Source organism: Salvia miltiorrhiza, chromosome 6 (assembly GCF_028751815.1).
Source record: "Salvia miltiorrhiza cultivar Shanhuang (shh) chromosome 6, IMPLAD_Smil_shh, whole genome shotgun sequence".
In the NCBI taxonomy this organism is placed as follows: Eukaryota; Viridiplantae; Streptophyta; class Magnoliopsida; order Lamiales; family Lamiaceae; genus Salvia; species Salvia miltiorrhiza.
This window is the reverse complement of record NC_080392.1, coordinates 9763707-9834025: the sequence shown is the minus strand read 5'-3', so window position 1 is coordinate 9834025 and position 70319 is coordinate 9763707. Positions and strand designations below refer to the sequence as shown.

At 37.7% G+C, this 70319-nt stretch overlaps 6 protein-coding genes and 1 long non-coding RNA gene across 13 annotated transcripts; 4 read left to right on the top strand and 3 right to left on the bottom strand.

The window, feature by feature from the left end:
- Positions 1 to 356: 356 nt before the first annotated feature.
- LOC130988530 (nudix hydrolase 8-like) lies at positions 357 to 2589 on the top strand. The gene is made up of 7 exons (XM_057912412.1): positions 357 to 1124; positions 1196 to 1399; positions 1685 to 1759; positions 1844 to 1894; positions 1970 to 2004; positions 2110 to 2218; positions 2332 to 2589. Exons 1-7 carry the CDS (start codon positions 873 to 875, stop codon positions 2512 to 2514), a joined length of 909 nt encoding a protein of 302 aa, XP_057768395.1. The 5' UTR covers positions 357 to 872; the 3' UTR covers positions 2515 to 2589.
- Positions 2590 to 11525: 8936 nt separating this feature from the next.
- On the top strand, positions 11526 to 12763 carry LOC130988529 (uncharacterized). The gene is made up of 2 exons (XM_057912411.1): positions 11526 to 12336; positions 12414 to 12763. The coding sequence occupies exons 1-2, from the start codon at positions 11569 to 11571 to the stop codon at positions 12624 to 12626; spliced, it is 981 nt and encodes a 326-aa protein (XP_057768394.1). The 5' UTR covers positions 11526 to 11568; the 3' UTR covers positions 12627 to 12763.
- A 2617-nt stretch (positions 12764 to 15380) lies between these two features.
- LOC130988528 (ATP-dependent 6-phosphofructokinase 1-like) lies at positions 15381 to 18761 on the top strand. 4 transcript variants are annotated; one of them, XM_057912409.1, is made up of 12 exons: positions 15382 to 15689; positions 15818 to 16041; positions 16438 to 16524; positions 16796 to 16858; positions 16937 to 17074; positions 17145 to 17303; positions 17375 to 17428; positions 17501 to 17569; positions 17639 to 17768; positions 17834 to 18142; positions 18186 to 18367; positions 18439 to 18761. In XM_057912409.1, the coding sequence occupies exons 2-12, from the start codon at positions 15832 to 15834 to the stop codon at positions 18562 to 18564; spliced, it is 1527 nt and encodes a 508-aa protein (XP_057768392.1). In that variant the 5' UTR covers positions 15382 to 15689; positions 15818 to 15831; the 3' UTR covers positions 18565 to 18761. The 4 variants fall into 4 exon arrangements, with proteins under 4 accessions (XP_057768390.1, XP_057768392.1, XP_057768391.1 ...); XM_057912410.1 differs by having other exon boundaries at positions 15386 to 15689; positions 18213 to 18367; XM_057912407.1 differs by having other exon boundaries at positions 15381 to 16041.
- Positions 18762 to 20363: 1602 nt separating this feature from the next.
- Positions 20364 to 23313, bottom strand: LOC130988527 (glutathione hydrolase 3-like). 4 transcript variants are annotated; one of them, XM_057912404.1, is made up of 7 exons: positions 23056 to 23313; positions 22471 to 22805; positions 21834 to 22352; positions 21477 to 21712; positions 21129 to 21393; positions 20935 to 21025; positions 20364 to 20793 (listed from the first exon to the last, which is right to left on the bottom strand). In XM_057912404.1, the coding sequence occupies exons 1-7, from the start codon at positions 23162 to 23164 to the stop codon at positions 20726 to 20728; spliced, it is 1623 nt and encodes a 540-aa protein (XP_057768387.1). In that variant the 5' UTR covers positions 23165 to 23313; the 3' UTR covers positions 20364 to 20725. The 4 variants fall into 4 exon arrangements, with proteins under 4 accessions (XP_057768387.1, XP_057768388.1, XP_057768385.1 ...); XM_057912405.1 differs by having other exon boundaries at positions 20364 to 20798; positions 20888 to 21025; positions 23056 to 23281; XM_057912402.1 differs by having other exon boundaries at positions 20888 to 21025; positions 23056 to 23281.
- An 11261-nt stretch (positions 23314 to 34574) lies between these two features.
- LOC130988526 (inositol oxygenase 2-like) lies at positions 34575 to 37011 on the bottom strand. The gene is made up of 11 exons (XM_057912401.1): positions 36838 to 37011; positions 36665 to 36752; positions 36498 to 36582; positions 36200 to 36404; positions 36029 to 36088; positions 35873 to 35925; positions 35672 to 35794; positions 35483 to 35552; positions 35152 to 35230; positions 34963 to 35044; positions 34575 to 34854 (listed from the first exon to the last, which is right to left on the bottom strand). The coding sequence occupies exons 1-11, from the start codon at positions 36878 to 36880 to the stop codon at positions 34828 to 34830; spliced, it is 915 nt and encodes a 304-aa protein (XP_057768384.1). The 5' UTR covers positions 36881 to 37011; the 3' UTR covers positions 34575 to 34827.
- Positions 37012 to 44471: 7460 nt separating this feature from the next.
- On the bottom strand, positions 44472 to 45917 carry LOC130988525 (uncharacterized). Its single transcript, XR_009090127.1, has 2 exons — positions 45253 to 45917; positions 44472 to 44769 (listed from the first exon to the last, which is right to left on the bottom strand). It is a non-coding gene; the product is annotated as an uncharacterized LOC130988525 (long non-coding RNA).
- A 4199-nt stretch (positions 45918 to 50116) lies between these two features.
- On the top strand, positions 50117 to 53066 carry LOC130988524 (uncharacterized). The gene is made up of 2 exons (XM_057912400.1): positions 50117 to 52118; positions 52201 to 53066. Exons 1-2 carry the CDS (start codon positions 50157 to 50159, stop codon positions 52921 to 52923), a joined length of 2685 nt encoding a protein of 894 aa, XP_057768383.1. The 5' UTR covers positions 50117 to 50156; the 3' UTR covers positions 52924 to 53066.
- The last annotated feature ends 17253 nt before the right edge of the window (positions 53067 to 70319 follow it).

Sequence of the window (70319 nt, the reverse complement as noted above, 5' to 3'; positions counted from 1 at the left end):
AAAAAATAGTTTTAGAAGGGGAAGGTACATATTTTAATAAAAGTGAAATTTTAGGAATTTGATTTGGAAAGCTTGAGATATACTAGTTTTTTTTTAATTGCTATTCTTTATCTGATTTATAGTTTTAAAAAATTGAACAGACCTATTTATCTATTTACATAAAGATATGTAGTAGTTTTTAAAAATTAACTTTATTATTTATATAATATTATAATAAAAGGTATAATGTATCTTTCTTATCTCCCTATGGATAGATATACCATTTTGTCTCAAAGGAATTAAGAAAATATCTTAATGTAAGGGAGATAAAAGTAAATGATGAGAGAGATAGAGAGCGTAGATAAAATAAAGTATTTTCATTTTTGAATTGGGACATTATATAAATGGGATGTCCAAAAAGAAAATTGGGGACACTATTATTGGGACAGAGGGTATTATGGAGTAGCTTGAGTAGCAAGGGTAGGAAGGAATAGTACTTGTAAATGGATTGATTGAGCATAAAGAATAAGAATTGATATCTGCTCCCATTTTGCAAGGAATTGAAGATGTGATCCTCCTTAAATATACCTTGGATTCTTCTCGAATAAGAATAATTTTTTTAAGAGAAGAATAAGAATATTAATATTATTCATATTCAATACTGTGGATATTTGCAGGTTGGACTAAGCACATACAATATTCTGTATATTTAATATGAAAGATGTTGGTGGTCTTGTAAATGAGTTGATGAGTGTGTTGGGCTTGTTGCAAAAGGGAAGAGTATTTTGGTATTTGGAGAGGATGCTATTCTGTTGTGGCCAGCAACTTAACTTGAATGTGTGTATATAAATGGAAAAATTGAGGTGTAAATTAAATTAGTGGAGAAGCAAAGCATGATTGCATCAGAAATAGCAATGTGCCAAATTGCGAGTGTGTTAAGACAGAATTGTTGCAAGAAGAGATATGTGGCAAGTAGTAAGCCAAAACACATATACGCGAGGAGTGGTTTAGATAAGGGAAGGGCGTTGGTGGGGTCGTGGGATGATGAGTACGGCGGAGTGGTTATCGATGCAGCAAGCTTGCCTTCTTCTGCAAACGCCTTTGCATCACAGCTCCGCGCTTCCTTGGGCGTGTGGAGATCCAAGGTAATTTTGGTAAGAAGAAGATGAAGATGTTAGTAGAGTAGAAAATTGATCGATATGGATGGAAGTTGCAGGGGAAGAAGGGGGTATGGCTGAAGCTAGTTGAAGAGCAAGCGGAGCTAGTGCCGGTTGCAATTAAGGAGGGGTTCGCGTACCATGATGCAGAAGCTGGATATGTTATGCTCACATATTGGATTCCAAACCAGCCCTGCTCGCTGCCGTCTGGCCCCTCCCACCAAATAGGCATTGCTGCCTTCCTTCTCAACCACAACAACCACGTAATATTCCTTTCAACCTTCAAATTTCATTCCATTTCTCAACCTCACTTATATCCGTCCATCCCAACCAATAATATATCATGTGTGTGTGTGTTTTGGTTGGTGCGAGATTAGCTTTATGCCCTCTTCATAAGTGTTTCATGAGGTCAAAACAAATTAACGAACCGCCAAAATGGACATTTTTATATCATACATTGATGCATGACAAGGATAAAATGGGAGGTTTGATAAGGTATATCACGAAATTTCTGAAATTGGGATATTTATTAGGATTGAATTATTCAGGTTCTTGTAGTGAAAGAGAAATGCTCTTGTGTCTGCTCTGGAGTCTGGAAGTTGCCAACTGGATTCATCGACAAGGTATAGATATTGGGATAATAAAATTTGGTTTCGCAAAACAAGACAGAAAATGAAACAAATAATGCGTTTCAAATTATTCTACAGTCTGAAGAATTGTTCTCGGGAGCAGTGAGAGAGGTGAAAGAAGAAACCGGGGTGAGGATTCTTCTCATTTTTTAACTTTATCTGCTCATAATTATTATGACTAATATGGATTAATTTCCATCACAGATTGATGCAGAATTCCTGGAGCTGGTAGCTTTCAGGTTAGTCTTCCATAACATTCTACATATATTGAGCCTTTTTTTTTTTTAATAATTTATAGTAGTATATATTTTTTTAAATATTAATTTATTGTGATTATGACGCAGGCACGTACACGGGGTTGCGCTTGAGAAATCAGACTTGCTATTTGTATGCTTGCTTAAGCCATTATCTTTGGAAATTCAGATTGATGAGAATGAAATTGAGGACGCTGAGGTAATTAAATATATATGAAAATGTTACGCCAACTCATTTAATTATGTGTTACCATCAATAATTTTCTATATTATGATCTAAAATGTAAATACTATATATATATAATTGAACAGTGGATAAGTGTGGAGGAACTGCTAAGCCAGCAATTTTACAAAGAAGATGAGATGTTGAAAAGGGTAATGGAAATTTGTATGGCGACATATGAGAAAAATTACAGTGGATTTGTAGCACATCAAGTTGTATCAAAGTTTGATGGGAAGATGTCCTATTTGTATTATAAGGATGTGACAAGTTAAGGTCTCTACACGATATGGATTTATTTATTTTTGAGAAATAAGAAATCAGATATATGTTGTTTTATTTATGAAGAATTTTCCGTGTCGATCTTCTTTTAAGGTGCATGCCACTCTTATTTTTCGTCACTAAGCCACTAAAAAATGTAAGAAAATTAATGTAATATATGTCTTATTAGATGTAAGATTTTTTTATTTATTTTTAATTAGAATTGCAAAAGGTACTTGAATATAATCAATTATATATACAGGCGGGACCTCAACATCACATAATTGTGGAAAAGCCAACACTACCTAAAAGTGGGAAAACATTATCGCACGCACACAGGATTGAACCTAAGACCTCTCATAAAGGAGAGTCTTTGGCTGCCTAACTTGAAATAATTTAATATATACTTCATCCGTCTCTTAAAAATATACATTTTTATTATTTTGGACCATATCATAAAAATATGCACTTTTTATTTTTGAATACAGCTTTACCATAATCTTTTTATTTTTTATCTCTTGTTTTCATACTTATTCAAAAATAATTATCATGATCCACTTCAATATATTCTCATTTAGCATAAGACTTTATAAAGTGGATTTTGTTTTCCACTTACAATATAATACTCTCATCTAACATTTCTTATAACACGTGTCACTCACTTCCCCGCTTATTTTACCTCAATTTCTAATTATAAAGTTAAAAGAGAGAGAAACTATAGTATAAATTAATTAATACGCCCATTAGGATAACCCGAAATTATATAATTATATAGTCATACATCTATTAAGACATCCTATTAAATATATCGAGTGGTATCTACTTATTGTGAAAGATAGTAAAATTTAAAAAATGTTCATTTTTTTATAAAAATGTTCGATTGTTCGACTCGCAATAGTCAAATATGTCGACTGTCGAGTATTGATGTATTTTCAAAAAAATACGATTGCTAGATTCACAGTGATCGAGCATTGGTGCATTTACCACTAATGCTCGACTTGCAGATGTCGAACATATCGAACATTAAATTATTTATCATAAATGCACTAATACTCGACATACTCGACTCGTAATGGTCGAGGATGTCGAGCATTAATGCATTTACTACAAATGCTCGACTTATATTGATCGAGTATGTCGAGCAAAGTTCTCAATTTGAGCAAGAGTAATTTTGACCGTTCAAACTCAAAATGAATGATTTTTGTAGTTTTAACGCCTAAATACACTAACTTTGGGGGCAATTGATTTTGTACATGAACTTTGAAAGGAATCAAAACATACATGAACTTTAATGTCTTAGTATATCACAAATTAATTCAATTTCTAGACATTCGATCTCTATAAGAACCCTACAATTTTTAGGTTTACATATGTCTTATACAATATCTTTTATAGATGTCCTATACGATGTCATTTTTTAAAACGTCCGATGAGTACACGTCGATATTTCGACTTGCCACGTCAGCTTTAATTTGAACGAAAGTTGAATTTGTGGTAAATTTACTACAACATTAAAGTTTATGTACTATTTTTTTACTCATTTCAAAGTTTATATGCAAAAATCATACTACCCCAAAAGTTAATGTATATAGATGCTAATAACCCTTTTATAATAGTATGTATTTTTAATTTTTTTATCTTTCACAATGAATAAAATCTACCATTAATCCAAATAGGAAAACACATGAAATGCATGGCGAATATGTAGCAAGCATCTAACACTAAAAAACAATAACGCTAAATTAGTGTGTTTGTGTTGGTCAAACGGTAGAATGGTTAAATAATGCTTAAGATAAAAAAAATTTAGGTTCGAGTCCATCATGACGCGATCTTTAAATTTATTCATTTAATTGTATATTTTTAAAAAATAATGTTAAATGAAAATCAACAACAATAATATATATATATAGGGGGCCGCTCCAATGAGACCCCCTAATTTTAGTGAGATCTAGGGCACGATCTGGTGCGTTTATTTTATCAATCCTATGGCTGATATTGTATCTGGAGGGTGATTTTTTTTCACAGAGTTCGAATCCTAGAGGGAGCATAATATTTTAAATTTTGTTATTCATCAGCATATACTGCATTGTTCATTAGTATATACGGCCCTGTTCATCAGTATATATGTCTTATTCATTACGAATTTTTTAAATTTTATTTTTCATCAGTATATACATCTTGTTCATTAGATATACGTTTTATTCATTCTCTTTCCTCTCTCTTTTCTTCACCAATCCGCCGCCCTCCCACCTCCCACCTCCACCATCTTGCCACCTCCACCGCCCTCCCACCTCCACCATCACGCCACCCCCTGCCGCCTCCACCCACGCCGCCTCTTCTTTTCCCTCCTACCTTGCTTTTCTCTTACCCCAATTTCTAGGGTTCCCTGCTTTTCTTCGAATTTTCGCCCCTTTGGTGAGTCCCGCCACCACCGTTGCCGTCGCACCGCCGCCCTCTGTCTCAGGTAACCCCATTCTCTCTCTCTATCGAGATCTCTTTCTCCTTGCTCTCTCTCTTAAGGGGAAGTGTGAATTTGATGGTGTGGATGGAATTAGGCCCGATGAAGAAGAATCTAACGGATTTCTCTCTAGATGCTTGGAGGGGAAAAAGGCAACTGATGTGAGACTTGCTTCCATAGCTGTTGGGACTGCAAGTCGTGGAGGTCTGGGAAAGCTTTCCATCCGAGGAAGTGCTTCTACTCGTGGGCTGACAGATCTTGGTCTCAAGGCCATATCCCGCGGTTCCCCCTCTTTAAGAACTGTTTCGCTTTGGAACCTATCTTCGATTTCTAATGTGTTCAAATAGAATGGATTGGTGAAATGGGTTGAAGCTTGAAGTTGCAGATTTCTGGAAATGTTTATTAAAGCTTGAAGTTGGAGATTTTGAATTGCAAATTTTGAATTCTGTATTTTTGAATCCAGAATTGTAGATTTTGGATTCAAAATTACTTTTGAAGAACACATTGATTTTGCAGATTGAAGAACACATTGATTTTGAAGAACACATTGATTTTGAATTGTAGATTTTGTATTTTTGAAATGCACATTGATTGAAGTATTTTTCGTAAATGCAGATTTTTTTAGTTTTTTTGGAAATTGCAGATTTTGGTATATTTCGAATTTTAAGGAATAATTAATTTAATTATAGGTTATTAAAAATTAAATTAATAAGAAAAAAATTAAGACTTTTTGATATTGATAAAATAAAATAGAAATAATTAGTTATTCCCTAATCACAATACTTAAATATGTGGACCACACTCCTTATTCACCTAATTTGCTTCTTCTTAATCTCCGTGCCGAAAAGTAACGAGACTTAAATAGCGGGACGGAGGGAGTATGTCTTATTCATTGTCCTAGTGTTTCACGAAAATTATGGGGTCTCACTGGAGCGCGCCCCTATATATATATATATATATATATATATATATATATATATATATATATATATATATAGGGTTAGGTTATATTGAGAAGCTCAAATGTGTTGAGAAGTTGAGAAGCAATTTAATAGATGAACATGTCAATTAGTTTTTATGAACACGAGTTTGATCTGGGGTTCGATCATTGGCGGTGACGTATTTTTTAACAAATTAAATAGATTCGTATGTTCGTCAGTTGTATTTGGTATATTCAAAGAATTTATTTATATAGTGTCTAATTACCATGTTCATCAAAATGTACTAACATGTTCATCTATTACATTGCTTCTCAACTTCTCAACACATTTGAGCTTCTCAATTGAACCAATTCATATATATATATATATATATATATATATATATATATATATATATATATATAAAGTCAATCACCAGCGCTCACATTAATTTGCGAAATAATATTTGACGGAACATATCACGCATGGAACATTCATACAAATGATCCTTTACTTTCATTTTTATTTTTCATATTGATAACTTTGGAGCAGGCTCATGCTTGTTTGATACAAGCATGGTTCTCCTTAACTTTGAGTCAAAGAAGAGGAATGTTCCTTCTGTCGCATAAAAAATACAGTCTCTTATTTATTTCACCACAAAATTATAGTCTCATTTTAGAATTATAAGAATATTAGTAAAAATTTCTTTAATTACTCCTATTAATGATCTTTGAGATGAGTAAGTTATTTTAGGCTAAATACTCCTTATGTCGAGTAATAGGAGTAAGTAATTTTAGGCTAACAAATACTCCTTATGAAATACCACATCACCCTCAGGTTGGATTCGCAAATATTTCGAGTATAATATGAAATAATTGTGGCCATTTTACTTTTTCGAATTCATTTGCTTAATTTGTGTGAAAATTAGAAGGGAAGAAGATTAATGTTAGGGGATATAGATGAAGCATCTGGTCTAGAATGTGACGAACATGTCTTTTAATAAATAGTGTAACAAATGAGGTTCAGGGTTCATGCTCTCTCTCCCCCAAGATATATATAAAAAAAAAAAAAAAAAAAGCGCCTCCCCCTCTAAAAAAAACTGCTAACTTGACATGATTGCAAAAGCCTTGAGAAGAAAATGAATTGTAAATATGACTTGTCATTTTGGGAAATTTCTAACCGTTTATAATGTATGACGGTTGACGCGCGTCGCCTAGCAAAGCTACATCATTATACGTCATTAAAATTTAAAACAACATTGATATCTTATTCGGAGAACCATATTGCAAAATTCAATTTCATTAATAATTATTGATTTTTTTATTTTTGAGCAAATAATTATTGAATTGAAATGTAGCGAAGTGAAATACAAATAAGTTGGACAGCTATAAGAGCATCCGCAATGGGGTTACATGATAGCTTACATGATAGTGGGGTTTATGATGGGGGACCACATAGTGTAAAGATGTTGCAGTGGGGTTACATGATAGCTTACATGATAGAATTAGTTTTGATTTTTTCATTTTTCATTTAAGTTTAATTTCATAAATTTAAATTACACAATTTACTTCAAATTTAAATTGCATTAAATTTTAAATTCCTAAAAATTACATAAAATTTAATAAAATAAAAACAAATACTACAAATAACTATTCCGGCCCTAGAGGTCCGAAACGTGCCCAAACATGCTCCATCAAATCATATTGGAGCGCGGCGTGCAACTGCCTATCTCGGAGAAGGACATCTCTTTGGACATATTCCTCGAATGAAACGGGGGTTGCTCGACCACTCTCCGTCGAGTCACTGCTAGACGCCCCATGTCCCGCGTCGTCATCTCTCCAATTGGTTGCTCCTTCACCTTCGTGCTCCACAATCATGTTGTGGAGAATGATGCAACACAGCATGATGTCCCGGAGGTGCTCCAAGTACCAATTCCGCGCGGGACTGCGAATTATTCCCCACCGTGCTTGAAGGACTCCAAAGGCACGTTCAACATCCTTCCGTGCCGATTCTTGCATCTTCTTGAACCTCGCCTCCTTCTGATTTGTCGCCATCGGTGGACTCTTGACGAAGCAACGCCACTCTGGATATATGCCGTCGCACAAGTAGTAGCCCATCTGGTAGTAGCGCTGATTCGCCTGAAAGAGCACAGGCGGGGCAGTTCCATCCAACACGTCGGCGAAGAGAGGCGACTGGTTGAGAACGTTGATGTCGTTGTTCGAACCAGCGACACCAAAAAAGGCATGCCAAATCCACAGATCGTGGGATGCAACGGCCTCCAATATCAAGGTGGGCTCTCCCTGATCCCCGCGTGTGTAGGCGCCGTGCCACGCCTTTGGGCAATTCTTCCACCCCCAATGCATACAATCAAGACTCCCGAGCATCCCGGGAAATCCGTGTCGCACCTCGTGCATCTGGGTAAGGCGTGTGATGTCCTCCGGCGTTGGACGGCGTAGATAATGGGCTCCAAAAGCCCGGATGACCGCCTTGCAGAACTTCTTGAGGCATACACGCCCGGTGGAGTCGGCGACTCTGAGATACTCGTCAAAAGTATCCGCAGAGAGCCCGGTGGCTAACTGGCGGATAGCCGACGTGCATTTCTGCAACGGGGAAAGAGAGTCCCGACCTATTGCATCAGTGGTCATGTGGAAGAAAGTATCTATACCTTGAACAGCCTCCACGATGCGCAAGAAAAGCTCCTTCTGCATTCGAAAACGCCGCCGGAAAAATGTAGGTCCGTACGTCGGATTGTCGTGGAAGTAGTCTTGCATAAGACGTAGGTGGGCTTCCTCTCTATCACGGTGGACGTAAGATCGGGGACGTTTCACACGTCCCGCCTCCGGAGCCGGCTGGCCATAGATGTGAGCAAGCAGTTGTTTCTGCAACTCTATCTCCTCCATGATCGCATTAGCTACACCGTCGGATGAATCAGACGAAGAACCGTGGTCGGATTCCGCCATTGTCGGAAGAAATAAGATGAAAGCGCTTGAAAGAGGAACAAGAATGAAAGAAATTGAAAGAAGAAGGAGAATTGTAGAGTGAAAGTGAGGAAGATGAAGGAGGAAGATGTAGTTATAAAGAGAAGAAAAATTGAAAAAAAAAAAAAAAAATCCAAACGGTCAAATTTTGGCACACAAACCGAGGAGTCAAAGCAGTCAAAGCCTACAAATAATGATTTAAAATTCGAATGTCCATTTTTTTTTTTTAAAGAGGCGCGTGTAAAACACGCGCCTATATATTACCGTTTAAAGGGCTACACGATAGAACGTGTAGCCCTCGTGTAACCCTCTCCCGCAACGGTTACACGATAACTCATTTACACGATAGCCCTATCGTGTAATGGCTATCGTGTAACCATTGTGGATGCTCTAACATACACAAGATGATCAAATTTCAACTGACGCCACCTAATTAAAAAAAATCCATATAGAAAGTGAGACTCCTACCATATTATAATTCCATAGAAAAACCAACCATTCAACACTTGACTTGCCAATTTCATAATCGCCCGGTTGTATATAATCTTGACTACATGTATAGGACAACAAATTATAGTTTTGAAATATGCCAAGTCAAATACTAATTCTGCAATAAGCAATGGCAATTATAATGAGAGTTTTTTTTTTTTTTTAAAACGTTTAATGTAATATGTATAGATGGAAAATATTAAGGCAATTGGTATACAATTATTGAGAGAGGCAAAAGCAGATTTGGGCAAACCAACCCCACGCGTGAATATTGACGCAGGTAGGTATGGTTATTTGGCTTTTTTGCCAAATACAGAGCTAGAGCTGCTCGCATTAACCACGTGACTTATTGGTCTTTGTTAGTGTGTGTCTTACTATCCTTCCATACCAAACTTTGTGTGTCAAAAAAAGACTTAACAAATTAACAAGAAGACAATGTACCCAGATGCGTCCCTTGTCTAGCGATACATTGATTAATGTCCAAAATTAAATATCTCAAATTCGAGTTCATGCGCATAATGAAATAAAAATGAGAGGTGGATATGACATTTAATGACAAAATGTGTTATTAATTGGGTAGCTAGCATCAAATATTCAAATCTGAGCTTCCTGCATACGTATATCATTTTTAGTTACTATATATTTTATAATTGCATCACTAATCACAAATTCACAATCCACAATCAATAATATCGCTTTGTATAACTAACAATAATAGAATCTAATAATACTTCTAAGTCAACAGGCGTCTATTTAAAGAGGGATATTACTTATTACTATATAACTCAACTCAAGCATTAGGTTAATTAAATATTGGGGTTTTTTAACCCACCCTTAATTAGGTTAAGGATGAATATTCTTGGAGGGACATAAAATATGTTCTGTACTTTTGCAATAATATGAACATTCTTATCTTTTTCTTGGATATAATTTTGCGGTAGCATACAAAAATAACATGTCTTGTACTAAGTTATGATACTTATTTTTTGATGCACTACATTAATTAGAGTTCATAGAATCATAATATAATAATAATTTTTACTTTTACAAAAAATAACTATGAAATAAAGAGATTATGAGTGGTACACGGTAATACACACTAAATTGTGTTACATATATGGGATCTCATCCGCCCCTTCTCTTACTTTGTCCGCATAATATATGGACCTTTTTCCTTTTCCAAAAAAACACGTGGTGTATATGAGTAGTATTTAATATTTCTTATACTACAATATATCAAGTCAAAAAAAATTGGGTTAATAGCCAAAAAATACACGAACTTTCACCAAAATTGCAAATTGCACATGACCTTCAAAATTGGCCCCAGAATACATGACCTTTTAATTTAATCGCGATTTTCCCCCGACGAGATTTCCGATCAGAGCCAAGTTTGACCGGTGATTATGTGGACATTACGTGGCATAGTACGTGGCTAAGTTATACACGCTGGCAAAAAAAGAGTAGAAAACGTCGTCGTTTTTTCTAACACATGCTTTATCTCCTTTGATGCACCACTTTTACACTTACGGTTGAATTTGGAGGGAAGATAGAACGTCGAAGGGGTTTTAGGCAAATCCAAGAAAAATCGAAGCAATTTCTTCAACTATTCCGACAACGAACAAGCTACGAAGGCAAAGAGATACGTTTGAAGAGCACGTCTGAAATTGAAGGAAGATAGAAGGTGGATTTCAGAGTGTGATAACATGGGTGGAAGGTATGTTCGTAAAATCGCGAATTTCAAGTGTGATATTAGATAGTTCTTAATTGTTGTATTTCGCAATCGGTTAGGGTTTGGAAAATGATTTTTTTTCGCTTTTACATTGCAGTGATAACTTCTCACTATTCGTTCATCATGGTGGAGAGTTTCGTGAAGTTCAGGGCTTTGATGCTTATGGTGGGGGTAAAAAGGTAGGGTTTCATGACCTTGATGTAGATACGTTTGGTTTTTTTGATTTGAAGGATTTAGTGGAGAGTTTGGGTTATTCTGGATGGGCTAAGTTAGTCTATGTCGAACCTAAATCATATGTATTTAGGGTAATCAAAACCGATAAAGAGGTGATGGATATGTTGGGTTTCCTTACAGATGTTAATAGCTAATGGTTGGTTCATTAGATTTAGAAGAGTGTCTAAAGACCAATGTGAGGCTATCTGGTAGACAATAATATAAGTGAGACTTTCAATGGCTGGATACTTAGTGCTAGGGGAAAACACTTGATACACTGTATGGAAGAGATCAGGACAGCCCTTATGATGAGGCAAGTGAAAAAATTACATGATATGGCAGTGGTTTCTGATAGGCTTTGTCCTATGATCAACAAAAAACTTGAGAAAATGAAGTTTCAGTCTAGGAACATGAACACTATACCTGCACTTGGGGATAAGTTTGAGGTAGATGACGAGGGTGAGAAATATGTTGTCAATATTCCACAGAGGACATGTACATGCAGAGTCTGGGAGCTTACTGGTATACCTTGCACACATGGTCTTGCTGCCATCAAGTACTTGAATGATGATGCATCTAACTTTGTGCATGAGTATTACACAATTTCCAAGTATTTGCAGGCTTATAAATATGCATTGGAGCCACTGAATGGTCCATTGCATTGGCCACAGTGTGAGGGTAGTGTGATTAAGCCTCCAACAGTGAAGAACATGCCTGGGCGGCCTAAGAAGAATAGGATTAGGGATCCCCATGAGGTTGATCCCAAAAATCCTAATAGGCTGAAAAGAAAAGGGCTAGTAATGACTTGTGGTAACTGTGGTGAGCGTGGTCATAACACAAGGGGCTGTAAGAAGGAGAAGGTCGAGAAGCCAACAAAAGAAAAGGGAGCAAAGGGGAGGCCTAAGAAGAATGAGGCTACAACAAAGGACAAGGGGAAGATGCCTGTGATATCCAAGGCAGAGCAAAAGCAGATTGCCATGGAGAAGGCAATTGCAATGAGGGGTGCTGGACTCTACATCAGTGAGGGCAGTGGCAACCAATACTTTAGGGTATGTCATTACTCTTCAATTATTTTAGCATATGTGTATGATGATATGTTAACTCTTGCTGTCACTAATTCTTGCAGACACCTGATCAAAGGGGTGTCACCCATACCACCCACGGAGGAGAATCAGGTGGCAGAGGAAGAGGAAGACCAAGGGGTGGTGCAAGAGGAAGAGCTCGGGGTGGTGCAAGAGGAAGCGCTCGAGGTGGTGCAGCCGGCAGTGTTGCAAGCAATCTGCCGTCAGGAAGCACATTGTTGGAATGCTCAGCTACACAAGAGAGCATTAACAAGTGATTGAAGACTACAACAACTTTTGATTTGCTTTTGAATCTAGGCTTTTGAATGTCAGTGTTGGATAAACATAAAACTATTCCACCTTTCTGTACATTATAACCTTTTTTTGGCACTTTTGAATCTGAAATGATGAATGAATGGAGATGACACTTTTGGTTAAGTTTGTGTATCATTGTCAATCTTTATGTAAATTCATTGTCTTTGAATAGCTTCTGAATGGATGAATCAATGAAGAATGAAAGATAAACTACATTCAAGGGCATGCTTCTTCATTCATTAACAAAGGGAAAATTACATCTTAGAATACATAAACATAATTACCACAACAATCAAAGAAAAAGTGAGAATTCTAAGTCTACATTCCATTGCTTTGAACCTTGCTTCCACTGAACTTGGCAAATCTTTCTTTGCTTTGAACCTTGCTTCCACTGAACTTGGCATATCTTTCTTGTTTACCATGGACTCAAGGGCATCAACTCCATCACCTTCATACCCACTGTACTTTTCACACATCATACCCTCCAATTCGACGATTGCAGCATCTCTTTCATTTCTCAATTTGTTAAAACAGAGCTTGTAATATGGTGTTAGCTCCGGATCGACCCAATCCCAATAACGACAATCCTCGCCATCTCTCTGTCCACATTCAACGTACCTCCTCTCTGGATTCTTCTCAGTGTGAGAAGTTTTCATAATCGCAGGTACTTTATGAAAACATCTCCTTTCAACGCCTTTACTCGACCTCTCAATTGACGAAGAACTTCGCGAATGACTCATTATTCTTCGTCGATCTGCCTTCTTTCTTCTCGATCCGCGTTTATCCCTTCAATTCGACGCCATTTCGCAAATCGGGAGAGCTTCCATTTTAGGCGTAAGAACCCTAATTGTAGAGAGGAAGAGCTCGAACCCTAATTTCTTATATTAATTCGCATAATGTCACAATACGACGTCGTTCAGTGTGTTAAATTGTAAGTAATAAACGACGTCGTATTCTTACCATCGCCGGTCGACCACGTAGGCAAATTCCGGGAGCCACGTCAACAGTGGAGCATGTGTTGGTCAACGCGGGGGAAAATCGCGATTAAATTAAAAGGTCATGTATTCTGGGGCCAATTTTGAAGGTCATGTGCAATTTGCAATTTTGGTGAAAGTTCGTGTATTTTTTGGCTATTAACCCAAAAAAATTTATACAACATATATTCAAATAACGAAATAAACTAGGTAAAAGAGACACTGTAAAAATAAACAGTGGATGTCGCATATGCTTTTAGTCGCATGAATAACGACTTAGGAGTCACAAAATTATGCTTACATTAATTATTTAATTTCAATTGGCGAGTTGGACCGAAAGTTCGAGATACTCAATTTTATAATTTGTTTATTAAAAAACGTAGCCACCCATATGTTTCACAAATATTTATAATTTGTTCAAATATATGCCACATGTTGAATTAATTAAATAATGAAAGTATATAGGTCACATTATTTTATGTAAGGAGCTATCGATTTCCTTTCAATTATTTTATGCTGGCAGCTATCCATTTGTTAAATATATCAATATTTTCAACTTTGTAAAGGGCCCCACGTCGTACGTCAAATATCAGGTTGCGAGAGACCAACATTATTTTACTTCTAATCCTTACGTCAAAAAAGTCCCTGCAAGTTTATTTATAGTGTTAATAACTATTTTTTCTTGTTTTTTAAACCGTATAAAATACATTTAACGTAAAGTCCCTTGGATCATATTTCCTAAATTAAATTAGAAACAAATACTTGATTATTATATAAGTTAATTTTATTAAAGGAAAAGCTGTATTCATAATGAAGACAAATAAAATTGTACTACATCCATCAACCAAATTGAAAAAATAAAAATTTAAACAATCGAGCATACGAGATTAAATCCAAAATTTCTTGTAAATGAGATTATTTGGGTGCCTCAACGGTGCCTCCTGAGCCTTTTCTTATTATTCATTGTTATTTGAAAACTGTCATATTTAGAAGAAAAAAAACTGTAATGGGCCATGTCAGTTGCATGAAAGGCGATGTTTTAGATGGTAAAAAGTTAGCTTTTACTATATCCTTTTCTTAATGGGTTCTTAATTAGCTTTTTGAACACCTTTTAGGGATTAAATTAACTGAAAAAGAGTATGTAACTAGACTTCAACTGATAAATCAAATAGGACAAGTAAAATTGACCCTTATTAGCGATTCATGCCAACACCAAATGAGGACTAATACATGAATAAATGATGTATCAGTTCCATATTAAATGATGAATACCTCTATAGTATTATGCTTACAATTAACTAGATCAATTTATTATGTATTTTCGCCAATATTACCACAGAAATATCTCTATGTATTTACACATATTATCTACAATAATCCAATGTAGCATCTAGAGGAAGTAAGAAATGCACGTGGCATATATTTGTTACAGTTACGTTAAATTCGTTTGTAGACCTATTTAATATAACCTCACGGATTAAAGTAGATGGGCAGAAAATTCACACAATGCTTTAAAACATAAAGTAATACTTTTGTTCACAAAAATTACTACTTAAAATCTTCTTCATTGAACTAGTATTCTAAATCTGAATAGGAGTATAGAAAACTATAATAATACTAAAATATGGTTCAAAAAAGGAGTAGAATCTGGAATCAAGAAAGGAATCTTCAACGCTTCCAGAAAAGACCCTGACATTGAATTCAACAAATTACACAAACGAAGCCAAAATTTCTTAGTATATATAGCCGGTCCAGCAATCAGACGTTGTACCCTGCGGTAAGAAGATTGGACATTACCGGACAACTGCTGAAATAAAGCCGTTTTTCTCTCTCCTCTTCTCTCTCTCTCTCCCTCTCAGCGCTCCACTCCAAATTTCCGTGAACATCTATCCGAAATCTCTGCCAACTGTTTTTTCTCTCTCGTTCCACGCAGAAATAACTCGACAAGATCAAGATTTGAATATCATCAACAAGATTAAAGAGGAAACTTGGGCCAGGCGCAACGTTTCTATATATTTTTCACACACAGCACACACAGAGAGCAATTTTAAGGCAAGTACAGAAACATCATATATCCATATATATATATATTATATTACTTGTTGCGAAAGTTTCTGTTGGTGTTGGGAAATTGATGGGATCGATGTCTACTGGTGTTGGCGCTGCCATCGCGCCCGCAGCCACGGCGGCGTTGATGCTGCGGCCCGGCAGCGCGGAGGCGGACGGCGGCGATCACAGCTTGAAGAAGAAACTCTCTTGTCCGAATTCGGGAAACGGCTTCTCGAAGCTTCTTCCGTCGATGGGATTGGAGATCAATAACAGCAAGCCCAAAATACTCACCGGTGAATTTGGTTACACTCTCGAGGATGTCCCTCACCTCTCTGACTACATCCCTCATCTTCCCGTACGCATCCTCTCTCTCTCTCTCTCTCTCTCTCTCTCTCTCTCTCTTTCATAATATTAATTATATGATCATATTTTTATAAATTTTTAATTGAAAAAAAATTTGTCTTAATGCAATCCAAATTGTTGGGATCATACCTAACACAAATGTATATGTTACTCTGTTCCATTCCATTATCATGTTAAAATGGGGGATTTTCTTGATTTTGGGATAATGTTATATGCTGGGATTAGATGCTGATTCCCATTTGAATAAGAGTTTAATCAATTTGGTAGTGAAAAGAGAAATTGTGTCTTGGAATAAGAAAAGGTAGTTGTTAGCATTGTGCCATTTTAGATACTATCCTATGCTTCTTGGTTCTTATTCTGTTTATTTATTATATTTCCATTTTGACAGACTTATCCTAATCCGTTGCAAGACAACCCGGCATATGCCGCGGTTAGGCAGTTTTTTGTCGACTACGATGACACCGTTGCAGAAAAGGTAAGACAAAAAGAGACTCCTTTAGCAACGTCGTTACTTATGTTATGTTTGAATATAATATAGGAATATGACATTGCTGACTTTAATGTTACTGAATCCAAATGAGTAAAGTTAGGTAATAATATAAGCATGCTCGAAATTCCAATCTATGCATGTTTTAAATGAAGATGAGTAAGGCAAACAGTGTGGAAATGTGAATAGCCTCTTTGATTTGGTTTATGCAATATGGTCGAGTTTTCTGTAGACTTACGGCGTCGTTTTTCTTGTATAGATTGTGGTTCACAAGGATACTGTAAGAGGGGTTCATTTTAGACGTGCAGGTCCTCGCCAAAGAGTAAGTACTTACACATACACATACACTGACCTCTTCAACTAGAGTTGATGCATTAATTTGTAGTGATCTTCTTTTCAGGTGTATTTCGAATGTGACGATGTGCAGGCGTGCATAGTGACTTGCGGGGGGCTGTGCCCCGGTCTCAACACAGTTATCAGGGAAATAGTATGCGGTTTGAATCATATGTATGGTGTAAAGAGTGTTCTTGGAATAGATGTAAGCAACACCTATCATTTCCTCTGTTAAAAGACGTTGGAGTTAGCCTTATCTGTATGCACATTTTTAGGGTGGATACCGCGGTTTTTACTCTAAAAACACCATATCTCTCACGCCAAAATCTGTCAACGACATTCACAAACGCGGGGGAACTGTGCTAGGGACATCTAGAGGCGGTTATGATACTAAAAAGATTGTTGACAGCATCCAAGACCGCGGAATCAACCAGGTCCCACATTTTTGATCAATTTTATATATACAGACGATTCCATCTCTTCTTACATTGCCTGCTTGCTTCAGGTCTACATTATCGGTGGAGATGGAACTCAGAAAGGAGCAGCAGTCATTTTTGAGGTTGTTCAACTTTGGTTAGAAACTAGCTGCAGCTTGTAATGTGCTCAACAAAATTTGACTGTGATGTTGCAGGAGATCAGAAAGAGAGGCCTCAAAGTGGCAGTAGCTGGCATTCCCAAAACTATAGACAATGACATTCCGGTACTTACTCATAATATATGATGAAGATGATGATGATGATTCAAGAAAATTAATGAAATAGCGGTGCAGGTAATCGACAGATCCTTTGGCTTCGACTCCGCTGTGGAGGAAGCTGAGCGCGCCATCACTGCAGCGCACGTTGAGGCCACAAGTTTTGAGAACGGCATCGGGCTGGTGAAGCTGATGGGGAGATATAGTGGTATGTAATTGGTTTGTTTCACAAAGTGATGCTATGTTTTTTTTCACACGGCATGAAATCTGCAGGATTCATCGCAATGTATGCTACGCTTGCTAGTCGGGACGTGGACTGCTGCCTGATCCCGGAGTCGCCTTTCATTCTAGAAGGGCCGGGAGGGCTGTTTGAGTATATAGAGAGGCGACTGAAAGAGGACGGCCACATGGTTATTGTGATCGCGGAGGGGGCAGGGCAGGAGCTGCTCTCGCGATCTTCGACAGCACAACAAGATGCCTCTGGGAACAAGCTCCTACACGACGTCGGGCTGTGGATATCACAGAGGATTAAGGATCACTTCTCTAAGCAAAGAAAGATGAACATCAATCTCAAGTATATAGGTGAGGGAGGGAGCAAGAGTATATAGACTGAGTAGCTAGCTAGTTGTGATTAATGATTTTGTGGGTGCAGATCCGACGTACATGATTCGCGCCATCCCCAGCAACGCATCGGACAACGTGTACTGCACGCTGCTGGCGCAGAGTGCGGTTCATGGAGCCATGGCGGGATACACAGGGTTCACAGTAGGGCCGGTGAATGGGAGGCATGCTTATATACCCTTTGATGTGAGTCACTACCTACTTTAATTTTTAACAAATGTTTTGTGTGAGCTCTCATATTTTGTTGATTTGTGCAGAGGATCAACGAGAAACAGAACAAGGTGGTGATCACGGACAGAATGTGGGCGCGGCTGCTCTCGTCCACGAATCAGCCCAGTTTCTTGAGCTCCAACCAAACTGCATTGCCAGATCAGTCCACGTGATCGATAAACCTATGTAACTATACTTAGAAAACAAAACAAATGCCTGTGTAGCTCTTAGATTACTTTGCATTTCTTTTCTTATGCATAAATAAGTGCCACGCAAATTGTAACTAAATAAAACAGATTCTCGTGGAGCAACAAACAAAACAGCAGTCCATCACTGGAACTTTTCTAATATTATGTGCCTATTCCAAGGATGACTTGTGCATTTATTTAACACTACTCTTTCATGGAAAAAGGTAAAAAACATATATTTTCACTCTTTTTATATGTTTTTTATGGTGAGTAATTTTTTTCATGTGACATAAAAAAATTCGGCCAGCTCATTTTTCCTCATTTTCATTCAAAATCATGATCATGAACAGTGATGTGATAATATTTTTCTCCCTAGAGAATATAAATAAATTGATGTATAAATAATTTTCTTTCTTTTTTATCCCTTGTTTTCTCATGATAAATTTACAATAAAGTATGAAAATTTATATTTTCCACCCTTTTTCGTCAAAGACAACAAACCTAATATTAAAAAAGAAAATAGTGAAAAAGACTCTTAACAATGCCACGTGAATATGAAAGTCAACCCTTGAACAACCATATTAATTATTTACCAAGTTACTCTGAATACATCCTAATATTGTAGAAACCTTTAACTTCATTTACTCAAATAAAATTTCCTTAACAATTACAAAACAATTTAATTACCATTTAACTACACATTTTTGTTCGTCGTTCACGTACTCCAGTTCACTTAAACCATATTTTTATTTTAAAACTGTGCATCAATATTGGCTCACAATATTCACCATATTTTTCTGGGATTCAACTATCGGCCAACAATTTATTGAGCTCATATTTTCTGGGATTCAACTATATATCGGCCAACAATTTATGGAATGAGATTCAGTATACCACGATTTATTGGGGCCCCATAACGTCCAGATATGCCATTTCTCTCTTTCCTTTTTTCCTTAAAAATGATTTTGTGAAACCATTCAGGACTTGTTTAGAATTCACTTCCACCATCTTTCTTTCCAACCATATACAAGAATCAATTATTATAAGTAAATGCAACAACAAATATTTGTGAAACCTTGATATTTATTTTTTTGTAAAAAATATATAATAAAGTAGAAAAGGACTCTACAATCTTTAAAATACAATTTTATACAATTTTACAATCTTTAAAATACAATTTTATAGCTCTGCAAAGATAATTAACCTTTGCGGGATAAATATTTTTGGGTAGACAGACTTGAAATAAAAATATGGTGGGAGTGAAATGTGTAATTATAATGTAAATTTATTTTGTAATTGTTGAGAAAATTTATTGAAGTTAATAATATTAAAAGTTTCTACTCTTAATATTTTGATTAGTTATTACTTTGGTGGTTAAACGGATGAGGTTTTTGTCCATGCGACATTAACAAATCAGACATGAGCACGTTATGTCTTATCCACAATGAATAGGGAGCGGTTATGTGATTGAACTAAGATCCATTATACTTTTTAATGATCAATACTACAACCTACGATAAATATTCCACTCTTGGTCTTTGATTGAGTAGTCCACTGTATGTGATTAGAATCAAGATTAAGACAAAACCTCTTTTAAAAATGGAAATTAATATACGTTCGCTTTGTGCAAAGTAGAAGAAATATTGGTATCTTCAATCTTGTATGAAGAACATTCTAATCAATCAAGTCTTATCTCTTTGTTTCAACTAAACGACGCATATGTTGGATCGTTAATTTATCAGGACTTTTGATTTTTAATTTTAAAAGTAACCAACTCAACAATATGTTACCTCATCATATAAATCTATTCATGAGCACGCATCAGATGAATAAAGAGGATCAGTTCGTGGCGTGTTGGATTAGCAGCCGAAAGGAGGGATCCTGTTACACTGGAAATTATTCACAAGAATGCAGCAACACCACATTCTATCAATATTTCAAGAAACACAGTCACATTGCTGCAGGCTGCCCGCCTTTCCGAGGATCGCTGATGGCCGTCAGCACGCCATGGAGCACGTCATCGGCTCTCACTTTTCGCCCCAACCCCGCTGTGTTGGTCAGATTCTGAACCACAAGCTGGCAGATCGCTCCCCCTGCTTTAGCCTGCAGTTGGTGGCCCCTTTCCCTCAAGAACTTCTTGAGCTTTTCAGAGAGCTCGATGTGCTCTCCGTCCACAACCGTCCAGTTCTCGTATGAGACAACATTCGGAATCAGCTGCACTAATTGGAAACAGATCAAATCATTTTCTTGTTTCTGAATGTACCTTTAAATTGAATATATGAAGTTATGGTTTGCAAAATCAGAATACCCTGTGATATACTCTTGCACTCTCAACCGCTGCTAGTGGTTCCATACCTAGGAGAAAATGGTTGATGAACACCTGGATCACTCCAGGAATAATGTCTAGACCGCCACTGCCACCAATGACCCCGACTAGCTGTTTGTCCTATACGCGATACAAGAAGCTCTCTGGAGTCCGTCGTTGTGTACTTTTTCTGATGCAAAATTAGGTTAAGTTACAACATCAAAAGTTAGAGAACCAGCCATACCTTGAGGACAACAATAGGGCTCATAGAAGATAAGGGCCTTTTGTTCGGTTTGATAAAGTTAGTCGGAGCCGGAGGGAGCTTATCATGTGACAGGTCAGTTGGAACTGAGAAATCATCCATTTCGTTGTTTAGGACAATGCCAGTAGATGGAGAGAGCACACCGCCTCCAAACTGTGAATTCACTGTGCTTGTCATTGACACAGCATTTCGAGCTGAATCTACAATACAAAAATGACTTGTTCCATGATCCACAAGCTGACTCCACCTGCATCAAAATATACATATAGAATCAGTTTAATATGTAAAAGGAGATCATCAAATTGTGTAGGAACATTGCAAACATTATACTTGTGCATGTAATATTCAGGAGGGAATGTGGTGTTGTCGAATATCCTCTCTTTGATGCTCTTCGCAAAAGAAGGGGAAAGCATGTCGGATACAGTTTTACTAATATTTTCAAAATCAGGATCTCCAAGGTCCATTCTGATGGCGAACATGTGCTTCAGCGCTTCAACAAGACGATGCAAGCCTAAAGGGCCTTTTACAGCATCTAGACTTCCATAACTAGCCAAAATATTCAGAACCTGTGAATCATAAATGAGCAAAATGTCAATCAACGTATGATGAGATGAATCCCTACTATATCAGAACCAAAATGGGAAATTATGTGCAGCATGAGCAATGCTTTTATCTATTACTACCCACCAAGGAAATTCCGACTGTTCCACTTGATGGAGGCGGCATCCCTAGTATCTCATACCCCATAACGTGTACAGGAACAGCACTCGTGACCCTTACTTCATAGTTTCTCAGATCATCCATCGTCAAAATTCCACCTGCTTCTCTCACATCCCTAATCAGTCGTTCGCCAACTGTCCCATTATAAAAGGCTTCAGCTCCTTGCTCCGCCACTGCACGTAAGCTGTTCCCGAGCTCCTCATTGTAGCAAGTGGCACCAGATTTTAGCAGCTTGCCATTTGGTGCATAGACCTTTCGCAAGCCAGGGTCGTTCATGATCTTTTCTGCTTGTTTGGAAATACAGCTTCCGACATATGGACTGACTATAAACCCCTCTTTGGCAAGTCTAATGGCGGGCTCAAACAAAGTCTTCCAAGGCAACTTCCCGAATCTCAACCAAGCAGCATGAAGGCCAGCTATTTCACCAGGAACACCCATCGATAACACCCCCTCAGACTTGGCTTCTGCATTGTATTCATACATGTTCTGCACCAAGAAAACATACAGAGACGTGCAAGCTAAAAAACTAGTCCAATCTCCAATTCTGACATTTTCCTAAAGTTCTTAATACTGGACAAGTTTGACAGATAAGAAAACTGTAGACCTGTGAAGCAGCTGCTGGAGCAGTTTCCCTCATGTCGATTGCCAGGGCAATGTGCGAAGATGAAGATCTAACAACCATGAATGCTCCACCTCCTATACCACTAGACATTGGGCTAACTACGCCAAGGCAGAGTGCAGTTGCAACCGCAGCATCAACAGCATGCCCATCTTTCTCAAGCATCATCACACCAATTTCAGAGCATCGACCGTCGTCAGCAGCAACGACTGCTTGCTGAGACTCCACAATGTAGCTACTATTAGTTTGTAATTTTCCTTTCAAATAGGAATCATCATGTTTATCCTCCCATAAATTAAAGTTTTCTCTAAGAAAAAAGCCTGAAAAAACAATTGAAACGATCTTAATTCAGTTGATAGCATAACCATTCCTAAAACCTAGTCATATTACTCCTCTAAAAAACAATTTATCTTTGAGAGATCATCGGACTTTGTTATAATTGGTGAAATGATCGGCTAAGTACAGGATTCACGACTATCACTATGTTTCAGAACTAAGTTTCAATTGAAATGATGAAGATTAAATTAAGGATGAAAAGAGAGAATTAAAAAGAAAGAGATAAAAGCTTACATGCTAAGGCTATGGTTAGAGGTATGAGCAACAGAGCTTTGGACCACCGCCTCCGCCTGCTGCTGTTTCCATCTGTGGCGATCAGTGAAGCTTCTAAGCCTTTTGCCATTAATCTACTCCAGTCTCTCGCTCTCTTCTCTTTCTCTGCTACTATCCGATGGAGAGAGACTGAGAGAGAGAGAGAGAGAGAGCGTGTGAGTGTGACAGTGTGAGTTTGTTAAAGGTCTTTTCTCGAGGTGGGGGTCATATATATTTTATTTGCTATTTTAATCTAATATCTTTATAGTATAAGTTAGCTTTTGGAGATAACTAGATTTTTTTTTTTGAAGTCTTTTTGGAGATAATTTGTTTGAATATTGAATATGGTTTTACATAAGATTATAGTTTGAATTCAATTTATTGGAAATTGAAAATAAACTGGATCTTATTCTATATTATTTGAAAATTTCTCAACGGGTAAACTTGTTGGAATTTGAACTTTGTAAACACAAATCAAAAGAGATATACAAGTATAGAGACCAATTTAAGTGGGTCGACTTTTGCAGAATTCGATATACCGAGTGATAATATATAAGAGAGGCCAAAAAATATACTGTAACTGATAAAACTTGAGTCATCTTCATAAAAGTATAACAAAAATAATTATTTTAGAGTAAATGGACAATATTAACCCTCTAATGTTCACATAAAGTAAAGTGATAGTAAAATAAAATATATTAATTTTTTTGGATTTTGTTCATTGTACACGGCTGCTAACAACTCATTAACTTTAAATTTGAATTCCTTCCCTTGGTTGTTGTCACTTGTCATTTTAATGCATTATATGCTGGGTTGTTCTATTTAATTTGTGTGTGTGTGTGTGTTTTTTGCTTCTTTTAATTTTTCTTTTTTCTTTTTTCTTTTTGGACAATAGCATTGATTTCCTTTCTAAAGTGAATTGTATGATTTTTGATCTTATACGGGCATATCCTTCCAAGTGAAAATTTAAAATGTCATATTTCTTAAGTTAGTATGTGAAAAATGCCCTATTTTATAAACATAAGTATTCTATGCTCTATTCTTTAAATACTGTATGATGTTGATGGGTTTGCTTAGTTTTCTGTGAAAGTCTTATACATTTGACCGATTTGACAGCTATTAGTCAAGAGTACATATGACTGGTGGGTGGTTAGATCATGTGTCCGTTCGGGCGGACACATGATTTCATCGGCCGGACACATGATTTTATCGGCCGGTAGATCATGTGTCCGCCTGATGAAATCATGTGTTCGTCTGGGTAGACACATGATCTAGCCACCCACCGTTCATATGTACTCTTGACTGATAGTTGTCAAATCGTTGACTTTTATTACTGATGACTGTCAAATCGGTTAAATATGTACGACTTTCACAAAAAATCAAGCAAACTCATCAACATCAAATGGTAAAATAAGTACTTTACATAATTATGGTATAAAATGCTTAAATTTATAAAGTAGGATATTTTTCATATACAACATAATAAATAGGGCATTTTTGCCTATTAACACTATCATTCCGGTGGGAGCAGCCGTCGTGGGAAAGCAAGGTTTAGTCAAGCCTCTTTGTGGTTGCTCAACATCGTCTCTTTGTCACGAAAAGTCGTTGTCACTTGAGATACACAATCACACCATGTTTAATCTGGCACATATATCTCCATATAGCCAGGGTCGTTTTTGACGAAAAATGGGCCAAGAGCGAAACAATAAAAATGAGCCCTCTATTCACCATCATAAAAACACAAAAAACACTTTTTTTTTAAGTCATATTATAATATTTCAGTAAAAAAAAAGTATCAATATGACTTCTTCTCAGCTTTTTTACTTGCAAATTCATCTATAAGAACATTTGTTTCAATATTTTTTAAGATATCTTTTTCAATACAAAAAATTGCTAAACTATTTAATCTTTTTTTGCCATATCAACATTTTCAAATATGTGTTCAACAAAATTAGACCTTATAATTTTTTTGGACCCTAAAATTGTTCTGAAATGTAATTTTTTGAGTCTCATTTTTTTCAATGCTAGTAGTATACGCACAAATAAAAGTTAGGCCCATAGTAATAAGACTAGTGCCATTGGTGACTTTCTCTAAAATATCACCATAAAAGACAAAAAAATTAATTAATAAAAAATAAATGAAAATTCATCACAAAGTTATGACTTTGGGCTGCTAACCACCTTTTAGGCATACAAGAGTGAGTTCCATGTGGCACCCTCTCATTGGATGCCAATTAGTTATATATCTAATACTAAATATTAATTTTTAATCATTCTTTATGATATAAAAAAAATTTGGAACACAAATTCTATATATATTTGTAATTTAAATTTTCTATATGTATTTTTAATTTTATTTAACTCTTGTAATTTTCGTTTTATGATCAAGTAATTTTGAATTTTAAAAATTATTTATATTTTCTCTATTTTTAATTTTTTTTAAATACTTTTAAAATTATTGTGGTTTATATAAGGATTATGATGTGTACATTTTAGTTACCTAGTTTAGTGAGCGTTTTGTCGTGGTTTCATGTGATATTACATAGTTTGCTATGTTTTGGCACATGAATGAGAAAAATTGGAGATGGAGCTGCTAATTGGAGAAAGACGAGCTTGCGATGGAGATTCGACGTGAAGATGGAAGATAGTTAGAGATTGGGCTTTTAATTACTTGTTATATTTTTATGAAGCTCAAAACTCTTAGTTTTATTTTATTTTGAATATTAATTAGGTGAAGGGCCGAAGCCATGAATTCTTTAGTTTGGGCGGCCTAGGGCCGCATGCATGCTTAGGCCATATATTAGTTTAGGTTACTTTGATTTTGGTTACACAACACTTTTTTACATACAGCCGCAAACTTTGAATTAGAATAGCAGTTGACTTTGTTTTCATTCCATGCATTCTTTAATTTCATGCAATTCTCAATTCCAACGGTTTAGCCTTTGATTTCATAGCTTATTTAGATTTAATTCTTGCATTTGTTTTCTGGAATTGCGGCTGGATTGGGTTCGAAGGCAGACGATTTTTCTTCAATTGGTTCAAGGGTTCCTTTAATTTCTTGCAATTTATTTCCTTAGTATTGTTCGTTATTTTATTTATGTTTATTTTTATTTATTTGATTGTTCTTAATTTAAGCATGAGTAGCTAATTCTTTTAATTCGGCGAGAATAATGAAACTCTAATTTAATGATCTGTGAGACCTAATTGGTTTAAAATTGATTCCTATTGATTCCGATTAATTCCTAGGGTTTAAAGATAATTTCAATTTTATTTAAGCCTGATCAACTTAAGTTTAATTGGATTACAGTCAATTAGTTCCTGTCAATCCGTAATTGTTGGAATAGGACTGATTAGTGATACAACTATCATGTTCGTAGTAGGAATTAATTGGTATATTAATTATTACTAGCATCTCTAGGATAATTGGTATAAATTGGGTTCCTTCATCTTAATGCTATTAGAATATTAAATCTAGGTCTGGCGTCTCCAGCTAGGTTATATTTTAATAAGGGAAATAAGCAGGTCTGGCGTCTCCAGCTGTTTATCGACACAGTAAGTAGGAATTGGGGTACGTCCGTTGCGTTTCACGGTATCCTATAACTGGTTGGTTGATAGGGATTAATTAATTATTGCGTCGAGGATCAGAGTTGAATTAGAGTGGATTTATTTGAGGCGAATTACCCTTTTTATTGATTTGATTCAAAAGTATTTTATTTGATTAATTCTGCATTCTTAGTTTAATTAATTCTTCTTAAAATTAAGGCGTGGTGGCATCACCGTTTTTATAGATTTAGGGATTTGAATGAATTTTAACTGCTCTCTGTGGGATCGACCCTGCTTACCATTATACTAATTTATTTTGGTAATTCCGCAGGAATTATTTGGTGGTTGGCGACGTCCACCAAATTGGCGCCGTTGCTGGGGAGCGGTGTTAATTGATTTCTTTTCCCTTTGATCTATTTTTCCTTTTTATTTTCTTTTGTTTATGAGCAGATCTTCTAAACCGAACCTCCTCTACGATTGTGAGATCGAGAAAACTGCAAAGAAACTAAGGAAAGAGGCTAAGGCGAGGAAGTTACTGGATCTGCTGGAGTCGCAGCCTGACCTTCCCGTTCGACCAGAACAGTTCGTCGAGGAGAAGCCCGGTGCTGTAGCTGCTGACGAGGTTCTGTTTGCCCAAACAGACCACGATTCGGAGACAAAAGCAGACGATGAAGAGGAAACCAACTCGATTTCTGTTGCAAGTATTGAGAGCGACATGGCTGACGATCCTAGACTGTGCGATCTCTCCAGCCACGAAGCTGATGATCCCCCAACTCCGATCCGGATGCCGGCGGCTGCTACTGCTATAGAGATTAAGCTTGGATTGCTTAATGTTCTTCCTAAGTACTACGTGAAAAAGGGAGAAGATCCATATAATTTCCTAAGTGAATTCATCAAGATCTGCAAGGTACAGAAGCGCCCTACTGATGTAACGGAGGAACACTTCAGATTAGCTGTTTTTCCCTTCACCATGACAGCAGAGGCGAACTCGTGGTTCGCGAGTCTCCCACCTTATTCTATCACTACATGGGCGGAGATGAAAAGGCTAATCCTGGAGCACTTTTTCCCTCCCACCAAAACGAATGCGCTTAAGAAGGAAATCAGTGGTGCAAAGCAGGAGTATGATGAGTCCTTAAGCGCTTACTGGACCAGATTTAGGAGATTGGTGGATAGTTGCCCAAACCACAAGTTTTCTGAGGGTGACTTGTTGCAGTATTTCTACCAAGGGATGACCGTTGACACTAAGAATTTGGTGAACTCAGCAAGTGGAGGGGGATTTTCCCAAAACACGGTGAGTGAAGCCAAAAGATTAATTCAACACTTGGTGGAAGCTATGAGGGAGTATGAGGAGCCGCGCATCCAACTGCTCAAGAAAGCTGCTCAAGCTAGTTCATCAGATTTTGAGGAGAAGTTCGAAGCAAGGATGGGGAAATTGGAGAGAATGTTGAGCACTATGGTGGAGAAAGTCGCAATGGCTGGACAACCACCAGAAAAGCCATGTGGAGCATGTGGTAATCCAGGCCACACCAGCCTGCAATGCACAGGAGATGAGGGAGAATATCAAGCCCACGCGAATTCTCCCCACAATTTTTACAGCTACGACGCGCCACTGCCCCATTTGCCCAAACAGGACCAGTACTCAAACAATCACAATGCGCCATGGAGAAACCATCCCAATTTTCGATGGAGAGATCCCGAGCCGAAGCAGCCACCAACGATACAGCAGCCACAACAACAAAACTACCGCCCTCCACATCAAAGGACGGGGTATCAAGCTCCACAAACTCAGCAACATCCTCCTGAGAAGCAAGGCAAATCTCTTGAGGAGATGATGGCGGAATTGATTGGCAACCAACAATTTTTGCAAGGCAATGTGCAGCAGCTTCAACAGTCTCATGCAGAGCAAAAGGTGCAGATAGAGGGGTTGGCTCGTCAAGTGTCTCAGCTCGCAACATCCGTGAATCAACTCAAGGGCCATCAAGGAAAATTGCCATCGCAAGTCCAAGTGAATCCTCATGAAAGTGTGAACTGGATCACCTTGAGAAGTGGCAAAGAATTGGATGAACCACCAATCAAGAAAGTGGAAAAAGTTCGAGAAGGCGAATCTGGCGAGAGCAACTGTTTGCCCAAACAGAACGATTCTGAAGAACCAGTGCTCACTGGAGGTCAATCTGGAAATATGTCTCGTTTGCCCAAACAGGACGGTGAGTCCGAAGCTGTGCGGAAAGGAAGGGAGGCAGAACGAGAAAGGGTTGAAGATGATTCGACCAAGAAGGAACCAATACTGAGCCTCTGCGATCCTAAGTATGTGCCACCAGTACCTTTCCCAAGAAGGTTAGCAAGGAAGAAGCCTGAGGAAGAGATCAATGACTTCATGAAGATATTTGGAAAGTTGGAGATTAATCTTCCTTTCCTCCAAGCACTCAAACTCCCTCATCTGAGCAAGTTTTTGAAGGACTTCATCGATGGAAAGTCTAAGAAATCTGGAAAGATTGTGATGGGCGAGAACGTGTCAGCAGTGATACGAAAAGAATTGTCGCCCAAATGCAAGGATCCAGGTATATTTTCTCTGCCATGTTACATCGGTGATACTAAGATTGAGCATGCTATGTGTGATCTAGGAGCTTCTATTAATGTCATGCCTTTAGCTGTTTATAATAGTTTAAATGGTGTGAAGTTGGTAGATACTAAAGTTGTGATTTAGTTAGCCGATGGATCATGTGTGCACCCTAAAGGTTTGCTTGAAAATGTCCTTGTGAAAGTGAATAATTTTGTTTATCCTGCTGATTTCTATGTGGTGAAAATGAGTGGTATGCAGTCGAAGGAGTCAGCCGGTGTTCTGTTAGGTCGTCATTTCTTAAGGACCACTAGGGCAGTCATTGATGTTTATAGTGGTACTATTTGTTTGGATTATCGTGGAGAAAAGTTTACTTTCAACATTGATGATACCATGAAAAGTTTCCATGCTGTTAAAACTGTTTGTGCCACTAATGTTACTGACCCTTTTGTCCAAGAACATCTTGAGACTAAATCTGTGCAGGACAAATTTCTTCATGTTGACCCGAAACTCGTAGGTTCTGGACATACGGACTGTTTGCCCAAACGGAAGCCACGCGACAGAAGTCTGCAATTTGATGTGGAACCACCCGACTTAAAAGATAAGTGTGTGGAGGAGCTTCGTCTTGAAGCTTATGACGTCGCGATGTGGTATAAGGATCGCACCAAGATGTGGCACGACAAAAACTTGCAAGGAAAGACATTTACAGTCGGCCAAAAGGTACTTTTGTTCCAGTCAAAGATGCGGTTGATGACCGGAAAATTGAAGACGAAGTGGATTGGCCCCTTCATGATACAGTCTGTTTGCCCAGACGGGGCGTTTGAGATTCGTAGTTTAGGCACGGCTAAGATATTCACCGTGAACGGACAACGTTTGAAGCCGTACTATGATGCCTCTTCTTTGGTTCCAGCGGAGTCTGTTTCGCTGCTGCTTTCGGGCACGTTTTGAGCACTTGAGCAGTCGAGCCAACGACGTTAAATAATGGCGCTTATCGGGAGGCAACCCGACTTTCTTCCCTTTTAATTTTCCGTTTTGTTATTCTTTTCTTTAATTCTCATTTTTCGTTCAATTTTTTTTATAAGTTTCTTAGTTTCACTTCCTTAATTTTAATTTTTGTTATGTTTCAGTTATTAAAAAAAAAAAGATCGACGGAAACGTGGCTGTACTACAGGAATACCTCACGAATTTGAGCGCCACGATTCGGCAGGAGTTGCGGCGGCATCGCACACATTAAATTTGACACGGTGACTTTCTTCCTTTTCTTATTTTGTTTAGTGTTTTTGTGTTGTCGTTGTCTTTATCTTTTAGTTGTGTGTCTCGTTTGCTCCTTGCTTATGCTTTGTTTTGTTTGCTTGAGGGCAAGCAAAATTTAAGTGTGAGGGGGGCGTCTTTGAGTTTGTGTTCTGTTGAGTCCGTTTTTATGTCGTTTTGTGTGTTGTGAGCCTTGTGATTGTTGAAGTATTAGTGATAAGCATGCTGCCCGGTTGAGTTATGTGATGAACTTAAGATTTGATACTTGAGAATTAGGAATTGGTGATTGAAAATTCTGTGTTTTTTGTTGGATGAAATTTGGAATGACAAAGAAGATCAACAACGAGTAAAAAGCCACATATATGTGAGAATTGAGCTTATTAGAGTAGAGCACTCTCTACTAATTTTCTTTTTGAGTGGTTTTGTTGTTCATGAAGTTGTGATATGTGGTGAGTCATTGGTGATGCATGATAGAAGGCATTAGGGTAGCCTTTTGGCCTGCGTTTCATTGCCTACCTTTTACATTATTCCCTAGTGAGCCATTTGAAGCCTTGACCATGTTATTTCTTATTAGTCACTAAATAATTAAGCCAAGGCCTATTTTGAACTATCTCTTTGGCCCAGTGATGCATGTCTAATTCCGAACTTCATTCCATTAATTACTAGAGAAAGTTAAGCTATGTTCTTATGAGCCGTTTGCCCAAACTGCTGTCTTGTGCAAAATGATAAGGATCTGTGATCCGTTTGGCCAAACAGTGGCATTGATCAGTTAAGTTTTTGGGATGGGAGCAGTATTGGGAGACGATTTGTGGGGATATTTTGTAGATGATGATTGCATGTTGACTGAGGATATAAAAAAGGAAAGGTGCTAGAAAAAAAAAAGAAAAAAAAATCAAAAAAAGAAAAGAAAAAGAAAAGAAAAGAAAAAATAGAAAAAAAAAGAAAAGAGAAAAAAAAAATTGCACGAGTTTGAGTTGAGCATGTAGTATCATTGTTATTGTTGAAGTTTTTCCCCAAGTTTAGTTGTTTTCTTTCTTTCTCTATGAACTTGAATTCTGGATGATGGTTTGGATTAGATGTGCACACTTTGAGTTTCAATGCTTGAGCTTAGGACCCCTAGGATCTTGCCAACATCATGAATGGTCCTTAGCCCCATTACAACCAATGAGAAAAGACCTTCTTGAGTTGCTATGTGACCATGACATATCACGACTAAGTGGATTTTTCTTCTTGCGTGTGAATTTCCAATGAATTATTGAGATAAGAGTGAACCTTGAGAGGAGCTCATTGTTGCTTGTTCTGGACTGAATTGACAATGAAAACACATGTTTGATATCCTTTTTTCTTGATTCGAGAGTTGAGAGTTGATTGTGAGTTGCATGGTTCGATTTGGCAGTATGTTACGTTACTAGTGTTTTGATGATTACTTGGCTGTTGTTTTTAGTTGAGTTTGTCGTTGTTTAGTTTCCTTGTTCTTTTCTGTTTTCTTTCCGTTAGTTGTTGCGTTCGTTGTTTTATTCTTTTCTTGTGAGTTTTTAGTGTCATGTCGAGGGGGGAGGTCTTGTCTAGATAGCTATTTCCACTTTTGAGTCTTTTCTTCACTTCATACTTGAGGGCAAGTATGATTCAAGTGTGGGGGATTTGATGGGTGTGTTTTAGTTATTTATATTCGTGTTGTTTGCCATGGATTATATTCGATATTACCCATGTTGTGGTGCTTTTGGCGCAGGAATTAGATGGATTGGAGATGGATCTCGTGGATGGAGGAAATATTTAAAGTCGAGAATTTGATGAAGAAGTTGATGAATTTGTGGAGAGATTTAGAGATTTGGGCTTTGGAAATATTTATCTTGTAATTTATTTAAGCCAAATACTCTTTTAATTAATTTTTGGGCTTTAGTTTTGGGAAGGGCCGAAACCCATAAACATTAGGGTATTCGGCCACTTAAGTTTTGATCCCCTAAGTGTTTTGATTTAGTTAGGACTCTTAGTTTGATAAGCAGCCGCAATTTATGACTTGGGGGATACCTTTAGTTATAGTTTGACTTTGAATAGGATTAGATGATATACACTTTTTATTTTCCTTAGTGGTTCAGACGATTTTTTCTTAAAAGTTTTCATGCATGCAATTTTAGTTAGTGATTGAAGATTTCGGCTCGAGTATTTCAATTGTGGCAGACGAGTTTTCGATTGGTTCAAGTGTTAATTTAATTTCTTGCAATTTATTTCATTAGCCTTTGTTCGATTATTTTCCTTATGTTTATTTTTATTTATTTGATTATTCTTATTTTAAGTATGAGTAGCTAAACTTTTAATTCGGCAAGAATAATGAAGCATTAATTTATTAATCTGTGAGACCTAATTGAGCATAAAATTGGTTCCTATTGATTTCGATTAATTCCTAGGGTTTAAAGATAATTCCGATTTTACTTAAGCCTGATCAACTTAAGTTTAATTGGATTACAGTCAATTAGCACCTCCAATCCATAATTGTTGGAATAGGGCTGATTAGTGATAAAGCTACCGTGTTCGTAGTAGGAATTAATTGGTGTATTAATTATTACTAGCGTATCTAGGATAATTGATATAAATTGGGTTCCTTCATCTTAATGCTATTAGAATATTAAATCTAGGTCTGGCGTCTCCAGCTAGGTTATATTTTAATAAGGAAAATAAGCAGGTCTGGCGTCTCCAGCTGTTTATCGACACAGTAAGTAGGAATTGGGGTACGTCCGTTGCGTTTCACGGTATCCTATAACTGGTTGGTTGATAGGGATTAATTAATCTTTGCGTCGATGATCAGAGCTTTGAATTAGTGTGGATTTATTCGAGCCGAGTTACTTCTTTATTGATTTATTTCTCGATTTTTATTTGATTTATTTGTTTTCTTAGTTATAATTAATATTTTCTCAATTTAAGGCGTGGTGGCATCACCAAATTTATAGATTTTTGGGGAATTGAATGATTTTACCTGCTCTCTGTGGGATCGACCCTGCTTATCATTATACTAATTAGTTTTGATAATTCTGCAGGAATTATTTGGTGGAAAACGACGTCCACCAGATTAAAATAAAATAAAATAGAAAAAATATTTGGATCATGTGAGTGTCACTAATGAGAGTAAAATTAAGATAAAGGTTGGGTTGTGTATATGGAAGAGGAAAGCCAGTGATGGGATAGTCTAATAGTATATATAAAAGGATATAAAATTTTTATGGCCCCCGAAAATGATGGGCTCTAGGAGGTCGCCCATGCTGGCCCACCCTCAAAGACGGCCTGCATGTAGCCCACATGAACATGAACATCAGCCATCGTTCAAGGCCATCAACACCGATTTCCTTCCTCACGGCTTGACCAATATCCACCAAATTAAGATGTTGCCGAGCTTTCATAAAACTCCAAAATGGAGTTTCTTTCCACAACTCACAGACCAGGTCACACAAAAACAAATAGTGGAGAGTAGTACCTTCGCTTTCTTACACACCAGGAGCAGAAACCAATGACGGTAACATGATGTTGAGCAAGATTTGTTATTGCAATCAGGTCATTAATCTGATTGTAGATTTATAATTTTATTTAAATATATAAATTTAATTTGTACTAATTTGATTATTGAACGAATCATTTGAATTTTTTCTAGTGTACTAATTTTGAGTTCATTATATAGTTTGATATCTATAATCTATAATATTCTCCCTCCGTCCCAATAATAATGTCACAATTTTTTTTTTGGCGTCCCATTTATAACGTCTCAATCCAAAAAAGAAAATAATTTACTATATTTATTATCTCTATCTCTTTCCTCATTTACTTTATCTCTCTTTTACTTTTTCATTACTCTATATCTATTTCTCTCCTCATTTACTTTCTCTCTCTTTTACTTTATGTACACTTTCTTAATTTTCGTGCCCCATTTTTTTGGGATATTATTATTGGGACGGATGGAGTACGCATTAAAAAAGAGATTTTCAATTTGAAAGTTCGGTGACAATTTTGTAGACATTATAATAAAATTGAAAGTTCATTTATAAATTGTACTATCTTTTTTTTCTTTATTTTTTTAATTTTTGTTTTATTTTATTTTTAAAATTGTATAATAAACGCGGCGAACACAATTATAATTGGGTAAAATATGACTGGAAAAGATTAGTTGGAGAAGCCGGGGATTTCATTGGACTTTGAGGACTCTACATTTATTGTTGTACAGACAAACAACCTAAAAATCACATGTGAAGAATATGAAAATGAAAAATGCTCCAATGGTGATTGAATGACTATTTTGCCCATCTGTCGATGAAGAACAATTACAACACGACAAACATGAAAGGACCAACCAAAAAAATTACATCAATTGTATACACCCAACGTCGTCGTTACTCTTCAAGAAACACTTGCACAAAACTTTACCATCTCAGCTTTTCTGGGAAGTACTGCAGTAATAATAAATTTACTTCTTGTCAGCCAATAAAAATAAAAAAATAAATAAAAGATAAAACAAAAACAACAAAATACGTAAAATAAGAAATAGTAAACCCTACCTTGTTAATGAGGGAGATATAGTAGGGTTTCACTTCCTCAACATCAACGTGAACTTTGCTCTTACTGTACAGATCGTATTTGCTGAACAATTTTAAGAATTCAAGAAAGAACAAAAATAGTGTTAAAACTAGTCTACTAATTAAATATTTCGATATTAATGTTTAATTAAAATAAATCAGTTTAATTACTTGAACACATGGAGCCACTTGAGATTCTCCCTGTCTTCGTCGTTCATTAAGTGTTTATAAGCTCCAGCCCTGTGCAAAGCTGTAATTCCAACATATATAGGTTAATATAATTATTCAATGCCAATTCCAATTTTAAAAAAAAGTGATTTTAGTAAGTTTTTGCGTTTAGTAAGTGATTTTAGTAATTTTGACAATCTCACCATAATGAAATACTATCAACTTATGTAATTCAATGCATGACTTTTTTTATATTTAGGGGGCGTGCATGTGGTTTTAGTTATAGTCTATTTAATATCACTCATTTACTCGGACAAAAAGTTTGAATTCTTACGGTAAAATGAATGGTAACGGATGATGAACAATGCGGCTGAAGGTAGAGTTGTTCCATTTTCCGTAGCCACCTAAAATTAGAAACAAAGAAACATGAGATCATCAACTAATATATAGTTTTAATTTGTGATATGATAATATGAAAATTGTGTGTATCATGTATAATTAATAAAAATTGATATAGAATTACCAAATACATGTAGTCGTCGTGCCCCCATGACATAACGACATTCTCCAATCCGCATCCTTCCTCGTAAACTCCATTCTTCGTGAAGTAAGCAGAGTTTTTGCTGTCGGGATTCTCCTTAAAATACTGCATTTTGCATTTACATTAATTTCGACTATACATAGCTTAAAATTAGATGCATTAATTTGAGGTTGCATTTGTCACCTTGTGATGAATATTGGACCCGTCAAAAGCACATCCAAGAGGGAATGTGTCACCTGTTATATATGGGAAATATATCACACATCTATTAAGCATCCATTTTTTTTCTTCATTGTCTAAAATCGAGCAAAAAATTACTGGTCACATTAATTCACTCACCGACGACAGCCCATTGAGGCAACCCTCCGAATTTCGGGAGAAGGAGCACTTTTCCTAGATCTGGCAAATGCAAAAATAAGTGTCATTTGGAGATATATAATACTAAATATAATTAATTAGAGGAGGTGGTCATGATCGTGGTCGTGTTCGTGTTCGTGTTCGTGTTAGTACCGTGAATTAGAGCGGTGAGGTGCAGCCAATCTTGGTCGGGGTAGTCCTTGCGGATAGCCTCGGCAGATTGCAACAAATGTTGAATCTGTGGCTCGTCCAAATCAGGATCACTTTCGTCCACGACTTCATTGAGAAGCTCGCAGCATTCCCATATGCTCATTTCCATTTTGTCCAGTTTTGAAAACTTTTCTCTCATCTGCTTAACCTGCATTTGCATTTGCATTTGCGACTCAATTTCAATTTCAATTTCTTTTTACAAAAATTAATAAAAATAACGAATTTAAAATGTTGCACTTGCATAATCATATGTCTGGTTGATGTGTTGCAATCTATAGAATTCCTCAACCCCTTTTTGCCTCTCGGTCTCAGCATTAGTGTAGTCCCTATAAAATTACATTCAGAAACTCGACCTAGAAATCATGATTTCAATTTGTGTGAATTTATTTGCATACGATGGATCAATACCTGAAGGTTTGGCCAAAAGCATTGATGTCGGGAGCCTCGAATACGCCTTGCGATTGGCCCAGTTTCTTCTCCTCAATGGGCACACAGTCTGCAATTTTAGATGATGAATAAATATTATGGCATTTTGAGAAAAAAAAAAAAAAAGAAACAATTAAGGGAAGAAAATAATTTACCAAGTTGGAGCTGGAGCTGGGGCTGGTCAACGAGGATGGTCATGTTTGGCAACAAAAGATTTCAAAACAATGAAAACTAGGAGATATATATGAAGAGGGAAATAAAGGCCGTTTCAATGTATAGGAGATAATCACAATGAAATGGCCTTGTGTTGTTTGATGTTGTATGATTGGGAAAAATCTGGTATTTATAGTGGGATAAAAAAGTCCTTACCTATAAATTTGGACTTTCCGCGTCCTCAAAAGAAAATCTAGTTGGAGTCCTTCCCTGAAAATTGCGTTTTGATTGGCTGTTTTTTGTAACTGGAAGGCATAAGATTTGGTCAGAGGTGCTTATCACGCGCACGCGATGTTTTTGGAGCGTGGCAGTCACTACGCTAAGACAAGTATGTGATAAAATTGCATGGGGTTTATAAGTGATGTCATCAAATTGTATGGAATAAGTGACTTTTAAAAAGTTATATTTATAAGTATTATTTCCTCTATCTCATTATTTTTATCTCAAAATATTTGGACACGAGGATTAAGAATATGACGTAAATGGGTTAAAAACGATAGAGCCCACATATTAAAAGGATTAATTATTACTCTCTCTGAGTATCATTCGAACTTACACACGAATTTTAAAAAAGTTGTTAAAATAATTGTAAGTGGAGCAAAAGTACATATATAGGAGTAGTGTTAATGACAATTTTAATTGCTTAATCCTTCATTAATGGGTAAAGAAATTCATTTGAAGAGTTTAATTGAAATACATGAGTATACTTGATTATGGAATAAAATTGTGCACTCTTGATTAGAGGATAAAGTAGATAAACTCACTTGTTTAATACTTCATCTGTTTCATTACGAATGTCTCAGTTTTCATAATGGGACGTCTCATTTTTTTTTGATAAATAATTAAGACACTAATTAATTAATGGGCTCACCACCTACCATCTCTTTATACCTACTTTTACAAATTTCATTTTATTTATTTATCTCCATCAACTTACTTTACTCTCAGCCTAAAAGTAATAGGACATTTGTAATTTATTTGATTAAGATATTAGAATGAATGGACTCGCTTGATTATGACCATAATTTATTTTCATATTAAAAATAAATCATTATAAATAAAATATCTCAAAATGAATTTTATGTCATGCTTAGTGAAACAGAGATGGTGTAATTTTCATCAGTTTTTCTCATTTTGTTTCCTTTATTTTGTGAAAGCTACATAAAACAACGTGCAGAGGCGGAGCGGTGAACCGACAATACTATGGCATTGCAACTTTGATTCAACGTGATTTATGGAAACTTGTGATTGAATAAGGGATCGAGAGAGGGCGAGATGGTAGACACGCGCTGGATGCCGCGAAGGGTGAATAAAGTGGGTGATGAGTCAGATAAACGTGTAAATATAAGTAATTTAATATTGGAATTGAAAATGGGATAAGGCCCACACTGACGCGGTACCGAGTCATATCCAACGACGCTCTGACTCTCATATATCTTTATCTATAGCTGACCTGTCACCGGCTAATTAGCATTAACTAAATCAAATTGCGACTTAATTACTACTACTTGCCATATTTTTTGAGGCAAACTAGCCCTATTAATCTAACATTAGATAGAGCAGCCGGCGCACCTCATTCTCATTCTCTTCTCGCTCCGACTAAAACACTTTCCGATATTCTTGGATTGCCGCTGAATCCCTCCCGACTTATCACTAATTAAATGTATGCCCTCCTCCCCTGCTATTTACGGATCACGATCATTTTTTAAATTCAAATTATGTAAAATATCAAAATATCATTGTATGAGTTAAATTAATTGATAATTAAAAAATTGCCTAAATTTAAATATTACTAATATTTAATTTAAAATAGTCTATAATAACAATATCATCAACCTAATGACCATAATATTAAATTCAATTAATAATAATAATAATAAAATTTATAGATTGTAAAATAAATAATTTAAGTCAATCACATTTTGAGCAAATAATACTAAACCATCAATATAACAAAATTACTAGCCTTCATCTAATAATTTTGAACTTTTAAAAGTCCAAATTATATTATTATTAAAAGTACATATGTAATATAGCCCAAAATTAATTTAAAGTATCAGGAAAATATGAATAATATATATATATATATATATATATATATATATATATATAAAATACTATAACAACAAATATGTTTATATAAATGAATAAATAAATAATTCATACACATAATTAAATGAATCTATATAATATTTTAAATTCTAATTTTTAGATATATAACTAGTTTTTTTATGTACAAAATTAATACAAATTTTCTTCTCCTTAATTGCATTAAAAATTATTATAATTTAAAATAATTATAATTAAACAATAGTGTAAGCTTTTTTTAAATGAAAACTGACATCTACTTATTTTTCCACCAACACAGAAAACTACATTAGAAAAAGAGCATGTTGTTCAATATTAGAGATAAATTAGAGAAAAAAAATCGACACTTTAAACGATCATAATTTATTTGTTTCAAATGTCATTTTTTTTTATAATTTTTACATCGAATTAATGATATCTTCTCATAATCTTTAATTTAACATCCATATTGAATATATTTTCATGAATCAAAGTTAATATTTTTTTGAAAAGAACTAAAATATAAAAGAAAAAGGAAAAAAGAAAAAATTTGATGAGAAAAATTGAGAAAAGTGAGAAAACATGTTAGTAAAAAATCTCTTATTTTATATTCTCTTCGCCCCCCCAGTAAATATGTATAATTGACCTAACTACAAAACTAACTAATTAATTACTATTCACAACAAACTAACTAATTAATTACTATTCATAACAAACTAACTATTCTAACTACTTTTAGTTTATTGTACATGCACACTCTCATGCATGCTAAGAGCATCTGCATTGGGCTTACTTGATAGCCTACTTAATAGCTTACTTGATAGTAGGGGACCACATTGAGTAGAGGAGGCCACATTGGGGTTACTTGATAGCCTACTTGATTTTTTTAGTTTTGATTTTTATAGTTTTCATTTAAATTTAAATGCTTAAATTTAAATAACACAATTTAATTCAAATTTAAATTGCATTAATTTAAAATCCTACAACATACAAAAAAAAAAACCTAAAGGCATAATTTAAAAATACTTAATTAAAACCTAAAAAACATAATTAAAAACTACATAAATTAAAATCCTACTCTAAATAAGCCCACGACGCTTGAGCACTTCTTTGACCATGTAGTTGTGCAATGTTCTTTGTGCATCTGTAATGTGCGTCGTATCCGTGCTGAGGAGCTTCATATCGAGCTCCTCCCTCTTGAGCTCGTTCTTCTTGGCGTACTCGGCGGTGATTGCTTTCAAGTTTTGGTCGGACCAGTCCAACCTCTCCACCAATTCGGGTGGAGCCTCTGACCTCTCCGAAGCCTTCCCCTTCCCCTTCGCCGCTCTCGCAGCCGCCTTCGCCGCCTTGTTTCCAATTGGTCGGGAAGACGAGATCTCCTCGCCCGACGCCGAGGTGGTGAATTCGCCCATCTCCGTAGTCTTCGTACTTTTCAAGGAATGCACGTCTCCCTCGAGGTACATCGACTTGAACTTGTGGTTGTTCCGGAGAATTTTCCACGCGTTCCAATAGTTGAACGCGCTCTTAGTTGGGCTCCTACCTTTGAAGAGGATTTGGGCCTTGTCCCGGAGTATGTCGTCCGAATGGCTGGAAGGCCACCGGGCGCGCGTCTCTGTTCAAATTGCCTCCCAGAGCCGCACATCGGCGCTCACTCAGGCCCAATGCCTTTGAATTTGGCGGTGTTTGAGGTTGGCGCCGATGAGGGGGTTGACACGGTCAGGAATCTATGTCCAGTACGCCTCCCCCTTTTGATCGGCCTTACAGATGGCGTTGTTGGTCTCCTCACTCCAAATTTGGACGATGAGGTCCGTCTCCTCGATGGTGTAGGTATGACGGATAGTCCTTCCTTCCGCCACCGGCGCTGACGCCTGCTTGTCATGCTTGATCTTGTAGGCGATTTCCTTCATCCGGTTGCCTTTCTTCGATTTAGCGGCACTATGGGCTGCCGGTGGCTCCTCCTTGTCGGTTGGAGGGTCATCATCCAAGTTACATCCCTCAAAATTGGGATGATAGTCGCCGGAGAGATTGAGGCACCAATTTAGATCATAGTAGTTTGGGTTATGTGGATCCATGGAAATTGTAGAGAGAGGAAAAAGGTTGAAGATGGTGTAGAGGAAGAAGGTTGAAGATGGTGGAAATTGTATAGAGAGAAAGAAGGAAGAAAGGGTTTTAAAGAAGAGAAGACAAAAAAAATTGAAATCGGTAAAATACCGATTTCCAAGACTGCCAAACGGTCACAATTTTCAATTTTCAAAATCTGATGTTTTTTTTTTTATTTGGCGCGTGCATAGCACTATCGTGAGCTACCCAATCTATCGTGAGCTCCTCGAGTAGGAAGGGGCTACATCGCATTACTCGATGCCTCCTCTACTCGAGTAAGAGGCATCGCGTAATGCGATGCAAATGCTCTAATGTATAAGCTAATATCGTTTATACGAGTTTTAATAAAAAGTTATTTAAAGTATTAATAATGGAGAAAATATTCCACATTAAGAGTATTGTTAAATAGATTGTGGACTAATAGCCATAGCATCTCCAAGGGGCCACGTAATTTTGCAATTTGCTATTTTGCTCAACGGTGGTCACACACAACATCGTTGTAATTCATAGTGGGTGAATATTAGTGCGAAAGTCGCTACATGTATATTATATTTTGTAAATTAACTACTTTGTTTTTCTAAGTTTTAATAATCTTATATTTTTAGTTTTTAGATAACCATTCTTTTGGATATTAACTACTTTGTTAAATTAGTTTAAAAGTGAATTCCTAAATATTACTATGATGGTATAAATTTTAACTTCACAAATATAAAATAAAATAAAAAAGATAAATATGTAAATACTTAAAATATGATAAATACTTACAATAAAAGCTATATAAAATATTTTGTTTAAAAGATAATTTAAGTTTTATAATTAACTACTATCAAGTATAAATGTAGATATATCTAAAGGTATGATATAAAATAATTAGATAAATAATAATAGTTATTAAATATTCAAAATAATAAAAGTAAAATATTATTAATATTGAATTAATTAGATAAATATGAAAATACTCTAAAATTTGCCCTAAAAAGTGTAAGTTCACATTATAGTACATTAGAGATGCTCTCACGAGATGTACTTCTTATACAAACTACTAATTTAATTTACGTTCGCCCTTGTACGAAGTCACTTGCATAGTCGAATAATTTGTATATTTATTTTTAATAAAGTAAATGATCTATGTATTCGACAATCTCAAGATCTGTAAAATGGTAAAGTTACCATATATGTCTAGTTTTATAAACTATATCAAATTAGAACTTGATATAGGTGTAACTGATTGACCCCTCAACCAACCATTATTACCGATGTAATTGCAAAAATTTTCCCCCTAGATTAGTTGTCCTCATCTTTGGTAAAGTTACATTTTCAATCTTGATAATTATACTAATATTAATTTAGGTGTCCTGGTAGGTTGGAAGAATCGCAGGGTATATACCCACTAATTCGCAACTGTTATTATCAATAAAGACTAAAATTAATTAAATATAAAAATATTGATGTTGGTGCTCATCGATCGACGTCAAGTCAAAGCTTACAAATTAACTTACAATTTACAAATCATTTTTTAGGAGGCTGTTTCTTCGCGAGCACTATACAATTAATTAATAGTGAAAATTAATAATTACTTTTAAATATAATTATAATTTATAATAAAACTAAAATATTTTGGATGATATTATCTCGTCCTTTCTCTCTTTTACGTATAAAAAAATAGTGACTCTCTCTATTTTTATTACTTTCGCTTTCCTTTTTTCTCTGAAACCCTAATTCCATGTTGCGCCCCCATCGATGTTATCTCTCTCTTAGTCTCTCTCTCTCTCTCTCTCTTTTATTGATCTCTTTATTTCTCTCCATTTCTGATGTACCCATACATCGCCGGCAACATGCTCTTCTCTAGATATACTACCATTCGAGATCTACGAAAATCAAGAGATGATCTAAGTAGATTTGAAACCAAATGGTATGAATTTGTACCATTAATTCCACGACGATCGTGTAAGACACCAACAAAGTCATTAGCACCACCATTCATGTCGAGGGAGAAGAAAACAATCTTCAACCATGCGTATTGAAGCCTTCCTATTTTGCAACCATGGTACGACAAAAAATAAAAAAATCGTACCCTTTACAATAGGAGGATCACTATTTTAATATAAAAAAATGCAACTAATACTGTGTAATTATAGCACAATCTGTAAATAGAGTATTGTATCCACATAGACTGACAAGCGAAATGACAATGAATACTTCAGCACAAATACCTATTCAATATTCAAACAAAGGAATGGTGGAGATTTATAATTAGATTAAAACAATAAAAATAAATAAAATCAGATACTAAATTTTCAAAAATAAAAATACTGATCCTAGGGTATGCAATTATTTTAATTAAATCTACACAATTAACCTATTAATCCAAATTACTAGTGTAATCCATCCCGGATGAAAGTATACAATATTTGTCCAAGATAATAACACGGTAATACATACGGTCATTCCATATATATCCTCAATTCGCACGGTGGCATCCCAAGGACTATTAAAGTCATGGACCCTATTTACGGGCCCTTGGCGACATCCTCAAAATAAACCTCAAATCGCATTGTGGCAATCCAAGGACTGTGACGTCCTGGACCCTATTTACGGGCCCCTAACAATAAATATACGTCATAACACATATAGTAAATATATATTATTAAAATGGACAATAAATAACCACGACATGTATTTAAACGAATCCCACACTTTTACTTGAACGTGAACTTCAACTTAAATGATAACTTGAGTAATTCTAATCAAAAGCTACGTCATAGTCACGCCGCACCTAATTAAATAAGTTCAAATAATAAACATAAGGGCCTAATCAAACTTTAAAGGTAATTTAAATGAAACTTAGAAATTTATTCTATAAAATAATTAAAAATAATTGGCCTATTATATATACTTTCTTATGGAATTTAATTCAAAATTTAATTAATAAAGCAAATTCAAATATTTAACTATATAAAAGTAGAATTTCAGCCCAATTATAAATAAACTCGAGTCCAAAATTAAAAGTCCAATAATTTATTTAGTCTTTCAGCCCAACATCTAGCCGAAGTTAATAAATAAAATAAGGCCCAAAAATGCATATGGGCAAGTCCACATTTTAAAGCCCAATTTCTTCTCCCCACTCCCTTTCTCTTTCTCTCTCTTTTCACGCACATACACACCTCCCCTCAATCCTCTCTTTTTATTTCTTCACCTCACCAACTTAGGGATGACAATGGGCCGGATTTGGACCGGATCCTACTTGGTCCAGATCCAGATTCATGTTTTTTTATTTAGATCCAGATCCGGTCTAGATCCATTGGATTCAAAAAAGTGGGATCCAGACCCAGATCCATAAGATCCATAGGATCTCGGGTCCAGACCCGGATCCATATTATTTTCTTTTCTAAAATAAATTCTAAGCTAATTAAACATTAAAATAAAAATCATAACAATTGTCTAAAGTTTCAACAATCATTCAAGAACAAAAAATACATCATAATCCATTTAAAACTAAACAATCTAAAATAAATAAGAACACCATACTCCATTTAAAACCAAACACCACTAATTGGATTTGCTTCATTTTCTTTGGAAACCTCACTGGTATTGTTATCTCCCTCTTGAAGGTCAACAAAGCCTTCAACCACGCCGGTTGCCCCATCATTTGGTGTTTGAGAGTGAACAGTTTCACTATTTGAATTAATGGATTGTTCTTCCATTTTCTACAAAAAACAAAAATAAACACAAAATATATTAATCCTAATATGCAGCTAAATGAACACGAAAATGAACACAAAAATTCGCACTAAAATGAACACACAAATATACAGAAATTCGCAGCTGAATGAACACAGAAATGGTGTTAGAAAATACAATACATTTCCATGCTATATTTCTTCATTCCCGTGCATGGAATAGTGGAATGACTTTGGTTTTTAGTGATTCCACATCAATACTATGAATTAGTATTATATATTCTCGCATTATAATTTAACTAACTTTTTTTCAATCACAAATTAAATTATTTGCTTTTACTTTTTACTTTTCGCATTACAATTTTTTCAATCACAAATGAAAACCCCAAATGTGGATGCGACAAATTCTACCTATAATTAAGATTCAAATTCATAATCTTTTCTCCTATGATTTGCAGCTGAATGTATTCTGTAAAACTAAAAAACGGTGATAGAAATTCGAAGGTTTACCTGGGACTTGGGAGGATGAGCAGCGGCCGAAGAGTAGCGGGGCCGATACCGAAGGTGGACGGAGACGGAGGGGCTCAGACCGGAGGTGGACGAACACGAAGGTGTATGTAGATGGTGCGGTGGTCGCCGTTGCCTTGCGTCTGGACTGTCCAAGACCGCCGAGAGGGATTTCGGGTGGGGGAGACAGGAGCAGCCAAGATCGGAGGTGGACCGCCGGAAGTTAGGTGAGCGGCGCGGGTGAGGGATAGATGAGCGGCGCGGTGGGTGGGAAGAAGTAGGGCTAGGGTATCTGAAATCTGAAATTGAATTGTTATGTTTAGGGGTTGGAAAAAATAAAAAATAAAAATATTATATATTAATTATAACCGGGTCCAGATCCGGATCTGGACCGGATCTGGGTTTTCTATCTACTACTCCAGATCCGGATCCGATTTTTTAGAGAGTGGTCCAGATCCGGTCCAGATCCGCCGGGTCCAAATTTTGCAAGGTCCAGATCCGAAAAAAAGGGTCTAGATCCGCGGATCTGGACCGGGTCTCGGATCCATTGCCATCCCTACACCAACTCGCACACACACTCACCGTCCCTCCCTCTCTCCTCCGCCGCCGCCGGAGTCCGGCACTCCCATTTCCCTCTCTGTCTTCTCTATCTCTGCTCTCTTACTGGAATGAAAAGTCCATCTCCCTCATTTTACTCCTCGTAGCCCATTTTTTAAAATGCTAATAATAATTAATTAAAAATTTATTATTTTGTCCCATATTCTAATTTTCCTAATTTTGAGACGAGAAAGACGATTTTTGTTTAATCTTTCAAAATATGAACCATTAGACAGCAAAATATGGTCTGAATTTAAACATTCTGACTCACTTCGGTAACAACTATAATTACAATAATATGTCTTTTTTAAGTCCAGGAATCTGCATATAGGAATTAATATGTGCTAATCAACATCTATAAAGATAACATGAGACAAAGACAAGAAAAGGAAGAACAAATAAGTATAAAATGAAAAATAGGTAGCTTTGAATTCAATTTCATATGAGATATTAAGCACAATGCAGTAATTATGAAGTTTATAGCAAAAAATAAACTCAATATTGAAAATGGAGTAAAATTGAGGGCAGCTGTTGATAACAACTTTGCCATGAAACTTTTGTTCACAACGTAGAGAGACACACCGATATGCATTTTGCCAACAAGAAATTGTTTGGTTCATCTTGTAAACACAAATTTTTGTATTTCAATTTGATAAAATACAAAATGCGTTACAAAGATAATTTGATAGATTTGAAGATAGATTTATGCGGGTTGTAATCTCTAGTTAATCCTCTGATTCTTCTCTTCCATTTGATTCTTGAACAAGCTCGAAGATTATTGAAATACTTGATTTGATGACGTCAATCCAAGGGACTTAAGTCATGATTTTGGATTGAACGTTGAACTTGATTTGATTTGAGAACATTCTTAGAATTTGTAAGAATGCCTTGAAGCTTTTGAGCTTGATTTCTTTGGATACTTGAAGATCACTTCAAAGATTCGCAGGAATACTTGAACATTTGAAGAAATACTCGAAGATTTGAAGATCCTTGAATACTTGAAGATTTGAATGCTCAAATACTTGAAGATTCGAAGGATACTTGAAGATTTGAATACTCAAACGATTGAAGATTTGAAGGAGACTTGAACGTTAGATAGAATTCTTCAAGATACTTGAATACTTGGAAGAATACTTGAACTCTCCAATTCTCCGCCTCTTCTACTTGTAATACTAGAGAGAATTCTTTGTGCTCTTCGATCTTCCACTCTTTCACGTTGTCCATAATGAGCACCCCAACACCTCTATTTATAGATTTTAGAGATGGGCTTCGTGGGCTTTATGGGTTTTGGGCCTTCATGCATGGGCCTTAGGGCCTTAAGTGGCCAATAAGCCCATTAATTCATTTTATTAAATTTTAATCATATATATCTATTTAATTAGGAATAAAATCCCATTTAATAAAATAGAAAATATAATTGAATATTTAATTCATGAATTTACACGTGGCACGATTTAATTCGACGACAATTTAATTGTCTACAAATTGCCCCATCGAGACTTGTTTATGGACGAAACGTCTTTGGTAATAGACGAGTCTCGAAATATATCTTGATAGTTTAAACTCTTATCGCGGAGTTCTTGATTTTGAATTTTGTAAATAGTTTATACTCGTATTTAGGAGTTCTTCATTTGATTTTGAAATTTTAAATAGTTTATACTCGTATTTAGGAGTTCTTGATTTTGAATTTTGTAAATAGTTTATACTCGTATTTAGGAGTTCTTCATTTGATTTTGAAATTTTAAATAGTTTATACTCGTATTTAGGAGTTCTTGAATTTCTTTTGAATTTATAAATAGTTTATACTCGTATTTAGGAGTTCTTGAATTTCTTTTGAATTTATAAATAGTTTATACTCGTATTTAGGAGTTCTTGAATTTCTTTTGAATTTATAAATAGTTTATACTCGTATTTAGGAGTTCTTGAATTTCTTTTGAATTTATAAATAGTTTATACTCGTATTTAGGAGTTCTTGAATTTCTTTTGAATTTATAAATAGTTTATACTCGTATTTAGGAGTTCTTGAATTTCTTTTGAATTTATAAATAGTTTATACTCGTATTTAGGAGTTCTTGACTTGAATTTTGAATTTTTTGAATAACATGATGGGCTATATACACTTAGTATTATAGCCAATTTATGCAGACTTCACTTAAGAGGCTTGTTAACTGACGAAATTTGGGCTCCCAAATTATGTATATGTATTAAGAACATGTGGCCCAAAGTTTTGCTCCAATGTATCTGATATTTAATTTAGTTGGGCCAACTTAAGCAACGCAGCCCAACTACATGTCTTTAGCTGCGAAATGCTTCAACTCCATTTTTAATTGTCGGCCTAATTTCAGCTTTTAATCATCATCAATCATCTTGAAAAAAATTAACCTACACATAGGCAATTTTCACAGAATATCCTCTACTGTGAAATATCCAGACGATTCCAGGAAATATTCTGTTAAGTTTGGATAGCAAGGACTTCCTTTTGGCTTCATTTGCAGCGTACCTGAGCTGCATTAAATGTGAATTTTTGCCCTTCACAGATCAACGCCTGCTTCATGCTGGCTCGTGTAGACATGGACTGCCACTTTTGGCCTTATTCTCATGCTTGTATTCTCTTTATTAGCTATAACCTTATTCAAATATGCCAACGTGGAAAGGCGACAGCCCCAACCTTCTGCCATCTTATGCGTGCCAACGCAAACAAAGTCCTTCATTGTATTAAATGTAGTCCCTTTTAAGCTTTAACAGCATGTTTTGAAGGGCCTTTCATAGCTGGAACTCCACTCTTCGGCGCTGGAAGAACAGCTAAGTTTAGAGATTTGGTGAGAAGTTTGCTTATAAATAGAGGTGCTGCGAATCTGGTATTGACAGTAGTAGCCTCTCCTTCAGCTCATTTCTTTCTTTCTTGTTTCCTTTCTTCCTTTGCTTGCCACTTCCTTCGCCGGCGTCGCTACCTTTTCCGGCTCTTTTTCGGAACTCCGCCTCTGCCCCGCTGTTGTCTAGAGCAAGAAAAGTATAAACCTTCACCTACTTAGAAAAAGGATGATGATGAATTCTTGATGATCACAGTCTTGTTTTTGCTGTTCATGAAGAATCTTGATATGGGCGACTGTAAAAATGCCATCTTTACAGAAAGCGAGTGATGTCCAGTCTTGTTTTTGCTGTTCATGAAGAATCTTGATCTGGGCCACTGTAAAATGTCATCCGGGGCAGTGGGCTTCTCCGCCACCGGCGACGGCTTCACGTTCACCACCGTACCTCCGAAGCTCAGCGCCGCTGTCGGCTTTCTTGCGGTCTTCAAGATACTCCAATGCAGTTAGTTGATCTTCCTTGTTCACTATCTCGTACGCAACAGCCCACCGGACTTCGCCTTTTGCAGGTTCCAACGTGACTGTTCTTCCAGGGAACTCCGGAGTTCCTCCAATTTGGCGGCGGAAGGAGCCTGAGAAGCCTCATCCGACTCGCCGCCGTCGCGAAGCATGGCGAGAGAGTGAGTGAAGGTGTCCAGGAGCTGGCTCACAAGGCTCTGAACCGGAAAAACTGAACCGGCCGAGCCATCGAATCCAGTCTCTCGCAGCATGAGCCGGATCCGGTCGGCTATCTCCCGGCCGCGAGTCAACTCGGTCATCACTCGCTCTGGCACGGCGTTTCTGTGAACGCAGGAGATTTTAAGGGTTTGGGTTTTGGGAAGAGAGAGATAGAGAAGAAGGTGAGGGGAACGGAGGAGGCGGATTGACCGCCGGAATTTTCCCTCCGGCGCCATTTTTTTTTCTTCTCCCATTTCTGCTTCTTTTCTTCTTCTTCTTCGCAGAGAGAGAGAGAGACCTTTCTTTAGTGAAAAAAATGGATCGATTTTTGTAAAAACATAGAGAGATGGGCTTTTTTTTTATTTATTTATTAGAGAGGAGAGATGGGCCGATTTTTTTGTGAAAGAGATAGTGGGAGATGGGCTAATTGTTTTTGAAAGAGATATGGTAGGAAGTGGACTAAGGGTAATTGGTTTGAGATGGGCCGATTTTTTTTTACCTTTTTTTTTTAATTTCTTTTTTTTTAATGATTGAATTTCTATATATATATATATATATATATATATATAATTCAAGGAGTGATGGCCTTTTTTTTTTAATGATTGAATTTCTATATATATATATATATATATATATAATTCAAGGAGTGACGGCCCCCTTTTTTTTATGATTGAATTTCTCCTTTTTATTATGTATATATATATATATATATATATATATATATATATATAAAATTCAATCTTGCCTCCTTTTGCTTGACTAGAATTTAATTCACATTTTATTTAAATGCAAATAAAATTCTTAAGTCTGGATGTGTTGCTTCCTTGCAGTGTCACGATGGTGGTCTTCAAAGATATTGTGGTCAATGGTCAAGACTATTTGCTGATCTTGAGTGATGATGAGCAAGAGACGGAAATGGGCACGCATCTAAGAGTATTTCCGGCATTGATAGGCCACTATGTGAAACCTTGGCCCAAACTTTTGAATTCTCTATATCAGTCGGAATGGACCAGCGAGATCAGTTTGAACAAAGCGTCGAAGGCCCATACATTGCATCCGGCCCGTCCTTGGCAAAGCGAGGAGTCCAATTTTCTATTGACTTTGAGGCGAAGGATCATTGATAAAGATGCCAAATGGGGAAGGGTTACAAGCTTTCGTGGGGAATTTCATTTCTTTGAAGGCTATTGGGAGTGGACTGAAGATATCCTTAGCCGCTGCGGGAATGAACTCCGAGTTGTTGGTATCTATGATGCAGTTTATGCCTCTTTTTTCACTTATGATTGCCAGCCCGAGATGGTTAAAGCATTCTGTGAAGCTTGGTGTCCTGCGACGAACACCATTCTCACTTCATCTGGCGAGATGTCTATTTCTCTATGGGATTTACAGTATCTATCAGGGCTTCCGTGTACCGGGACACTGTATGATGAGGTTGTACCCTGCGCGAAAGAGATTCTTGGCAAAGATCAGTTTGGCAACCCGTTCATTCCCTTGAGTTGTAGATATTTACTCTCTGCTTACTATTCTCTTAAGCATCGTGATGGCAAGGATCCTAAGAGCTCAGTTTCTATCGATGAATGGATCAAATTTTGGTCGAAGAAAGCTTCAAAGTATTCTCATCCTCCTGCTCGCAGGGCAAAGAAATCTCAACGCCCCAAATCGACTCATAATCCGAGTGGTTCATTTGAAGTGCATCAATCATGGTCTTCTGAAGAAAGGGCTCCATTCATCGAGCTTGATGCTAGTGACAAGTATCACACCACTATGTACTTGGCAGCTCATATAGCTTGCTGGTTGTGTATCTTTGTTTTTCCAGATGGTGACGCCATGTCGATTAGACCAACCTCTTTCAAAATGGCAAGTTTGATGGCGTGCAAACAGAAAGTTGCCCTTACAGCTCCAGTTCTAGCCAGCATCTACAAAGGGTTGAACACTATCTCTAATTCTATGGAGCCTTCTCTTGTCCCGGTGACGCTACCCTTTCATTTCATATATGGTTGGATAGCGCTCTATTTCAATACTCACATTCCCCTTCCAAGAAGCCTTGGTGTCGCCAGGATGACTCTATACTCAGGCGAAGGAGCTGCGAAGTATTATCTGCCTGTTGCGTGCCGCGAACGAATTCAGTCGTACAACTCGATTCGTTGGAATTGTACCACATTCACCAAGGAAGATGACATTTTCTATGTCGATGGTGAAAATACAAGAGAGATTGAGCAATGCTTCTTCATGGCTATTCGCTCGAGTTTTTTGGTTCGCCGGCTGGATGACCACTTCATCGTGGAGTCTTATGGTCCTCACCGCTTCAGCCGTCAATTTAGCTATTACCAAATCGTACCCAGCAGCCTTACTCAGAACATTCGAAGGACATCTCTGGAAGAAGGTCTCAACCTTTGGCGCATGTGTTTGCTGCACAGATCGCGATCAAGGGCATGTTTTCCCCGATCTTCTTTGGACATGAAGATACATTGTTCAGTCGACTACAAGACTTGGTGGGATATGACGTACAGATTTTCTTCTGAAAACAAAATCTCTTCTCCGGCTCATATCACTTTTAAAAGAAAAGATCAGGAAGAAGCAATCAACTCCAAAGATGGAAAGAGGAAGGTCGTCTCTACCACCCTCATAGCTGATTCTGGTAGTAGCAATTCTGAGCGTAATTGGAAAAAGAAGAGAATTGCGGGGTCCTCAAAACCGGCCGATGGTCACGTTGAGGAAGAGCCAACTCTAGTGGATGCCGATGTGAATAAGGTCTTTCCTCATCTCTTATCTTCTTTTCGTATTAATATATAATTTCACATTCTAATTGCATCTTCTTCTTGCCCTTTTGTAGACTTTGAAAGAAGTGTTTGGAAATAATCTTGAGAAGGGCTCACCAATCGACTGTGTATCCATTGAATCCAATAAGTCAAACGAGATTCCTTGTCTTGCTAAACAATCCCGCCCCCGACCAATGCCATCATGTGGGGCGCCTTCCGAGTTCAATGCCACACGCATGATCGATGATGAACTCAAGTCGTGCTGCAGGATCATCTGGGGAAAGCTTCGTGACAAGGTTGAGAGAACCAAAGTCGAGTTTCTATCGGTGCTTGAAGACGAGATACGGAGTGGCCTTTCCCGTATGAAGATTATTTGTGGTCTTGACCTTTCCAACCTTGAAGATAGTATTGATGAACTATTCTCCAAAGCCACCACTTTTGATAAAGTAAGGTCGGCTTCTCATGAGATCAATGAAGGCCACACACTCAAAGTTCGAGAGGTCAAGGTTTGCCTTCAAGAGAAGTTTGCCAAAGAGAAGAAGGATGCTGCGAATTGTGATGCTTTAAAAGCGGATCTTGATGAGTTGGAGAAACGCAAGAAAGAATTGTTGGTGTCTTTGGAGCAGCGAAGCCTGATACTCAAGACTACTCGTGGTGAGGTCAAGGTACTCAAGGAAGACCTGGCCAAGCTTGAGGAGGCTTCGAGAAATGATGAGGTCTTGAAGAATTTGGAAGCCTTGAAGCTTTCACTAGAGTCTATGCAGCAGATTTTGAGAGATCAAGACCCTTTTGCTTAGTATATTGCATTTTTATCATTCCTCTTTTGATGATTCTCATTTGGTTTGTCATGGATATTTTGACATCTTCTCCCGATGCTTGTGCTTCTTTTGATGACTTGATTTTTTTGCTATTTTGGAATGAAACGTCTTTTGGTTTCACATAATCAACTTAAATCATAACTTGATGATATAAATTGAAAAGAGTCAAACACAACTTATGACTGAACTTAGAAATTATCTAAGCTGCCTACGTACCCTTTTGAAAGGGATCAAGTCAAAACGTAGTTCATAGGATCAACAAGTGTTTGAGATTGGGTGCCGTGCACAGTTTATACTCATGCGGGCCAGGAGTAACATGCAGTTTAGGCTCGTGCGTCAAGGAGTTGTCTTCATACACTCCATTTTGTTGCTTTTCTTCATCTGACTCATTTTTTGGCGTTTTCTGCTTTTCTATATTTTTTTTTTGGCTTTTCATGCTTTCCATTTTTTTTGGCTTTTTTTTTTTTTTTTTTTAACTATATACATATGTACATGCTTCAACTTCTACCACCTTTCAAGGATAGTAACGTTTCAGGAACTTGCCGTTGATAGGCCCAACTCTGACGTTGTCATCAGAAAGAAGCCTGTATGCTCCGTTTGTGTAGACTTCCTTGACAACATATGGGCCATCCCACCTTGATACGAATTTGTTTCCAACACGATGAGTGACAACGATTGGCCTCCTCACAGCGAGGACCAAATCTCCAACTTGAAAAGAACGCACTCGCACCGTCTTGTTGAAAGACTTTGAGAGGCGAGCTTGGTAGCATTCTAACTTTTGCTGAGCTTCCAGCCTTTTCTCATCTAGAGCTTCGAGTTCCTCCAGACGCAGACGTGCATTTTCTTCTTCAGTTAGCCCTTCCTGAATGGCCATTCTCAAAGAGGGAATTTGTTGCTCGAGAGGAATGACAGCTTCAACCCCATATACCAAAGAGTAAGGCGTTGCCTGCGTAGGAGTTCTATAGGTGGTTCGATATGCCCACAATGCTTCCCCAATACGTTCATGCCAGTCACGCTTTGATTTTGAAACAATTTTCTTCAACAGATTGCACAAAGTCTTGTTGAATGCTTCAGCCAACCCATTTGCCGGTGCATTATACATCGATGACTTTCGTTGCTTGAAGCCGAATTTTTCACAAAGCTTGTTTATCACCGTGTTGCTGAAAGGTGTTCCATTATCAGTTATGATGTAGCGAGGAACTCCATAGCGATAGATGATGTTGGTCTTGATAAACTCAGCAACGGTCTCTTTCTTCACTTCTCTTAATGGTATCGCCTCAGCCCACTTGGAGAAGTAATCGGTCGCTGCCAAAATGTATAAATGCCCCCCTGATGATTTTGTCAATGGACCAACAACATCCATGCCCCAAGCATCAAAAGGCCAGGATGCGACTGTGGGGTGTAGTGGCTCGGGTGGCTGATGAATCAGGTTCGCATGAAATTGGCAGGCTTGACATCTTTGCGCATAATCCAAACAATCTTTCACCATAGTTGGCCAGTAGTAGCCCATCCTCTTGATTCGAAAGTGCAGCTTTGGACCTGACTGATGAGCACCGCAAATGCCGGAATGCGCCTCTTCCATGGCTTTAGCAGCTTCCTCACTACTTAGGCACCTGAGAAATACTCCATCAAAAGACCTCCTATAAAGCGTCCCTTTGAAGAAAATGAAGCGAGTGGCGCGCCGTCGGATGTCAACCCTTCGACGTGGATCATTTGGTAATTTATCATACTTCAAATAATCAACCAACAATTGGCGCCAATCTTCTTCCTCAATTTCGAAGACCTCAACAAGATGACTTTCAATTTCTTCGCATTTCTCTTCTTCAAAAATAGGTGGTATAACCCATCTTTCACACACTGGAATTTGGATTTCGCCACTGATCATAGCTATGGTAGATGCAAGTTTAGCCAAGGCATCTGCTTGCTTATTTTCACTTCTTGGAACATGTTCGATTTCCACATCTCCAAGCCACTCAATGATCTTGCGAGCATACTTGACGTATGGCAATAATTCAGGTTTCTTCACTTCATACAGTCCAAGTATTTGATTAACCACCAATTTAGAATCACCATATACTTTGAGGTGAGATTGCTGCATATTCAACGCCATTTCCAAACCGAGGATCAGAGCTTGATATTCTGCTACATTGTTAGAGCAATTCTCAGTTAGAGTGAAGGAAAATGGCAGCACTTGACGCTCTGGTGTCACGAACACGATCCCGGCACCAGCACCTTCTTTATGAGATGCTCCATCGAAAAACATCCACCATGGTAGGGCGACATCGATTACAAGTGCATCTTCATCCGGGAGGTCATCACTTAGCTCCCATTCAGCAGGAATTGGGTGGTCTGCTAAGAAGTCTGCCAACACTTGTCCCTTCACAGCCTTTTGAGGAACATACACAATCTCAAATTGTTGCAGTTGGAGGTACCAACGTGCAAGCCTGTCAGATAAAACAGGTCTTGACATCACAAACTTTAAAGGGTTTGCCTTGGATATAAGGCGGACAGTGTGAGCTTGGAAATAATGCTTAAGCTTTTGGATGGAGAAAATCAATGCCAAACACAGCTTCTCAATTGGAGCATATTTCAACTCATTTGGTGTCATTGTTCTGCTCAAGTAGTATAATGCATTCTCTTTTCGACCTTCATTTTCTTGCGCAAGGAGAGCTCCCATGGATCGTTCTTGAGCAGCAATATACAAAATCAAGGGGCGTCCTGGCACAGGTGCTGCTAATACAGGAGGCTGCATCAAGTAAGATTTGATATTCTTGAAAGCATTTCTACATGACTCATCCCACTCGAATGGTATACCCTTCTTCATAATTCGGCTAAATGGTTGACACCTTCCAGCTAAATTTGAAATAAACCTTCGTAAGTATGCTAACTTCCATTGCAAACTTTTCAGGTCATGGATATTTCGAGGTTCGGGCATTTTTAGTATGGCATCAATCTTTGCTTGTTCAATTTCTATCCCTTGATGGCAAACGATGAACCCAAGAAATTTGCCAGACTTGACACCAAATGCGCATTTTAGTGGATTCATCTTCAACTGATGTTTTCTCAATCGCTCAAAAACCATTCGTAGATCTTGTAGGTGATTGTTTCGTTTTTTGGACTTAACCACCAAATCATCCACGTAACACTCAACATTTTTATGAAGTATATCATCAAATATCTTATGCATGGCTCTTTGGTAAGTGGCACCAGCGTTCTTCAACCCAAATGGCATCACTTTGTAGCAATAGATTCCTTTCGGGGTTCGAAATGCTGTTAACTCTTCCTCATTTGGTGACATGCGAATTTGATTGTAACCGGAAGATCCATCCATGAAGGTTAATGCTTCATGCCCAGTTGTGGCATCGATCATCAATTCGGCAATTGGCAATGGAAAGTCATCCTTGGGGCATGCTTCATTCAAGTCCCTGAAGTCAACACATACACGAATTTGTCCATTTTTCTTTCTTACTGGAACAATGCTTGAAATCCATGTTGGGTATTTGACTTCTCTAATAAAACCCACATTGATGAGTTTGTTCACTTCAGCTTCAATTAGAGGAACTAATTCTAGTCGGAATCGGCGCTGGGCCTGCTTGACTGGTCGTGCATCCTTTCTAATGGCTAAATGATGAACAGCTATCTTGGAGCTCAACCCCGGCATTTCCTTATAAGACCATGCAAAGATGTCTTTGAATTCTTTGAGCAATTCGATATATGAGTATTCCTCATCAACAGTCAACAACGCGCTGATGTAAGTGGGTCGTGGATCTTCAATAGTGCCCAAATTAATTTCTCTCAATTCATCAACGGTACCCTCAACTCCTTCTTCAAACTGCTGAGGAGCTATTTCAGCGTCTTCCTCTTCGACAACCACTTCTTCACATGAGGTGATATGGTTTGATGTAACAACATCTTCGCGACGCACTTGACCTTGAGTAGTATGAGGAAGAGGAACTGGATTACTAGCACTATTAGTAGTGTAGTAAGATGAAGCCACACTCTCTCTATCTTCATCGTCTTCGGCATCCCGTGTAAAGATGATTGTCTTCATTTTGGCCTTCAATTCTTTTCCACATAATATGAGCAAAGTGGTACACCTCTTCATACGAGAAGGAATCGAGCTCCTTAGCTTTTCTGTTATGTCCAATTCATTGGCCCTTTTTGTCACGTCCTTTTTCCATGACTTGCCTTTGCCAAGCCTTTTAAAGATAGATATTCGTTGAGCTTTTCTTTCATCCAATCTTTTGAAAACAGAAACCCTTTGGGTTCTCCGATTGCTTGAAGATTTCGGGATTTGCTTGGTGCTAGCATAGTTAGCAGTGGCTCTCTTGATGGCAATACAAATGGGGCTTTGCACCATGTATCCCAAGCCTGCCTTGGGATTTTGGCTTGTATTAGCAGTTTTTCTCACATGAGACTTTGACGTGGAGCTTTCTTGGGGATTGTATCCAGCGTTCACAAGGAGTTTGTATGCCTTCGGACCAAAGTGTTTTGAGAGTTCTTTGTCTGAGAGATCTCCATGTTCTGTGGCGCCACTTTGCTTTGGTCGGGCAAAATCTTTGAGTGACTGAGGAATGGGCTTTTTGGCATCAATCTTAGTCAAAGGGATGGTGAAACCTTCCATCTTTGGGCGAGATTCTTTCTCTTGGCGGGATCCTGACTCCTCCTGTGGTACATCCCTTTCCACCACTGTTGCTTTAGTTCTTCCCAAATAGAATTGAGCATCGGCGAAATGTGACTCTGCTTCTGTGAAAGGTTTGTGATCACCCACCACTTTTCTTACGGTGCCATTTTGATAGTATTTGAAGCATTGGTGCAATGTAGAAGGAATAACACCATTTTCATGAAGCCATGGTCGACCCAGAAGCATGTTGTAGGATGTCCTTGCATCAATCACATGAAGCAATGCTGTGGACTCCATGTCCTGCATCTGCAATCGCAGCCTTATAGTTCCAAGAGCTCTTTGCCCTTCATGGTTGAAACCTTGAATCATCAATCGACTGTTTGACAGCTCTTCTGCTTGGATTCCCAATTGCTTCAAAGTCCTTAGTGGCAAGATATTGACTGCCGAGCCTCCATCGATGAGAATTCGATTGACCTTTTGCTCCTGTGTATAACAACTCACGAACAATGGCCTGTTATGAGGTTCGAATCCAAGTTGCAAGTCTTCTTTGGAGAATGTGATTGCCAATGCATCATCGTCTTCTTCCATGTTTATTTCAGGTTCTTCATCTACTTGGTTGGATGTATCATACAGGGTTCCAATACCTTCTATTATGTCATTCAAGTCGGTGGAGACCATATTTACAGTAGTAGCGTCTTCTTCAAGAGATATTTTCCCTTCTCGAGCTAACCGCATGACCCTGTCTTTGAAGATGAAGCAATCATGTATGGGGTGCCCAACCAGACGATGGTATTTGCAATAATTTGGATCGTCTGTCCTCCCTGCTTCATTTGGTCGCTTCATTTCTGGCAACTCGATAAGCTTTTCTTTGAGCAGGTCATCAAAAATTCCTGAAACATCAGAGTCTAAGAAAGGGTATTGCTTTTGTTGCATTTCTTTCAAGGTAAGTCTTTTTTGCCCCATGTCTCGGGAAGAGTTCTGATTGTCTCGTGGAGCATTCTGGTTGTCTTCCTGATTAACTTCTTTCTTTAGAAATTTCACAGAAGTTGCTTTCACTGCCATAGATTCCTTCTTTGGTGCTTTGTCATATGGTTTTCCTCCTTTCTTGAATTCTGGCTTGAATTTGCTAGACTCCTGGATTGGTGGTCCTTCGATCCCTCTTGCCATCATGCTCAACTCCATATCATGAGCTCTAGTGGCTAGTTCCTCGAATGTTCTTGGCTGGATTCCTCGCAGAATATATTGCAAGCCCCAATGCATCCCTTGAATACACATTTCGATGGCAGATGATTCAGACAATCGATCCTTGCAGTTGAGACAAAGGTTTCTCCATCGATTGATGTAGTCAATGACTGGCTCTTCTTTGAATTGACGTGAACTTGTGAGCTCCACCATACTGACAGTTCTTCTAGTGCTATAGAAGCGGTTGAGGAACTCATGCTCCAGTTGTTCCCAACTATCAATTGAGTTTGATTCTAAGTCGGTGTACCAATCAAAGGCATTACCTTTCAATGAGCGAACAAACTGTTTGACCAAATGATCTCCATAAGTACCAGCGTTGTTGCATGTTTCAATAAAATGAGCCACATGTTGTCTTGGATTTCCTTTGCCATCAAACTGTTGAAATTTTGGTGGTTGATAGCCAAGAGGCATCTTCATACTGTCAATTCGCCGAGTATATGGCTTGGAGTAAGTTAACGATGACTTGGAGCTTCCATCGGAGTTATTCTTCATTGTTGCTTCGATGAACTCTTTGAGTTGGTCAATGGGAATGAGGCCACCAGACGAGAAGAGAATGTCTTTTCCTGAAGGCCTTTTTCCATCACTCTTTGATTTGTCTTTGGAGATTTCTTCATCGTTATTCTCTCCATCTTCTTCGCTTTCTTCGCCTTCCCTATCGTTGTTGGCGTGGCTTGAATCTCCCTTTTCTCCTTTAAGCTTTGCAATCTGGGCATCTTGCTCTTGGATGTGCTTGGTTAGAGATTCAACCATCTTTGTCAAGTTCAAGAGTTGTTCCTCCATGGTGGAAGTGTTTGTCATCATGACACTTGCATGGAGTTGATAATTTCCAGTGGGGAATGTGAAGCTTCTCTCAAAGTTGTCATCTTCTTCATGGATAGATGGAAGACGGGAGGTCGACTTGGACACCTCTTGCATCAATTTTGCTTTGCTTCGCGTGATCACACCGATGCTTTCCGAAGAACCTTTAGATGAAGCTGGAGTAGTTGCATTTGGTTGAATGGACATTGTTCAAGATTTTTGGTGAAGAGTAGAGATGAGAGGTAGAGATGTCCCACTGGGCGTGCCAAAATTTGTAAACACAAATTTTTGTATTTCAATTTGATAAAATACAAAATGCGTTACAAAGATAATTTGATAGATTTGAAGATAGATTTATGCGGGTTGTAATCTCTAGTTAATCCTCTGATTCTTCTCTTCCATTTGATTCTTGAACAAGCTCGAAGATTATTGAAATACTTGATTTGATGACGTCAATCCAAGGGACTTAAGTCATGATTTTGGATTGAACGTTGAACTTGATTTGATTTGAGAACATTCTTAGAATTTGTAAGAATGCCTTGAAGCTTTTGAACTTGATTTCTTTGGATACTTGAAGATCACTTCAAAGATTCGCAGGAATACTTGAACATTTGAAGAAATACTCGAAGATTTGAAGATCCTTGAATACTTGAAGATTTGAATGCTCAAATACTTGAAGATTCGAAGGATACTTGAAGATTTGAATACTCAAACGATTGAAGATTTGAAGGAGACTTGAACGTTAGATAGAATTCTTCAAGATACTTGAATACTTGGAAGAATACTTGAACTCTCCAATTCTCCGCCTCTTCTACTTGTAATACTAGAGAGAATTCTTTGTGCTCTTCGATCTTCCACTCTTTCACGTTGTCCATAATGAGCACCCCAACACCTCTATTTATAGATTTTAGAGATGGGCTTCGTGGGCTTTATGGGTTTTGGGCCTTCATGCATGGGCCTTAGGGCCTTAAGTGGCCAATAAGCCCATTAATTCATTTTATTAAATTTTAATCATATATATCTATTTAATTAGGAATAAAATCCCATTTAATAAAATAGAAAATATAATTGAATATTTAATTCATGAATTTACACGTGGCACGATTTAATTCGACGACAATTTAATTGTCTACACATCTCAAAACTTTGTTGTCCTAATATGAAAGTAGTAGCTCATACACGTTACAGCAGCAGCCATTAGCGTGACTATCAAAACAGAGAATTCAAAACTCATCTAAATGCTGGTAGACTGTTCCAGAACATAGAAGATTAACAATTAAGCAAAACACCTGCTTGTGCAATGCTTCCATGGCCAGTACCTCTGCTTCTGCATCTTTCCCACTTAATTACAATATATCCAGTTGTTGCTTAAAAAAATGAGCAACAATATCACAGAGTTCAAGTCCGCCCGCTATGATGATGGCGTGATTTGGAAGAGAATTAGAGATTGGGCTTGGAGCTAATTATTCTAGATTTAATTAAACCTTTTAAACTCTTGTTTAATTATTTTGGAGGCCTTATTTTGTAAGGGCCGATTAGCCATGTTTTGGGCTAAGATACGGTAAATCCCCTTGGTCCTTAGAGCATCTGCAACGGGCTACTCGAGTAGCCCAAGCATCGAGTAGCCCAATGCAGGGCTTGCCTACTCGAGGCCCGAGGGCTGCTCGTTTGTTCGAGTATACCCGAGAATCACCCATTTTCTCTTCTTTTTTCTTTTTTTTTCTTTTATTTGAAATTAGATATTTTAATGTTAGTTTTAAATATGTTTTTTAGGATTTAAGTAATTTTTAATTTATGTCTTTAGGTTTTTTTTAATGGAATTTTTAGGATCTTTATTTTAATGCAATTTTAATTATTAGTAAATTATTTTATTTAAATTTGAACAATTAAAATTAAATGAAAAGCATAGAAATCAAAACTAAAAAAATCAAGTAGGCTATCAAGTAATCCCAATGCGGCCTCCTTACTCAATGTGGTCCCCTCCTATCAAGTAAGCTATCAAGTAGGCTATCAAGTAGGCACCAATGTGGATGCTCTTAGGTTTGGAGGGAAAATGATACCCCACGCACCTCCTCATTAAGGAATGTACCACAGGATCAAGACACATGGCAATGTTGACCAAACACCTCAATAATTTAATTGCACAAAAAACCCCAGTGTTATATTCATGTACAAAAGGGCCCAAATATTTCTTAAAAATCATTAAGTTGATTAACAAGGATCCTAAAATGGTATCAGAGCGGGTTTTTATTGAGGAATTATATTATATTTATTTTATAATTAACCTATGTGGGAGGAGACTCCATTAAAAATATGGATCCGGACGAGTGTCCGAGATGTATTGTATACAGGAATTCTCTTCAAAATTTGGAGAGATAAACTACTCGTCTATTAGACGACCTCAACTGGAATAATCAAGCCCTCGTAACGAACATTCGTCGAAGAGAAGATGGAGAGATTATTCGTGATATCATCACGAGTATTCAGTTCTACCATAAACACCTTATAGGAATCGCCGAGACCAGAACGGTGATTGAACGAACAAGAGATGACGCCCATCAGTCACACAACTAATGGAGCAGAAGGACAAAGCTGGAACAGCCTATCCAGCTTATCAAAAGATCGAGCCAAACTCTTCCGACAATGTGAACTTGCGGGAGATTCAGAGAACTGTGGAATATTATGGCAACAAGTTATATGATCTACCGATGGAGATGAGCCAAATATCACTCAAACAAAAGGAAATCTTAAAACTCTTGTGTGATATTCAGAAAAATGTGGAGGATATTGAAAAACAAAAACCATGTTCCGGAAAAATTCGAAATACATGGTCCAAAGACCCAACCTATCCGCCACCACTTAATGCAGCGCCCAAGGAACTGCAGTCGGAGGACATGATCCGAATCGTGAAAGAGAAAAATCATGAGATCTACAAGAGTTAGCAGAATCATTTGCTAACATAAATATAGTTGATCTAAAGATAAATCATGGAGGGGAGGTGCCCAAAACAGAGCACCCTCAAGGGAAATCATCCAGGAAAGGTGGGGCTCGTGAAGAATCGAGTCATTATCAATGAACCAGAAGACACCGGCCCAAGATGCAGGACACTCCTTAAGGGAAGGCCACACTTGAACCAATCCATCCATACGGATTGATTCTCAACCTCGATGAAGCCAGCTTTAAAGATTGGGAAGTTCTCATCGATGACTGGGCTTCAGCTATGAAGGTTGTGATTGCTAAGATAGAATAAGATAGAAATGAATTTATCAAAATCTTCGAGGCAAGTTTTGCTGGAATAGCAAAACAATTTTGGGATAATGCATCAACGAAGGCTAAAAATGAGTTGTTCACTAAAGAATCAGCTCTGGAAATCCTTGAAAATGCCGCCCATCAGATTAAAATCCATTTTCTTGGAATGAGTTTCTTTGAAGCATCAGGAGAAGAGAAGCGCAAAAAATATCGACAAGCACTTTACAATCTAAGATCGGTAGTGCTGGAGCCAAAAGCTCTTGACGAATTCTTGCGCCTATATGCCCTATATGTCCATATGGGGTTAGTTGATGATCAGACAGCCAGGGACCTATTTTTCACAAAGTTTCCGAGTCCATGGAGGGAAATGCTCATCAACGAGTATGTATCACCAGGAGAATATCCACTTGATAGTGCATCAAGAAGGATGTCATATGTTCACAAGAAATTGTCCGAATGGTGCCAGAAGGCGGTGGACCAGAGAAATCTCAAGAAATTGAGGAGGCTCAATAAAGAATCTCCATTGATGTGCAACAATCTTGACCTTCCAACAGAGATTGGGGCTGAGATGCTGTATCAACAAAGGAGAAAGAAGAAACTTAGGTATCAACCCTATGAAAGAAAACCAAGAACAAGGCGGAGTTCTTGGAAGCCAAGAATTATGTGGACCCGACAGAAGGCACGCTCCTACAAATCAGGCCAACGGAGTGGACCATCAAAGAGCCAATTCTCTTTTCAAAAAAGAACTCCGGCAATGAAAACTTTCAGGCGGACCCAAGCCAAAACAAATTAAAGTTTCAAAGATTGCAACTGTTGGATGTGCGGTGCAAAAGGGAATATTTCTACCAATTGCCCAGACAACAAAAAAAGAGGGATAAGGAAATTTGAATCCACACCGGATATCGAAGACGCCCTCTACAACCAAGAACTGATACCAGTGCATCAGTTCGAAGATATATCCTCCGATGAGAGTATATACGAGCAAGAAGAAGTCTTTAGTTCTAAAGATTCGGATATGACTGATGGATCATCCGGAGACGAGTCAAACTAAGGAGGACGAGGTTATCCACTTTAAAAAAGAGGATCAGGAGGGATATACCAACCATTCCCTGATCCCGCAGAAAAAGGTGGTGGAAAAACTCGTGACAAAACTCAAGAACAAAACCATGGATATACAAACATTCCAAGGGTTTTCAAGAGGAAGATTGGATCAAGTTCTACAAAGCTTGAGTCCATTCAAAATGAAGCATCATGTCTTCTTCGGTACAATGAGTCGGGAGTTGGCGCTTCCAATAGAAATAACGAACAACCAAGTAGAGATCTAATTAATTACAGCCGAAGATGTGCTGAGGGATCTCTCAAAAATGAAGCCAGAAGTCGCTAGAACGATGAAATGGATTCATATTGGAGCAATCCAATTGGTAATCAAGTCCTCACTTTCACCAGGGACAGATACATAAATTGATATTGCAATTTGTGACAAGAGGATTACAAATCCAAGAGATGCAGTGCTGGGAGCCTTCTCAGGCAATCTCTACACCAAGAAGATTGTAACCGAATTATACCCATAGATCGCTTATAATGTTCAAGATTCAGCCTTCAGTCGAGCCCTGACACTCTACCAGGGCTACAAGAGGAAGGATCTATTGACGGGATGAAATAGGCCGTACTCGATTACATATCAAGTATCATATGCCCTATCAAATTCCCACCACACGGATTTATTTCTGGAAAAGAATTTTATTGAAGTCCCAGAAGTATTCAAAGAAGTAGCCAAGGCAATTAGCCCTGACCGAGTTGAAATTCCCAAAATAAGGGAAATTGACATCCAAGTTGGAGATAAACAGGTGCTGAAACATAATCAAAGTCTCAGATTGGGAGCACCGAGGCTATCGTTCCAAGGAGATAGACTGACCTCAAGGCCTTTAGAAAGAAGTTTCTCTCATTCCTACGAGAGAAAGGCGATCCAGGAAACACCAGCTCAAGGCATAAGAGTGAAACTCAAATGCCCCGAAGGATGGAGAAATGTTTCCACAAAGTTTGATACAACCGAAAGGAAAATCAGTTTCCTTGCAACACGTTGTACTATTTGGCAAATCCAGAGAGCAATCGATATATCGGTTTTCTGGAGATTGGAGGCTTTGAGATCCAAGTCGAGGGCAAAGCCGGACAAGAAGCTGACGTCCTGATCTTAGGACGAAATTTCCTTGATAATTATCAACCATGGTCAAGGAAATCAAGTGGGGTGGAGATCACAATCGACGAAAAAAGGTTGTTGATCCAATGACGAGTCCATTCTCGATCTATATCTCTGTGGGGATGTTATACGAGAAGTTCAAAGCAGAATATTTTGCTGCTTATGTTGATTCGGGAGCAGGAATCTGTACAGCAAAAAGAGGAGTCTTTCCAACAGAAGTGGAAGAAAAACTGCCTCGAATTGCGGGAAGGGATTTTTCAAAGAAGATTTTACTCTTATCAAAGGGAGTAAAACAAACAGAAATATTGATCGGCGAAGCAGGACAAACACCTTGGTACAAGGTTAAGACTCCACCCATCTATTTCCATGATACAGGAGTAGATATCTTGTTCGAAAACAATTTTCTGCAAACCTTCAAAAGGTATACACAGGACAATGAAGCCAGAAGGCTTGTGTTCACCACTAAGTGTGACCACAAAATCATTGTGCAAAAGCTCGAAGGAGCTTTTAATCGCTCGATGCCAGTCCACTTCCGCAGCAAACGTGGTGATGATGGTAGACTCCGGAGACCACAAATGAAGGATCAACGGAGATTCAGAGACGTTCTGCTCAAATGCAGGGCCGAGGGATTTCCAGATCTCTCCGAGAAAGAAACACAAATCCTCAAAGTTTCCTTGATATCACACAAAGATATTAGGGAAGAAGAACAGGTTCCCATAGCCGATGTCAAGAGGAGAATCCAGAAGTGTTATCACGAGGATCCTTTAGCATGGTGGGACAAGAACCAGCTCAAAGCTACACTGAAAGTTAAAACTGGAAAGGAGCATGAGTTCGTAAGGTTCAGACCTATCCTGATGAATACTCAAGATCAGCAGGATATGAGGAGCATAATCAAGGAACACCTTGATTTAAAGTTGATCGAACCAGGGATTTCGCCTTAAAGCAGTCCTGGATTTTTGGTGAGAAATTATGGGGAGATCAAACGAGGAAAGCCAAGATTGGTTATTAATTACAAAGGAATTAATGACATTCTTGAGTTCGATGGATATTTTATCCCGAGTAGAGAACACCTTATCAACTGCATCAGAAGTGCAAAGGTATTCTCAAAGTTTGACTGCAAATCTGGATTTTACCAGATTCAAATGAAGGAGGGAAGTAAGAAGTTCACAACATTCTCAACTCCACAAGGACACTATGTCTGGAATGTCATGCCAATGGGGCTAGCCAACGCGCCTCAGATATTCCAAAGGAATATGGATAATCTTTTTAAGGATTATTCGTCATTCTTGTTTGTTTATATTGATGACATTCTTATTGCATCAAAAAACATTCATGAACATGTTAGGCATCTGGAAATCTTTGCGGAGGTTTGTCAACAAGAAGGATTGGTGCTGTCTGAAAAGAAGGCAGTCGTGGCAACCCAGAAGATGGAGTTTCTGGGAATCGAGATCGATGAGTCTGGGATAATTCTACAAGATCATATTGTGGAAAAGGTCCAGAAATTTCCAGAGGATCTCAAGGAGAAGAAGCAGCTCCAAAGTTTCCTTGGAGTTGTTAACTTTGCAGGGATGTTCATTAGAAACCATTGCAGAGCATAGAAAAATTTTCAGTCCTCTACTGAAGAAAGATGTTCCATTCGTATGGAAGGAGGAACATCGCGAAGGTATGAAAAAGCTAAAAGAGATTTGCAAAAATCTCCCAAAGCTTTCAATACCACAAGATGAGGACGAACTAGTCCTATACACCGACGCAAGTGATTTTTGGTAAGCAACCGTGCTCACTAAAATCACCCGTTATGGAGAGGAACCATGCAGATACTATAATGGTCTATTTTCCGACAGTGAGGTTGTGCGATGGCACATCAACGAGAAGGAGTTCTATGCAGTCAGAAAGGCGTTCAAGAAATGACCGCTATTTTTACTTGCGAAGAAATTCATTTTGAAAGTCGATAACACTAACGTTAAGGCTTTCTTAACCAAGAAAATTGAATCTAAACCTGAAAAGGCTAGAACTACTTAGATGACAAGTTGAATGTCAATATTATGATTTTGATATTGTTATTCTGAAATCTGATGATAATGTTCTTGCAGATTTCTTAACAAGGGATGGAGCCAACTGAGGTTGACACCATCATTATAAACCAGAGGCAGCTCCAAGAAAACATGGAGATGCTACAATAAGAATGACAAGAGTGTGTACTCCATGTCAAACAAGCTGGAAGGATACAGTCGGCTGATGAAGCCAAAGTGTCTGACCGCATACGAGAATACCTTAAGAAGATGATAAATCTTCATAAAGCAACCCAAGGACCGCTCCTTCGCGCAATCAGAGAACCTCTGATTAAAGAAGGCATTACCGTGCAGGGCCCTGTAGCAGGGGATTCGAGTATCCCTAGCACGAGCTCTGAGGTTATGTCTTCTATGCCAAAGACTCAAGAGGAAAATAATGTTAAGGGTTCACACCCTGAACCATCATGTCAACCCGGCACCTTTGGGGTTAAAGAGGGAGAGATTAACCTTAGGCCAATGACGGACAAATCTAAGATTGATACTAATCTTCTTGAAGTATCTCCAAGTTGGCAGGTTTACCAGTCGAGATGGGAGAAACATCACACAAGAAAGAGCATTAATCCGGGAAACAGCCAGGTTGATGTCGGGGGAAAATATCCTCGAGTGTGGATGACTGCCGGAGTCAATCCACAAGATGTCGAGGAATGGTATGAATTTGAGGCACTGGCCTCGGTTTATACTATTTCTCCGGCATTCAATGAAATCAAAGGTTTACCAAGGTGGATCCAAGAAACAGTCTACGACGCCTGGGCAAACGAGTCCCTCAAACGAGGAGATGTTTTGGAACTGTATTTCTTCAGTGCAGCGCCAGAGCCGGCAGGAAAGGGCAACCATGAGGCTTTCCATTTCATAAAGCTTCGACGGCCCGACAATCAAGTCTTGAACCGAATTAAGGCTCCCGACCATCAGTCCTATATTGTCACCACATTTACGGAAGAACATATTTCCACAAGGCGAGCATGGGATTATGGGTCTGTCTTACAGAGATAGACAAAGTTAAGTCTAGATTCAAGTTCTCTCAGAATTCGAATTTGGGATCATTCCTGTTAAACACCATGACAGGAACTACTACCAAGTATGCTGAAAAAGCCTTTGAAGAAAAAAGGCTAACACTTTGGCAAAACAAGATCGCGGGGAGCAAAGAGGTTCGTCGCAAGTTCTGTAATATGGCTCACTTGGGCCATTGGAATGAGCACGTCTGCATGGAATGTCCCACGCAGAAAGAACCGGATTTTTCCAAAGGTTTCCTTCCAAAACCCGATAAAAGAAGTTCCGGTCCGACGAGTATGAAGAACACAAGACTCCGCGTGGACGAGCACCTCGGGCACCAAAAAAGTAAGAAGCCTGACAAAGAAAAGAGAGTCATGTGACTCGGGACAAGACCACCCACTAAACGAAAAACGACAAAAGTGGGTGGAAAAGAATACAGATTGATTACCCATTAAAGACGAAAATGGGTAATTCTACAGGAGATCCACTCACCAAAAGGCAGAAGACAAAGTTGAGTGGAAGGAAAAACAGCTGGTCCACACCAACAATTATCATAAAAAGATAAAAGAAATGTTCAGCTCCATGTGAAGGCACTAGCTGGTGTCGGCAATCATGACCGATAAATGAAGGTGGCAGTCACAATCCATGAGCTGGCCTCGATGGAAAGGAATCTGAGGCCAACCACCAAGACTTATAGAGGGAATCAAACCTCTATAAAACCAAAAGCTCTGGAGAGAAGAAGGGCATCCGAAAATTTCACAACAACTTCACACAACACACTCTCTCTAGAAATCTATCTCTGTAATATTTATATTTTAGTTTTAAAGTTTCAGTTTTAAAATTTTAGTTGTTTTAATTTTATGTACACAAGTATTAAGCTACTAATGAGTAGCTAAACAAGTTTGTCTCCTCCCTGAGGGAGATTTTATGAAATAAATTAAATATTTTATAATTCCTCTTTAAACGCTACGTTTCTGCTCAACTTTCCGGTTTAGTAAAAAAATTTCTTTCATTTTTCAACAAAATATTATACGTCGAAACTTAGTGAAGGAGATAGGTTGCAACCATCCCTTGCGAGCGTGTGGTTGGACGGGGCCTTGGGGGCAGACGATCCGTAAAACGCAACAAGAACTAACTCCTGAAGAAGACCATTCGACGAAAGGTATAATGTGGATTTATGTTAGGATTAATTTTGAAGTGTCTACGGAAGCATGTTGGGCCATTTAATGTTTTACATATAAATTTATGAATTTTGAGTTTATATGAGAGCTTTTCTAAATAAATAAAAGATTTGTTGGGGCTAGTTTTAATATGAAAATTATTGGGGATTGAATTGAAATTAACTTTCCATATGTCATAATCAAACTTTCCATGTGTCATAATCCTAAGGCACAACTTTGGAAATGATGTCCTCAGGGTATCATCTACCGGTTTGGAGGAGCCGCATATATAGGATATGATTTGAGTTTTGTTAATCACTTTTTTCCTTGCACTACACGTTTTAGATTAGGATTGTTTTGGTTTATTTTGACTTTTACTCTTGAAAACCTTGCGGCTGGATTATCAAGAATTGGCAGAAGACTTGTTTTGATATGTGGTTACATTTATTTTAATTTCAATTTAATTGCTTTGTATAATTTTCGTTAGTTCTTTAATTGCAATTTATTCATCCTCCACATCAAATGATGGGATACCAGGTACCACAAGTTCAGCAGCCCGTTCTAGACCAGCAAGCCAAATCACTCGAGGAGATGATGGGAGACTTGATTGGTTCTCAACAATTTTTGCAGAACAATGTGCAACAGCTTCACCAGTCTCAAGCAAAGCAAAAAGTGCAGATAGAGGGGTTGGCTCGTCAGATTTCTCAACTCGCAACGACCGTGAATCAACTCAAGGGCAATAATGGTGTCTTGCCATCTCAAGTTCAATTGAATCCAAAAGAGAATGTCAGCAAGACCACCTTGAGGAGTGGTACAGAGTTGACTGGAGCGACACCCCAGAACTCACGAGATGGTCCGAGAACAGATTCTGGAGTCGAATTCAGTGTGGAGAAGTTCGAAAGTTCTGTAGGCAAGGCGTACCCCGTCATCCAGAAGGCAGAACAGTCCGGTTTGACCAAACAGAACGCCGACTCCAGAACTGGGCAGAACGCAAAGGAGGTGGAACAAGGAGATGGCGGAGAGGATTCGACCAAGGAGGAACAACC

Bases quoted from the DNA above. Each gene is read 5' to 3' on its own strand.
- LOC130988530 (XM_057912412.1), top strand. From the start codon at position 873: ATGATTGCATCAGAAATAGCAATGTGCCAAATTGCGAGTGTGTTAAGA. The intron at 1,895-1,969 runs GTGAGGATTCTT...TTTCCATCACAG, and splicing joins AGGTGAAAGAAGAAACCGGG to ATTGATGCAGAATTCCTGGA. The intron at 2,219-2,331 runs GTAATTAAATAT...ATAATTGAACAG, and splicing joins ATGAAATTGAGGACGCTGAG to TGGATAAGTGTGGAGGAACT.
- LOC130988528 (XM_057912407.1), top strand. From the start codon at position 15,772: ATGGGATCGATGTCTACTGGTGTTGGCGCTGCCATCGCGCCCGCAGCC. The intron at 17,769-17,833 runs GTATGTAATTGG...TGAAATCTGCAG, and splicing joins GCTGATGGGGAGATATAGTG to GATTCATCGCAATGTATGCT. The intron at 18,368-18,438 runs GTGAGTCACTAC...TGATTTGTGCAG, and splicing joins ATGCTTATATACCCTTTGAT to AGGATCAACGAGAAACAGAA.
- LOC130988526 (XM_057912401.1), bottom strand. From the start codon at position 36,880: ATGACCATCCTCGTTGACCAGCCCCAGCTCCAGCTCCAACTTG. The intron at 36,583-36,664 runs GTATTGATCCAT...GTAATTTTATAG, and splicing joins GCTTTTGGCCAAACCTTCAG to GGACTACACTAATGCTGAGA. The intron at 35,795-35,872 runs GTGACAAATGCA...TGCAAAATGCAG, and splicing joins GGTCCAATATTCATCACAAG to TATTTTAAGGAGAATCCCGA.
- LOC130988529 (XM_057912411.1), top strand. From the start codon at position 11,569: ATGGAAGAGATCAGGACAGCCCTTATGATGAGGCAAGTGAAAAAATTA. The intron at 12,337-12,413 runs GTATGTCATTAC...TAATTCTTGCAG, and splicing joins GTGGCAACCAATACTTTAGG to ACACCTGATCAAAGGGGTGT.
- LOC130988527 (XM_057912402.1), bottom strand. From the start codon at position 23,164: ATGGCAAAAGGCTTAGAAGCTTCACTGATCGCCACAGATGGAAACAGC. The intron at 21,394-21,476 runs GTATAATGTTTG...ATTTTGATGCAG, and splicing joins CCTGAATATTACATGCACAA to GTGGAGTCAGCTTGTGGATC. The intron at 21,026-21,128 runs GTATGGCTGGTT...TATCGCGTATAG, and splicing joins GCCCTATTGTTGTCCTCAAG to GACAAACAGCTAGTCGGGGT.
- LOC130988524 (XM_057912400.1), top strand. From the start codon at position 50,157: ATGCAAATAAAATTCTTAAGTCTGGATGTGTTGCTTCCTTGCAGTGTC. The intron at 52,119-52,200 runs GTCTTTCCTCAT...GCCCTTTTGTAG, and splicing joins TGGATGCCGATGTGAATAAG to ACTTTGAAAGAAGTGTTTGG.